Below are 69280 nucleotides of genomic sequence, written 5' to 3'. Positions count from 1 at the left end.
TTGACATTTACTTTATGAGCAATCTACCGGCTGAGACGCTGCCACACACGTGATCCCCGGCAGACCTGGCCTCCTTTGGGTGCTCCTGTAGTGGGCGTCTTCTCCTGCAGTCTCTGGGTACAGGCCTGGCCTCTCTCCCTTCCGCCAAGGCTGCTGACCCCTACCACGAAGCGGGATGGACAGTGGTCGCGCTGCCTAGAGACTGGTCATTTTCCCGGGATCGCTAACCTGCAGAAAACCTGACAGGCGCTGGGGAACCCCCTTCGCCTTCGCTAGCCTTCTGCGGGGGCTCTGCAGCTTGCGCCAATGCCAAGGCAGCGGGCAGGTCCCGCCCCTCCAGGCGACCCCTCTGCGTCACCGTGACGACCCGTTCCCACGCAGGTGTCCCCCTTCCTCGGCGCGGCCGCCCACCGTCCCCGCTTGGTCCCCTTCCTCACCCGCGGCCGCCGCGCCACCGCCTGCTGCACGCGCTCGTTCACTGCTCGCAGAGCGAGGCCGATCCCCAGCTCCGCCGACATGCTGCCAGCTTTCCACATCCCCCAGGGACCAACGTGGAGCCCCGGGCCCGAGCACCCCAGGGCAGAGACCCCTTCCGGTCCCGCCCAGCGCGGCTCTCCGTGAGGCCCAATCACCACTAAGCACCGAGTTGTCTTAGCCAATCGCCAGCGCGGGGTGGGACGGAGGTGGTGTGGCGGACAGCCCCGCCCCCTCGGCGGCGCCATCTTGGGGAGGTCGCCGCGGAAGCCCTGCGAGGCTCTTGGGTGCAGCTGCGGTCCTTCCGGTTCCCGCCGCCCTCGCCAACCCCGCTGTTGCCGCGGAACCCAAGGGGTGCAGAAAACCTGGCGTGCTACCGAGGTCTTATTCCTCTAGAAAGGAGACGTGACTTTTATCTCAGCTGATTCTGGGGAGGAACCATTGAGAGAGAGAGAACTGTTACTAAAGAACTTGGCAGGGTTTAACAGGCATGGTTGTTTCCTCGGGTCATCCTTTAACTCAGGGCTGCCCATTGTAAGCCACATAATGTAAATTTATTTTATTTTTGTTCCACATATGTAATTTAAATTTTTCGAATAGGCACACGAAAAATACATTTGTCCTCTAAAGATGTACAACTTGAGAGTTTCAAGTTTATTTGGGCGAGATGAAGTGCCCAGGAGGCAGCAGCTGAGATAGTTGAGGGACTGCTCCAAAGAGGCAGTGGGGGAAGGTCAATATATAAGATTTTGGTGCAGGAGAAATTCAGTGCAAACAGTTGCTTATTTTATAAGAGTTTTACCCCCTAGTTAGGAGGATCTGATGCCACCATGAAGGGATTTTGTGCTTTTCTAGATAAGAGGAGATGCAAGAATCAGGATCATAAAATCTGTTCCTGAAAATATCCACCTATCTAAAGACCTGTGCCATCAGATTTGGAGCTCAGAGTACCTCCCTCCACCCTGAACTCCCTCAGGGGGTGCTGGTGGTCAACAGCTGCTTGCATCTTATCATATCTAGAAAGACACTAAATCCCTTCCTGATGACAACAGATACTGGCTGAATAACTTCTGTAAAATGAGTGCTTAATTGTATTGAACTCCACCTTCGACAAAATCTTATATATTGAGCTTCCCCCACTGCCTCTTGGGAGCAGTCTCTCAGAGCTGTCGGAGGTACTGCCTCCCAGGCTGCAGTCCTCATTTTGCCCCAGATAAAGCTCAACTTGTAGCTCTAAAGTTGTGCATCTTTTTTAGTTGACAGTCACAACCCTTAGAAAGTCCAGCTACCCTAATCTGGAGCGACTGTATTAGACAGACATTCCTAAAGCATAATTATTCTTAATAAAGTTTGTCTAACAGCTCATTGTTGTTGCTGTTCAGTGTAAGTCGTTAAGTATTCAGCTCTTTGCCACCCTATGGACTGCAGCACACTAGGCTTCCCTGTCCATCACCAACTCCTGGAGCTTGTTCAGATTCCTGTCCGTCGAGTCGGTGATGCCATCCAACCATCTCATCCTCTGTTATCCCCTTCTCCTCCTGCCTTCAATCTTTCTTAGCATCAGGGTCTTTTCCAATGAGTCAGTTCTTCTCATCAGGTGGCCAATGTATTGGAGTTTCAGCTTCATCATCAGTCCTTCCAATGAATATTCAGTACTGGTTGGATCTCCTTGAAGTCCAAGGGATTCTCAAAAGTCTTCTCCAACACCACAGTTCAAAAGCATCAATTCTTTGGTACTCAGCTTTCTTTATGGCCCAACTCTCACATCCACACATGACTACTGGAAAAACCATAACTTTGACTAGACAGACCATTGTCGGCAAAGAGATACAAATAGATTCGAAAGATATTTCACAGCTTTGTTTTCCAAACTTAGATATGAATCAGATATCACAATATAATACTAGTTGTGACAGTTGGAATAAAAAAATTTTAAAAAGACTCCTTCCCTTTTTTTGTCTTTTGGTTTCAGGAATTAGATGGTCTAGATAAGTGATCCAGAGAGCTCTGGTCTTAAGGTGTAGGAGGAGTTGTTTCCTCAGAGCAAGAGATAATTTCTTCACGCTTTCTCTGGAGTCTAAAAAATATTGTGACCACACTGTCAAAAATCATCTTTTTTTGGCCACCTGATTCGAAGAGTCACCTGATGACTCATTGGAAAAGACCCTGATGCTGGAAAAGATTGAAGGCAGGAGGAGAAGTGGATGACAGAGGATGAGATGGTTGGATGGCATCACTGACTCAATGGACATGAGTTTGAGCAAGCTCCCCAATCTGTGGTCATAGTTTTATAGCCAAAATTTAGACCAGAGAGTGCTCAGATTGGCTCTGATAACAAGGGCAGATTGGTCCCAGCAGGGATTGTCCTTCTCGGGAAGTGGGGTTCTTAGTTTGATTAGCCCCAGGCTGTTGATTATAGGAGAAAACCCTGGAGATAAGGGAACCTGGGTTCATTTTCCTATCCTGTGTCAATAAAGAGCTAATATTTTTAGGCCATTTTTCTTGTCATTGAGTCATAGCTAGGGTGACCACTCATTAAAATTTTTTTTTTTTCCCAGGAGGTCCCAGGCGGCGTGTGGAACCTTAGAGGAAGTGCTTCCCACATTAGCTTGAGAAGTTTGTACCAGATGTTTGCACGCTCAGACCAAACCAAATCAGATCCTCACCTGCCAGGAGTCACACTCTAAATAAAACAGAAGGCAAAGAGATGCCCAGAAATCAAAAGCCAAGTGGCAAGAGTGTTCCCAAAAGATGGTAAAGTGATGCCCAGAAATCAAAAGTCAAATGGCATAAATGCCAAACGGGACTTTCTAGTCTCACTAGACCTGTGACCTGGCAGAGTCAGTGCTAGCAGCCCCTTTTTAGTTCTGATATAGTTTCCAGCAATTTCTTGTGATTCGTGCGTGCTCAGTCGCTTTCAGTCACATCTGACTCTTTGTGACCCCATGGACTGTAGCCCACCAGGCTCCTCTTGTCCATGGAATTCTCCAGGCAAGAATACTGGAGTGGGTTGCCATGCCCTTGTCAACTACAAACTGGCACTTGCCAAGAGCATTGCCAGCGAGTGAACAACAAAGCCATATGCCATCTGCCTCTATGGAGATTGAACCCAATGCTGCTATAGCTGTTGACGTTCAACAACCCTGGAGGGAGTTCAGGGTGGAGTGAGGCCCTCTGTGCTCCAGGGAATCTGGTGGAACAGGGCTTTAGATAGTTGGCTGTTTTTTGTAACAGATTTTATGATCTCAATCCTTTCCTCTTCTCATATCTAGAGAAGCACTGAATTCCTTCATGGTGACATCAGATCCTCCTGACTTAAAAAAAAAAACAAAACAAAACTAAAACTAAAAAAAAGTTTTGTAAAATGAGTGCTTCATGGTATTAAACTCTCCCTTCACCAAAACCTTATATATTGACTTTCCCCCACTCTCAGAGTTATCTGAGATGCTGCCTCCTGGGCTGCAGTCCTCATTTTGCCCCAAATAAACTTGCAACTCTCAAGTTGTACATCTTTTTTTTGTCGATAACCTCCTCCAGGGGATCTTCTTGATGCGGGGATCGAAACCATGACTCCTGGATCTCCTGCATGGCAGGCTGATCCTTTACTGCTGAGCTATAGGGGAAGTTGGTTTCCTTCAAAAATGTTACTCTATCATTTCCTCTTTTAGCAACTTCTAGATATCAATCAACGGAGAAGGCAATGGCAACCCACTCCAGTACTCTTGCCTGGAAAATCCCATGGGTGGAGGAGCCTGGTAGGCTGCAGTCCATGGGGTCGCTAAGAGTCAGATACGACTGAGCGACTTCACTTTCACTTTTCACTTTCATGCATTGGAGAAGGAAATGGCAACCCACTCTAGTGTTCTTGCCTGGAGAATCCCAGGGACGGGGGAGCCTGGTGGGTTGCCATCTATGGGGTCACACAGAGTCGGACACAACTGAAGCGACTTAGCAGCAGCAGCAGCTGCAGATATCAATCGAAGTAAGCAGGGACAGTCTTTTCTAATTGTGTGTGCAAAAGTATCAATTTTGAAATATCAAAAGAGCCCCAATTTAGCCATTTTAGGTTGAGCTCTCTTTTAGGTATAATTTCCCCAGTTAACTAGGTACTTGCAAGTATGCACACCATAGGTATTGTACATGAATCTGGTTGGAGTGTTACTCAGAGGTTGGTTTTCTGATGCCCCTCGTTTCTGTTTTTGAGAGATCCTGTTTCCCACTTGAAGTTGATCAGGGATAAAAGTCACTAGTGAAATTGTGTAGTGGGCCCGTGTGCTTCTTGTGAACTTAACTCCCCCAGGAGTCACCCCAGAGTCGTTTCTGCCTGTCTTACGTGTCTCGGATTCTGCCTCCAGCAATCTAAGACCACTGTGGCTGCTCAGGTGGCTGAAGGGTCAGTTCTTATGTGTCACCCTGGATGAGCAAGTAGTTTAATTAGTGAGTGGGTTTCCTTATGGGACCACTGCACGATATGAGGACTAGGCCTCCACCACCCCCATAAATTTCTCGGCCCCCTGAGAAAAGTGCAACCAGCCGCGAGGAGCCTTGTTCCTTTTCTTCGCAGCAAAGCTCTTGTACATTCTCATTTTTATGCCAACAGATTCTATAAAGGCAGTTGAATTGAGGTAAAGTGTCAGATCAGCCTCTTAGCTCACCACTCAGCCAAGACCACTCAGTCCCCTACAACGGAGTGACCTTGGCATCTTTCAGCTGAGCTCTCGATTTTTTTTTTTCAGTCAAGCAACACCCTCCCCCATACACACACCCAGTATTTTTCCACTGGGTGGGTAATTCTCCTGGCATCTTCCAGCCAACCTCCCACCCAGTACCTTTCCACTGGGTGGGGATTTCTTGGTATCTTTCAGCTGAGCCCCACTCAGTGTCTAGACCATGAGTGGGGAAGCCCCAGATGTTTCACAGGCTCCCTGCTCCCCCAGTATCTTTCCAACTGGGAGGGGGCAGGTAACCTGCTGGTCTGCCAAATGAAACTCAGCATCTCAACCAATACGTGAGATTTGAGAACCAGGAGAGACTTTCCCAAATTTGTTTGGATTCCCCGAGGAGGCCGATGGGCGCAAGGGGCCACTGCTGGAACCAAAACTCCAGTTCCTCGTGGAGTCCAGGCCAAGGAAGGAAGTCCACTCTGGGTCGCTTAAGGAAGGAAGTCCACTCTGGGTCGCTTTGTCGGACACCCTGTTGACTTAAAAAAAGATGCACAACGTGAGAGTTTCGAGTTAAGTTTTATTTGCGACAAACTGTGGACTGCAGCCCGGGAGGCACCACTTCAGATACCTCTCTGGAGCAGTCTCAGACCTGTCTGAGATGATGCCTCCGGGACTGCAGTCTGCATTTTGCCCCCAAATAAAACGTAACTGGCAACTCTCACACTGTGTGTCTTTTTCAGTCGATACACTTTACATAGTCCAGTAAATCCAAAATAAGGTTTCAATATGTAACCAATAGAAAATGAGATATTTGGATTCTTTCTTATTGCATTTGATTTGCAAATCTCAGGGTGTAGTTAGGACTTAAGGCTCAGATCTGATGATCCACACTGCAATCTCCTCAGTGGCAGGAGCCGACTTCTGGGAGGAGGGCCCAGACAGCTTGGGACAGTCCAGCCTGGGCTCTGCACACTTTTAGCCTATTCCTTAGGTCTGTGTGTCCACATCTGGGCTATATGAAGGTCACAGACAGGATGAGGCGCCATGTGACACAGAAGTTGACACCATAAAATACTAAAGTTTAGTAGTCGGATGGTGAAATGCTAGGTGCTTTGGGCAAGTAGAAAGATGGATTTTGCTAAGGAAAATACTCTTGGCTGTATGGCTGGACTGTTGAAAGATTCTCAAACATTAATTCAGCTTAATGAATGAGATGCTATTTTGTTGGAGAAGGGTCTAAAATTTGCTCTCCAGGTAGTCTTGTGAGTGGGCTTACTTTGAGTCTTCTTGAAAGAAAGGGCAACATTTATTCTTCTCTCACTGCCTTCCTGGACCCTGGGAGACTAAGATAGTTTCATGTCTGCTCTGGGAAAATTACTTTGAACAAAACCTAGGGTTCTTGTCATCAAGGACTTTTGGGGGAGTTTCCATTTACCAGGTACACAAAACTGGGTTTTCTGTAAACTGGGGTTGCAGTAATTGTGTTCAAGTAAAATGTCTCTGGATTTAATAATTTCTCCTCCTGCCAGAGTGATAAAAATTAAAACATGACTAGACCAGCCCTTCATGGTGTGAATATACTCATAGACGCTTGTTGTAGAGACGCAAAGTTGATAGGTCATTATGACAATAAGTAGGAGTATCTTTATTTAATAGGTCAGGTCTTTGAACTGCAAGGTCAGCCTCTCCACCTCAGTGGTGTATGTGAGTGTGGCTCCCCCAAAAGTGTCAGAAGAGTGATTTAAACTTTTGAGTTAATGAGGAGAGTGGTGGCAAGATTGGGTGGCGGCGGCACAAGACTGACCCAAGTTGAATCTTGGTTTCATCACTAAACTGTGATCTTGGGCAAGCAACTGAACTCCTCAGTTTTTCATGTATAAAACAGTCTCTTCTTCAGAGTTGCCGTCAGGATCAATCAAGGTAAACCTGTAACACAAGCTTAGCCGAGTGCTCCCCCAAGCGAGTGCTCAATGAACACGTGTCTCGTCCCTACACCTTATCCATTAGACAACCTTTATTGAGGCGTCTTCTCCGTAGAGGAACCAGAGGAGACCAAGGTGAGTAGGACAGGATTTCTTGTGGATTCATTTCTAAGGGACTTCTCATCTCTACCATTTTGTGACCTTATAAAAACAGAAGTAAAGATAATAAAAAAGGATTGTAAAGACAAATGAGGATTCCAGTCTCATTATCATTTTAATTTCTTTCTTTCTTTTTTTTTTTTTAACACAGCTGTACTTTTGAGTGAATTTTATCCCACCTTTTCCTCCTCCTTTTTTTCATTTCTTCTCTTCCTCTTTCTGGGACATCGACCATCTAATTTAACCTTTCATTTCCCCCATGTGGTCCTTGAAAGTCACCTCATCACCAGTAACTGTCCTTAAATCACTCCAGTGGTTTGCAAGGACAAAGAGGAAAAGAGATTAGAAAGTCGAATACCCAGAGAAACAGGTTTTATAAACAACTTTCTAAAAATCTAGTATATGTTCTTACCATAAATGCCATCAAACTTTTAAAACATTCACCTCTGTAGTCTAAGGCCCTGAATTGTGGGGGAAAAAATTATGGATTTTAAGATTGTTTTCCTTTGAGTTCATTGTGATTCTTTGGGGAGGATTAAAAAAAAAAATAACATAATAAAAAAATTTGTTGCCTGGTTACTTGACACTGAAGAGAAACGGACAAATAATGCCCGTGTTCCAGTTTAAATGAATTCAGGGAGAGAAGCCGTGACAGCAACCCCTCAGCAAACACGCTGTCACATTTGGCTTTTGAAAACGGCAATACAGACTCTAGAACCTGAGGCTGGGGAGGACCTTTAGAGACCATCTGGTCTTTCCCATGGAGAAGTGGACATTTAAACCATCCCAAACAGCATAGAATGGCCCCAATTTCTCAGACCATCAGAGAAGACAATGTTGTCTGTGTTAATCTCTGGATTCATTTTCTATGTGCAGATAACCACTTCTCCCTGTTTCAAATTCTGTTGTTATTCAGTCGTTATGTGTCCAACTTTCCAATGGTAGCCAGTCTTAAGTAAAATCTTTTAAAATGCTCTATTCTGTGAGCCAATTTCCTCTTCTTTGGTCTCTGAGGAGCTAGATAACAGCTAGCTGACCATGATGCCACTTTGTTTTCTTGGACTTTCAGCACGTCAGGTGGGATCTTAGTTCCCTAACCAGGCCCCCTGCAGTGGAAACTCGGAGTTTACCCACTGGACCACCAGGGAAGTTACCACTGCAACTCGTAGTTGTTGGACAATATTATTTGTTACAGGTGTATGGTATAAGTGATTCACAATTTTAAAAGGCTATGCTCCATTCATATTCATTTTAAAATATTGGTTATATCCCCTGTGTTGTACAATGATGCCATTTTTATAAATTAGCTGTGTTTATTCTACATTGATACTGGGAATAGATATTCATCAGAATATATTTTGGGGTCGTGACTTAACTCACTGGGCAGAGATGCTTTACCTCTTTGTATCTCCTAACCTAATACCTGCTACTGCTAAATTTCACTGTAATAAAAGAAAAATAAATACAAAGACTCATTTTATTTAGCAAGACTGAAAATAAAACAAACACATAAAATCACACCTTCAGGGTTGTCCAAAACAGTTCCTCCATCTATCGACCCAGGGCAAATGAATCCAGCATATTGTTTGAAGAATGATTAATATAACAAGAGTCATTTCTCAGTTACAAAGGGGGTCATTCAGTCCTGGGGCTCTCTGCCAGTAGAGTTAGTTTTGACCATTCAATTATCAGCTTGCACAAAAGCAGAAATAGAGAGGAATGAAAATACAAAGTGATCGGCTATCACTTCTTTTAAAAGCCAACAACAGAAACAGTGACTAGAACCTACCGGACAGACTAAAGCGGCAGTGGCCCTGGACAGAGTAGCCACTAGTCAGGATTCACGTATCCTCAATCAAACTGGGTAAGTCAGTCAATATGTCCATCTCACTTCCACCATTTACTCTATAAATGGTGAAGTTATGTGTTGAAAGATACAGAGACCCACAGACACTACAACAGATCATTTAAAAAAATCCACTTTTTTTTTTTTTTTGGATCAATATAGTCAGCCCTCTGTAGCTGTGGATACACGGGTACGGAGGGTGGTTTTAAAGACACCACTTTATATAAGGGATTTGAGCACCCACAGATTTTGGTATCCAAGGGGCTCCCAGTCCCCTATGGATACAGAGGGATGACTATACTGCTAAAGTTCTTCCAGTAATTTCTGCCCCCCTCCTTAATTTATTATGATCACAGATCCCTCCAGATTTAGTCAGATAAAGATGAACAAAGTGTGGCTTCCTTTCAGACATTCTGTCCTGATATTTAAAAAGTGATTAAAAACAGGTACCGAATATAGATCACTTCTGCAAAGTTTAATGAGTGAGAAACATTCAACCAAGGTGACTTTTCCTTGGAAAATCCTACAAAAGCTGAATTTTAGAAACAGTTCCTTATTTTGATAGAGGTTCCATTTATCAATAGCAGCCATGAGTTTACTGCCTGCCATATGGCAGGCTGTCATATTTAACATGTTTAGAATTCAAATGTTTCCATATCAGGTTCTCTAGTAAGCATTACCGAAACGAAGTCACAAAGACAGACTGGTTAGTTGTCCCAAGCCAAGGAAACAGCCCATTCCTATGATTTTCCTATTCAGGCAGGTACAGACAACCATTGGAATTAAACGAATGGGAACTACAATACTTGTATTTTTTGCTTACAGAAGAAGGGACGTTGACATTGTGGGGGGCAGGTGTAGCAGGACTTCACTGAGGCTCTCCTGTGATCTAGTGCAAGAGACAGGCCATCATGGGACGCTAGTGTTAGAGGAGTGTTCCGGTTAACCACCTGAGCAAGCGTGTTATTCGGACAGGCTGAGATGTCCATGCTGCGCATCCCATTGGAGAGAAGTATTCTCTGAGCTTAGGTAGCCAGTCTCAGAACAGAAGAGCAGACAAACATGTAAGTCAGGGATGCTGGATGTGACAGGGTGCTCCTGACAAGTGATTCATGGCATTGAAGTGAGAGGAGGGTGAGTATATCTTAATGATGGATGCTTTGTGTTGGTCTTAGGAGACTAACTGCCTTCTGCAAAGACGCCTGAACACATTAACATCCATCAATCCTTGGACATTTTGGATCCCTGCACAAAGTGTGACCAGGACTGGTGGTTTGAGAATTCAAAGTTCCAGAAATCAGAACAGAGAAGGGCAACATTTAAATGAAGACAAGCCAACCTTTTGTGTCTTCTTAGGCCAGCTGAATGCTCCTCCAATTCCCGGCTTTTGGGACCATCCGATAAATCAGCAGTCTAGGTGTGGGTTCATCAATGACATGGAAATCTGTCCCAGATATTATCACCATGTTCCACCAAGAAGAGGGGGGTACAGTGGGAGTTTTTCTTGGTGTGGGGGCAGGGGCAGCTAGTAACAAATCTTAAGCCAGGGCTTGTCGTGGACGAAATCAACAGGCTTGCAAGTTCACCCCAGACAGCTGCCCTCCACTTGGTGATCTGGTACAGAACCCCGCCCCGACTCCAACTCCAGGACATAAGGAAACCTCGGTTTCTGGTTTGTGCTCCCTTAACCAAATCCCCAAATGAGTAATGAAAAAACATTTGCGTGGATTCTGGTGTGGCCCCTCTGACACAGGGATGCGGGCAGGAACTTGACTCGAACCCAACAGCTGTCTCTCTGGGACCCCGAACCCTGGATCTAAAGACGCGAGTTGCTCAGAGAACAGGCTCCCTCTTATCACTGTATCAGATGAGCTCTCAGCCCAAGTCCCAGGCGCTGAGACTGGGGCAGCTTTAGGACAGCCCATCCTTCTCACCCAGAGGAGCTCTCCAATGCAGAATCTCCACAACAATAAAAAAAGACACTTGACCTCAAGGAACAGACACCATTTGCCAAGCAGGGACCACAGAGGTGAACGGGTACTGTGGTCCCACTTCAGCAGCTTTTAAGACACTGGAGAGGTCTTTGTTCCTGTCTTCTCGATGCTGAGTGGAACCAATGAACAGGTGGAGGGAAGACAAAACAAAACAAAACCAAATCACAGAATAGGTGAAAAGTTTGAAAAAGAACTGGGGGTGGTGGCCAAATCGTGACTCAGAAATGAGGTCAGAAGCCACCATGCTCTGAGCCCTGGGGCAGGGAGGGTGGTGTGTAGAAAAGCTTGCAAAGCTAGCACCAGATCACCCTCACCTGGGCCTGAGGAGGCGTGTGTGGGTGGTGACTCACGGACACTTGGCCATAAACGCCAGGAGAGCCAACATCTTCCAAGGCCGCTTCTCTATGCTCTGCTGGCAAACTCACAAGCGTGCGTTTGCTGAGGAGCTGGGCCTCACCCACGGGCATCTCTCACTGTAGAGGCAGCTCGAGATGGCTAGACTGCCTTTCCCCACTCCAGGGCAGTCAGATCACCTGGAGGCGACCTTCTGCACTTCTCCCACTTCTTGTTGATAGCATCCCTAATTAGGCCAGCCTCAGAAGGGCAAAAATCAGTGCCTGGAGGTCAGAGCTCTAACCCATCTTTTCCAAAGCTTAACCTACATCACGTAACCTACTTACCTGAATAAAACCCCAGTTCATCAGTCCCTGTCCTACCCTTCCCAGGAAGGAAAATAGATTTAGGTCCATTTCTTCTTTTTTTCACCACAGTATGTGGAAGAGAGTCAAAGAAGGTAGTGTGGAAAGGAGGGGACATCCTGGTTCCTCATTAAAAAATAAAAGATCTGTCTCGGAGAGTCATCGGAGGTTGTGGACGGAAACATTCAGTTCTCGGAGTCTGCCTCCATGGGCTCATCTTCCAAGCCAAAGCTCAGCTTGTCAGTGAGTCCCTCAAACTGCTTGCCCATGCTGCCCGCGGAGTCCATGAACATGTTAGGGATGTCTTTGCCAAAGTAAATCTTGCTGTTGGAAGCAATGGCCTTGTACTTCATCAGCTGCAGATACTCAGGGGTCAGCTTTAGCTGGAAGCAAAAACAGAAAAGAGGATGGTGGTGAGGCCAGATCAGGGAAAAGCCTGGGGGGCCACCCCTTGACTTTTCACAGGGAGAGGGTCTCTGTGAGAACCACACCCCACCTCCTCTCCCTAGTCTCGCTGTTATATTAGTGACCACGTGAAGACCCTGATGCTGGGAAAGATGGAGGGCAGGAGGAGAAGGGGGCAACAGAGGATGAGATGGCTGGATGGCATCACTGACTCAATGGACATGAGTCTGAACAAACTCCGGGAGATAGTGGAGGACGGGAAAGCCTGGCCTGCTGGAGTCCTTGGGGTTGCAGAGCCGGCTGTGACCAAGTGACTGAGCACCAACCGCTGCACGGCCACGTCTCTGCGAGAGCGCTCAGCTCAGGTCCTCAAGGTGAGAGCTGTGAGGGTTAGGAGTGTCTGTGTTTATCAGCAACGTGAAGGGGTTCCCTGATGGTCCAGTGGTTGAGAACCTGCCTTCCAATGCGGATGAGGGGGTATGGGGTTCGATCCCTGGTCAGGGAACTCAGATCCCACACCCCGCAGGGCAACAAAGCCCACGCATGGCGACTGCCGAGCCTGCGTGCTCCGGGGCTGGCGCGCTGCAGCTAAGACCTGATGCAGTCAAACAAATAAATAAATAAATATTTTAACAAATCAGCACAATTAAACTTCTATCAGGGTCCGAGGGAAAGGGAAGGCCCTGGCCCACAGTGGGCAGGAGTCCTCGGTTACGGCTGGGCCGGCGGGAGGCAGTGGTTGCAAAGAGTGTAACACACGTTCTCTTCGCCAAGCAGCACTGGCCCTTTACCTTATTTGCTTCAGCTATTTTCATGGCAGTGTAGCACTCGGCATCCGCCTTGGCCTTCTCCCGGGCCAGAAATGCAGCATCTTAAGGAAAGAATGCAGAGAATCAAAGCACAGAGGCCATCAGAAAGCAGGTCCCTGCAACTTTTCCCGACTGGCCCCATGATCCTGGGCACACTGCTCTGGTTACTCTGGGCTCTGATCCTCTTATTTACGAAACTGGGAAAAAGGCATTTTCTCCTGTTTCACAAGTTGTGAAAATTGACCAGGATGCAAAAGTGCTGTGCCAGCATCTCCCGGTGGCGGGGACAAGCTGACCACGTGCAAGCCTGTCGCTGTGCCTGACAGCGGCTTCTCCGATGGTGTCATGGAAACACATATCCTCTTTCCACCCACCGACCCCTCCTGGGGCGGGTAGGAGAGGGCTGGGACCCCGCCTCAGCCTCCCGTCTCTGAGCTCTCTGCCCTGGCCCTGGCCCTCTCCCCCTGTGCCACACAGCAAGAGCCAGGGAAGCCCGAAGAAGGTTCTGGATGCGGCCCGAGGTGGAGCTGCCCTGAAACCAACTGCCGTAAACAAAATAGTACAGCCCCTTTGCCAACTTCATTTATTTCCATCGGTCGTTTCAGAAAGGCTCTCGTTAGCAGTGGTTAAGCTGGCCAGATTCAAAGAGAATTACAGGCCATGGTCCAGACTAACACCTATTTGAACTATGACCGATTTAAACTTCTACTAGGTAAACAATCCCCTTCCTTAATCTGCTGAGACCAGCTTTCCGTCAAGAACTGATACAAAGTTGTTGATATTTCCTCCCTGTCCTTGGGAATGAGGCCAACCTCATGTGAGCAACACCTGCACCAAAGCCTGGGAAGCAAGGTGGGTTCTCACTGTGCAGCCTCAGCAGGGCCCCGGCTGGCGGGAGCCTGCAGGTCGGCCGGGGAGCCAGCAGCCAACTCGGCTGGCCTTAGCACCTGGTGACTCGTGTTTACAAGAAACAGAAATGTGCCGCCCGGCTCAGAGCTCCCCGTGAGGAACCACTGATCCATGAAATCCTCACTGGCTCCTCCACGGCCGCTAAGCCCGACAGGCCAGGTCAGGAGTGTAAGTGGACAGGGCGCCGTGGAGCCTGGGGCTGGGCCCTGAGGGCGTTCTCAGCCTGCAGTCTGCTCGAGGAGGAGGTGGGCGGGGGGATGAGGGCAGGGGCCGGAAGGTGAGTGACACCAGAAAAGCCAGCAAGGAAACACCTTTTTCCAGCTCGTGATACCAGTGCTGACAGGTGTCTTCTTCACACCCGGTTTAACATCCACAGGGACCCCGAGAGGCCAAAGCGACAGGACTCACAGGCCCCTGTGACAGGGGGCGGGGCAGGCAGAGGGGAGCAGGCTGCTGCTCCGACCTGGCTTCCTGGTTTACTTCCGGGGTCAAACTGCGGGTCCAAGACAGCCGGGACCATGTGCTTCCCCTTTTCCCAAAGCCCAGCTCAGCAGGAGAGTCCTGAAGGCACCCAACTCAAATCTGATGAATGACTTAAGTGGAAAATTAATCCCAGGCTGGCTCGCATCTCCCCACAACCTGAGTCAGAGGACAGAGAACGAGGCATGTTCCAAAGAACCCGTGATGTCTGAGAAGGGAGAAGGCAGAGCGAAGGAAAGGATGCTGGGGCCCCTGGCCGCAGGGCAGGGTCTGAGGAAAGGGGAGGCAGGGATTTCAGGCCCGCTCACCTTCGATCTCTGAGATCCTCTTCTCCGTCTCCTTCTCCATCACCTTCTGCCCAAAGGTGATTTCGGCCACCTGCGCCACCTTCTCTGCCTCTGTGTTAGTGGAGAAAAGCCTCAGGGCTCTGATATTTCAAAACTGTTCCCCTTTCACCCCATCTGAGGCCCTGAGGCAGAGCAGTGGGTGGGCCCAGGTGAAGGGCCACTGGCCCAGAGAGCAGTCACGCAGGTCCCCCGGGCAGGGGTGGGACACCCCAGGGAGCACAGTATCAGTGCAAGACAGTGAGTGGGGGCGCCCAGCCCCAGGGGGAGTCACTCCTCTGATGAAGGTGAGGAGCCGGCCCCGACCTCTCTCCTAAGTCACAGGGTGTTCCTTCCAAAGGAATATTTTATGGGTTAAGGTACGAGTTCCCTCCCGCACTTTCGGAAGTGGCCAGGGCCGTGGCTGGCAGTCTGGAGCAGTGGTGGAGAACCTGGGGCCGGGAGGCGAGTCCCTGGATTTGAACCCTGTTCTCCTCGCTCCCCTGCCATGTGACCCTGGGCAGTGATTCAACCTCTCTGAGCTTTGGCTCAGTGAGAGTAGGTTATGGATGGTGGCTTCCTCACCAGGGAGCGGGGAGGGGGTGTGAGGAGTCAGATGAATTGCACACAAGTGTTTAGAAAAGCCTGAGGCTCACTGTAAGGGCTCCTCAGTGTTACCATCTTTGTGCATGAGGGGTTAGCAGGAAGGGCTCCTTTCATTTAGGAGGCGTGGGGAAACAGAGCTCATGACCCTCGGCCACGATCTGACAAGTTCAGCTCTGCTCCCGGGGAACGAAGGCCGCTCCTGCGTGGGGAAGGCTTCGGAGGGCCGTGTCCCAGGCTTCCTGAATTGCCCCCCACCCGTCAGCCCCTCGGTCGCCCGGACCCCAGAAGCACAGTCAGACCGATGAGGGCCTTCTTCCGCTCTGTCTCGGCTTCCTTCTCCACCACCTTCTGCTTCTGGGCTGCGATCAGCAGTTTCGTCTTCTCGCTCTCCCTGGAGGGGAGGAAAGCGTGCAGCTCTGAGGCCACTGGGGACGAGCTTCCTCGGAACTTCACTGGGCCCCAGGGAGCCAGCCCCCTGCCCTGTTGTGAGGCAAGCTGTCATTCCTTTCACCCTCGGGAGGTCTGGTCTTGTTTGTAAATCTACCTGTGCCGAACAGCATATGGAATCTTAGTTCCCTGACCAGGGATTGAACCCACGGACCCTGCACTGGAAGTGCTCTCTGGGCCAGTGGCCCTTCACCTGGGCCCAACCACTGACCACCAGAGAAGGCCCTGGAAGGCTCCGTAAGGTCCCAGGTGAAGGTGAATATACTGCAGACAGTAACACGGCTGGCCTTCTCCTTCAAAGCCCACATGTGAGAGATAAAGCGTAACTGACTTGTATGAAAGGCACCCGACTGCCCACTCAGTTGCCTCCCCATCTTCTCCGGCTTGAGCCGTGAAGGGAGCGCAGGGTTCCCTGCCTCTCTGAAGAGCGTCTGTGCCCTCTGATCATGGAGCCCAGGTGAGCGGCCTGACACGCCTGCCCCGTCTCCCAGGGCAACGGCTGTACAGACACTCCAGGGGGGACCACACGCGTGGCACGGCTCGGTCAGCCCTGGGATGGGATGAGTGGGAGGAGGGCAGGGCGGTGGTTCCGTTCAGGCACGGGGCCCACTCACATCAGCTCGTAGTTCCTGCGGATGGCTTCCGGGATGTTGGGCTTCGTCACCCGCACAGCCTGCAGAGAGAGAAACACAGCACCTGATGGGGAGGTGGGGGTGCAGAGGGACCAGCTCCCACCGGTCCTTGGTCTTCCTGCACAGACAGGACATGCTCTGGAAGATGGGCTGTGCCTTCCTGGGGGTGGGGGCGGGGTGGGGGGGTGTCCCGCCGGGGTGGTGCTCACTTGGATGACGAGCCCGGGGGCCATGGAGGTCAGGTCTTGCTGCAGAGCCAGTTTGAGATTTTCATCAATCTGATCTGGAATCAAGACAGACAGAACACAGAGCTGAGATGCTTTCTAGGCGGGGTGGAGGGAAGCATGGGGTAGAGAGCCAGGCAAGACACCAGCTCGGGAATGTACCCAACGGGCCAAAGCTTGTCCCGAGGCAGAGCGCTCATCATAGCTCAAACGTCTGAAGACTCCCTGGAAGACTCTCACCGCGGACACCCACTGGGCCCGCTATGTGGCCAGATGGGAGTGTCCTTTCCCTGGGGCCTCAAAAAACAGCAACCTCCCCCGGAAGGGAGCCGAGCTTTAAAAGAACAAACAATTCCAGCACATTTCTTGAGTCAGGAAGCAGCCCTTCCCTACAGACAGCAGTCAGAGAGGTGGCCGCCCATCTTTCACAAAGAAGGAAGGTGGGACAGCCACGTCAGGTATTTTGAAAGGGGTCAAGCACACTAAATCTATTAACAAATTTCCAAAACAAAAACAGACTCTGATGTCAAGAGAGGCCCCAAGGAAGACTAATCCATCAGGAACTCAAAAATGATTTTTTTTGGCTGAGCCACTCAGCTTGTGGGATCTTAGTTCCCTGACCAGGGATTGAACCCATGCCCTCTGCCCTGAAAGTGCAGCCTTAACCACTGGACTGCCAGGGAGGTCCCGAGCCTGAGTCTTTTGATGTGTTGTTTGCCTTGGTCCTGACTCTTCTGTCTGTGAGTCATTTTATGGTTAAGTGTTGGAAGAGCTGTAACTGATCGCAGCTCTAGCTGTGACCCCAGAGCAAGCTGTCAGCTTGCTTCCCTGCCCCCACCCATGAGATCCCAAAAGATCCTGGAAGGGCCCTGAGGAACGGACACCATGAAACCAGCCTCGGACACCTACATGGAACCACCTCCTTTACTGTCAGCGGCCAGCTGCTTTATGTGGCCATTCTTGGTCCAGGAGCCTTTGAGGAACAGCAAGTCTAACTCCCTGCCTGTTATAAATGCTCCAACTGAGGCCCACAGAGGTTCAGAGATGTGTTCAAGCTAATCAGTAGTCAAGATAAAGAACATGTTTAATCATTACACTTTGATCGTTAGTGTTAGAACAGTACTTTCTTCAACAGTCATATCACTAAGCAAGGGGTTTTACTGTTTCTACATATGCATATGCTCCAGAAATGCCCATAACGGCAGCACCTCACACCTGACATGGGTGTTAACAATTTGATGGCTCAAGATGAACATCACATTCCATTTTTTTTATTTTAAATAAGAGACAGGCCAAACTTTAAGGGAGATAGCTCGTACCCCCTATAAGCTAATAACATGGTTGTTTTCCATATTAAATTCTATCTGAGTCAAGGAAGATACCCATGGCTCTGGGCTAGTAACTTTCTAGGAAAATCTTGAAGAAATATTTTACAAGATACTTTACTAACAAATTTACACCAGGACCAAGTTGTTTATGGGTGATGGTTATGCTGACACATGCTGATTAAGTTAAGAGCTGATTAAATCAAGCAAACAACTGACTCATTGGAAAAGACCCTGATGCTGGGAAAGATTGAAGGTAGGAGGAGAAGGGGATGACAGGGGATGAAATGGTTGGATGGCATCACTGACTTGATGGACCTGAGTTTGAATAACCTCCGGGAGTTGGTGATGGACAGGGAAGCCTGGAGTGCTACAGTCCATGCGGTCGCAAAGAGTTGAACACAACTGAGTGACTGAACTGAACTAAGTAAACACAAAGTACTGGATAACATTTTCCTCAAACGGGAAACATGGATGCCTCGGAGTAAGCGGTGATAAAAACTGCATCAAGCTGAAAGTTAGGGCTACGAGTACTGGGAGGAGGGGACCAGAGAAAACCTTTCCATTATCAGGACACAGGATTAGAGACGCAAGTTTCTCCTTTGCAGATGCAAATGGATGCTAAGCAAAACAGTGCTTGCTGGCAAGAATGAACTTTAAAAAGGAAAATATTCCAACACAAACATAAATCCCCAGCTCCTCCATAGAGGAAGCTTTACTTTACTGAGCTGCCGAGTTCATCTGAAGACAAGACAGTGAGAAGTTTTCTAATGGAGAACAATTTCACATTTAATTCTCTCTTCATAGAAATCAGAGAACTTTCGTTGTTGCAAATGCTTTGTAATGTTCATTTACTGGCACTAGTTCTTTTTTCTTTTTCTGGCACTAGTTCTAAAATAATGGCTAGAGAGAAAACTAATGATATTTTATGAAATTCTATCAGTTTGAGGTAAAAAAAAGCAAATGTGCTGAATTTTTCTAAACATTAGCACACCAAATCCAAACGCAGGAAGAAACTTCAAAGTCTATAAAGTGAATTTAGACCTGTTTTCATCTGCAGAAAAGTTAAAATGGCTTCTGATGATTTCCCAAATTTGAAACACAGGGCAAAAGGCTGTTTGCCTAGTTAAGATCATTGGTGTCGCCAACGACTCCACATCTGTCTACGGGATGTTCTCACTCCAGGTCCTTTGAAGTCCTTTAAATTAAGATTCCTGGGAAAAACCACTGGCTGGTCCTGGCATTAAGAATAGTTATACCACTGGCTGCAAAGTTAATCTGCTTTTAGCCCTGGCTTCTAGAACACTCCTAGCAGTGAATTTAATAGAACGCTTTACCCCAAATGAGCTATAACAATCACTGAAATGCTTCTTTGCATTGTTGCTGAAGTCAGGCTATGTTTTTGTTGATCAGGAAAAAAGTTCAGAAAGTGTCAACTTAAGACAAAAGTGGGTCCTTTCTGTTTTAAGCATTTTCCTATTCTTCTCTATGGGTATAGGGTAAAAAACCATCACTAACAACAAGCAAAAGCCACAAAGGTTCTGGGAACTCTAAGTAGTTACAGTCCTTGTCCCACTTCTAGAATTAAATGTGACCCCTTGGGACTTCCCTGGAGGCCAGCAGTTGAGACTTCACGCTTCCAGTGCAGGAGGTGTGCCTTGGATCCCTGGTTGGGGAACTAAGATCCCACATGCCTCGTGGTGCGGTCGGAAAAAAAAAAACAAACCAAAAACCACACTAAAGCAAACAACAACAAAGACGTAAGCTGGCAGTTCTCATCACTGCCCTTGTGCTCTTCATCCAGGGTGGGGTGGATGGAGCCAGAAGCCGAGGGAGGGAGGTCTGGACTTCACCTCTGCTCCCAGCCAGCTCTGGGACTTTCCCCCTCGGGACCTTGGTATCCTTATCTTGAAAGGAGGATGCTGGGCTGGGTAATCTCTAAGGTTCTTCTAGAACTGACCCCTCTTCATTACAGAAGGAAGTTCAGGGACACGGGAACATACTTCCATCCCAGGTCTGATGCAGGGCAGGAGCGAGTCCTCTTGTTCACTGTGACTCCCGTGTCCAACACTCAACCACTCTCACCATCTTCTTCCATCGGCACCCGTGTTTCCTGGGAGTGCCCCGTGTGACTGCCTGCTTCCCGGGCACTGGCTCTTCACCACTTCCAGTCCCTCGGTACCCACCCTGCCCTGTGGGCAGCTGAATCAGGCAGCAGGTGATCATCCGAAGAGATTTTCTTACCAAAGAGCTCGATGTAGACCTCCTGAAGCGTGTGGACACTGCAGAACTGGTTCAGCTCGTGGTGGATCTTGTTGAAGATGAGTGCCTTGTCGTAGTCGGCTGTATAGTTCTTCACTATGTCATACACTGCGGGGAAGGAGATGTTCAGAGTGAGGAGGGCGGGACCTGTCACGTTCTCAGACACATGGGCTGTCCCTTCCGAGATGCTACGACAGACATGGGGGTTTGGTGGGGGGAGACTCGGGGATGATGCCAGGGAGAGTGGGCTGCAGGAGAGGGGTGAGGTGGGGCAGGGGAGGTGCACTGCAAGCAGGTACCTGCATGTGGGACCAGGAAGTTCACCACCTCGATTCTGTCGAAGTAGATCATCACACCACCGCTGTTGGAGGAAGCGCAGTGTGGTCACTGCTGAGCTTGGGGATATTGGCCCTCTCCCAGGGTGGTGGTGGTAGGTATGTGTGTGCGCGTGCGTGGGACTCGGCAGGAAAGGAGGAAGGTTCATGGGGGTCACAGGAGTGTGGATCTCATGGCAGGAGACCTTCTGAGCTTCTATCATAAAATCTCCCGAGAAATCATATCTCCTAAAAACATCTCCACTAGGACAAAAGTTAAACTTTTGGGATAAAAGAAGAGTAGTTCACATCTTTTGGCTCTGCAAAGCCTTTTGAATAAAGCTACCAATCACAGGGAAAAGACTAAAGAAGGTCACAGGGTTCTCAGAACTTAAAAATGTGGAATGTTTTGGTCAGTGTTTCTCACTGTTTTCACCATCACTTTAATTCAGCCCCCTCCCCCCTTGCCCTCAATATTCATTAGAAAACACTTTCAAACATACAGAAAAGAACAGCACACCTCCAACTAATAAAAATAAATGGAAAAAAAAAGAAAAGAACAGTACAACGAACACTCTTATACCAACACCTAAATTTAACAATCATGAACATTTTATTACCTATTGATTGATCTACTTTTTCTTTTTTTTTTTGGCTGAACATTTCAAAGCAAGGTGCAGTCAGGATCCTTTACCCCCTAACACTTGGCAGGCACCAACCACCTAAGTGATGACAGTCCCCTACAGAGTCACAATATCACTCCTAAAGCTAGGGAAATGAGTGATAATTCCTCTTTATCTAACGAGTCCTTTTCTAATTTTCCCCACAAGTCCCCATCATGGACTGAATTGTGTGCTCCCCAAAATCCACATGCTGAAACTGGAGCCCCCAAAGTGAGTGCATTTGGAGACAGGGCCTTCACAAAGGTGATTAAGGTTGAATGAGGTTGTAATGGTGGGGCCCTAAACTGACCGGACTGGTAAAGCAAAGAAGACAGAGGCCCCAGAGATCTTTCTCTCTCCACACATGCACAGCGGAAAGGCCATGTGAGGACACAGGAAAACAGCCACTTGCAGGCCAGGAACCAACCTTGCTGGCACCCTGATCTTGAACTTTGAGCTTCTGCAACCATGAGAAAAATAAATGTCTATTGTTTCAGCCACCCAGGCCATGGTATTCTGCTGTGGTAGTCCAAGATGACTAACAGTTTCCATAACATCTTTTAGAGCTGTTCTGTTGGAACCAGGCTCTAATCAAGGTTCACTACTGCATTGCTTATGTCTTTATGTCTCTTTTTCAACCGAAGGGCCCTCCAAATTCAAAGCCTTTGTGATGAGATGAGGCCAGTTATCCTGTGGGAAGTTCCGATTCCGTATTTGTCCAAGCGTGTGTTTCCTTGGTTGCTCTGTCCCTGGTGCTCAGAATGACCACCTAGACTTCTCAATCGTACCACTGCAGTGCGGTTCTCTTTCAATTCCCTGCCCCTGTGGTCTTCTCCTACCACCTTTCCAACGTTCTCCATATTTAGTTCTGTTAAAGTTACCCTCCTCTAATCAAGTCATTTATCTGCTAAAAGCCTTCACCAAGGCCTTCAAGGCCCTTCCAAACCTGACTCCACCACCTACTCAACTCAGAACATAGGGAGCTTAGGGGCAGATGGAACTCGGTGAAACCAGCCGGGGGGCGTCCCTTTCCACTGTCTCTTACTGCAGCTGGTCAGATGGCCCTGCCTCTTATTTGGGCTTCACAGCTTTATTCTGGGCACCTTACCTTGTCCCACAAGGTACATTCTTCACCTCATCTGTCTGGAGTGTGGTCTGGAGATAGGAGAGACAGAAGATGCTGTAAGGTGAGACGTGACCAAGAAGGTGACTTCTTTTGGGAATCCCTCGGCCTTGGTCTTGAATACTTATTTGGGTTAAGCTTTGCCTCTGTTAAATGTGAATACCCCCACTGAATCCTCCTCGTTTGCAGTGAGACTAAACCGGCAAAAGGACCACCCCAGCTTCGCGGTAAACGAACCACCGTGTGAACAAGGTGAGTGACAATGGTTTAGTGGAGAAGCCTCTGCACTAGGAGTCTCACGACCTGTGTTTACTTTCAGCTCTTCCATTTACCAGTCTGGACCTCTCAGCCTGTAAAACCTGTTCAGCCCATTCTCAGGATTACTGGGAGACTCAAATGAGATAATATGCACGAATGCACTTTGAAAACCATAAAGCATAGCAAATAGCAGAAGAAACCTACAGGGCAAATGCTGATGAGGTAACCCAGGATACTTTCCTGGGTTAGTTTAAAAGTCATTCTCTAAATCTTCTTATTCCTCTTGTTGGACATACTTCAAAGATGACTAGTCTAATTCAGCCTGGCTTAAGATCTGTCATAGCTAATCCTATCCCTATTTTAGATGTCATTTCCCTTCATTAAGTTCAACAACCTGCAACCCCCACAAGTTATGTTCACATCTCTCATGTTAAAATAAGAACCAACAAAATTACCATGTTTTATTTCCATGTATCTTGGGAGCCTGTGGTTTATCACACACACACATACACGCACACATATCCTACTTTTCCTTCTGTGCATTCAGAACAGATTCTTCTCTGGCTCTGTCTTGAAGTAGAGACATAATTCCCACCTGGGACCTATGGGCCAAGGCAATGACCCCATTCAGCTATTTCAACAATTAAGTAAAACTCCACAGTAAATGGTTCATGGAGCCTCATACCTTTTACCTGTATTATATGTATGATCTATTCTTAAATGATTCCTTGAAAAGGCATCACACTCATCCACTCATCCAAGGGCTAAATCATTCTAAATCATGCATTAATCACCACCCCAAATCTGCAGTCATCCACCCCTGCCCCCCAAGCCCAGTATACCTGCACAGACTTGTATGATGTGATGAAAGGAAGCATGAGATGGAAGCCAGGGCCACTGGTGGAAGTCAGCAGGGCACCACCTCTGCAGTGGAGGGAGAGACAGGCAGGCTCAGTTAGCAAAGACGTGTCTGTTACATCGATACGGTTTGGGCCCACTTTCTCTGCAGCCCCATAAGCATTTAAGACAGATGGACAAGTGCCAGAGCCATGTCCACGGATCCGTTTTTTCCACTCAGCTCGACCCTGTTAGTCTAAGAAGCCTGATGGTAAAACCTAAAACCATTATTCATGCTTTTGCAGAGAGAAAAATGGCACACAGACAAAGTGGAATAAAGACAGTAGAATCCCTGGCTATCCTTGAGATAAGAGAGGTGTGTGTGCTCAGTTGCTTTAGTCGAGCCTGATTCTTTGCGACCCCACGGGCTGTAGCCCACCAGGGTCCTCTGTCCATGGAATTTTCCAGGCAAGAATACTGGAGTGGGGTGCTATTTCCTTCTCCAGGGTATCTTCCTGACCCGGGGATCAAACCCCTGTCTCTTACAACTCCTGCTTTGGCAGGCAGATTCTTAGCTAAGAGAAGAGGTGTGTTTTATTTTTGTCACATCTGTTGAGCTTGTGAGAATCCACAAGGTCAGTTAAGTTCACTAATACAGTGACCGATTAATGATACTAATGTTGGAGTTCAGTGACACAAACAACCAAAAGAATAATTTTAAGGAAACTTTATAAACCATCTAAATATTTTTGAGGGGCCGTAGAGTTACCTTTGTAGTCATGCTATATGTGAATGGTAACAGAATTAAAAGTCATTTTTGGAGACATATGCTTCCCTGGTGGCTTAGCTGGTAAAGAATCCGCCTGCAATGTGGGAGACCTGGGTTCGATCCCTGGGTTGGGAAGATCCCCTGGAGAAGGGAAAGGCTACCCACACCGGTATTCTGGCCTGGAGAATTCCATGAACTGTATAGTCCATGGGGGTCTCAAAAAGTCGGATATAACTGAGTGACTTTCACTTTGGAAGACGCAGAAGCAGACAGTGGGATAACACAATTAAAGGGGAGAGTGGAAGCCAATCAGACTTCTAGAACTTGCTATTGGCAGCCAGAGAAAAAGCATCAAAGGGCTTTAAGAAGGAGTTCATAAAGGCATATAAGAAGTTCACAAAGATTTAAAGCAAAAACTTGGTTATGGAGATTACTCAAAGGAAAGCAACCCAAGATTTACAAGTGCTTCTTTGCTTCATGTTATGTAAGTCACAGATACATTTTTTTTTCTTTTAAAGAGCAATCAAAATAAAGTGATGGAATAGGTTATTTAAGTATCACTATCCTAGAGGTTGCCTCAATGGGTACAAATCAACCTGCAGGCTCTTTCATTTTCCCTGAAATGTTAATTTTAAAGGATAGGTCCAAATTATATCTCAAGTTGCCATGAAGAACTGGCACTCCCCAGAGGTGAGCTTGTGGTACCAAGATGCCCAGAGGGAAGTAGGAGAAAACAGTGTTTCAGAGATGATCTTCAAGGAGCACGGTTGCCTTTCCATTTCTCTCTAAACCTAACACATGTATCAGTTACGATCCATGGCATCAGACTAGTAAGTTTCATATTTACATTTCTCTATATATTTACGTGCGTGTGTGTATTCCCCTTCCATAGTCACTGTCACAAAGCTCAGTCTGAAGACTTTCCTATTCAACACAATGTAAATGCAACCTGCCGGCAGAATCTGTTACCCATTGACTAGGAGAGTCATGGGACAAGAAGTGGCCAGCTTCTCCCCGTCGCTGCCTTACCTGTAATACACCCCAATATGTCCCTCTTCTATCTTGTGCACCGCTGAGAAGAGAGACGCACAAAAGAAACTGGCAGCCACAGCCAGAACCGCTCCCAACTGAGCCATCAGCGAACGTCTACCCTGGGGGAAAAAGATACAGGAGAACGTGTGCCCTGACTTGTGGGAGGAGAGCTCTGGAAGCCAGAGTAGCTCCCCAAGCTGAGCTCCTGCAAGTGGCTCATGGCCAACCTGTAGTAGTGTGAACACCAGGCTAGATCTACACCTCTTCCTCCTTGCTCTCAGTCGACAACCCCCCGAGCCTCAGCTGCGGAATTACACTCTCCACCTTCTGCAAGAGGCAGTGGCTCCAGACAGCCCGCGGGCCCAGGGGAGAACCCGCGCCAGGTGGGCAGCGTTCAGAACACAGCCCTCTCTTCCTGTGAACACCAACGGGCTGTCACCGGAGCCACGCATGTCAGCAGCAGGGAAGAGGCAGCTGCAGTTATGTTGGCCCCAAATTACAGAGGATGTCAAGTGACAGGCGGTTGCGGCTGTGTAATTCTGGTCAGAGCCTCCCAGTCCTAATTGCCTGCCATTTCAAAGGAAACCATTATTGACTCCTTTCGGGTGCTGGAGCCACAGAGACAGCCTGCAAGCAGAGTTCAGAAGGGCGGGATTCTCTGGCCTTTCCTCCACCTTCTCCGTTCTTCCTTTGGCCCTAGCCAGATACAGGGCTCTGGGCAAGGATGAAGCCACACTCCCGCCCATATGCTTGACTGGCACTTTGCACTTGACAGGTTCTCCCAGCCCACAGTTAGAGCGGGGGGAAACGGGGTCCCCCAGGCTGGGAAGACAGAGGCTCCTGGGTCGACAGCATTCAGGCACCGGGACGCGAAAGAACGAGCACCCAGAGGCTCATTTCCTGAACCCCGAATGATCTGGAAGAAACGACAGTAACTGAGAACGCGCTGCGTGCTCAGTCGCTTCAGTCGTGTCTGACTCTCTGCGACCCCACGGACCGTGGCCAGCCGGGCTCCTCTGTCCATGGGATTTCTCCAGGCCAGAAGGCAGGAGTGGGGGTGCCGTCTCCTTCTCCACACTGACAGCGAGGCTCCCGACTTTGCGCGCCCCGGGCTCGCAGGCGCGACGTGTGGACTCTGCCCCCCGGGTCTGACTGAACTCGGGCGCGGACGTCGGTCTGCGAGGCTCTTCGACGTTCCCCGCGCAGCCTCCGGCTACCGATCGGCAGCGGCGGAAAACATCCTTTCCCTCCCCCCTCCGCCCCACCGCGCGCCCCTTCCCCGCCCTCTTCCGAGAGAGGGTCGCGCGGCCCCTCAGGAGCCGCGGGGTCGGAGCCCTCCCTGAGCCCCCGCTCGGCCCCGCCGAGAGGCTACAGTGGGGCAGGAACGAGACGGGAAGGGCTTGCTCGCCCTCTCCCGAGGGACACAGGATGCTGTGCAGGCGACCCGGGAGGGCCGCTAGTCAGTCAGCTCCGGCCCGGGGGCCTCACCGAGGCCCAGCGCGCGCGCGAAGGGGCGCGGGCCGCGTACCAGGCTGTCTGTCCCTCCAGGCGCTCCGTACTCTGCCGAACCCCCCAGTGCGACCGCAGAAACCGCCACACCCCTCCGCACGCTACTTCCTTCCGGGCCCGTCGCTTCGATGACGCCATTTGTTCACGCGAGAAGACCACACCCCCGTCCCTCCTCCCACCCACCCCGCGAGGTCCGGCCCCGCGTCCGCGCCCCAGAGGGCGGTGTCCGAGGATGGACGCCAGGGGGCGCTCGCGGCTAGATCCGGGAGCTCGGGACCCCGATCTGGGATTTTCGGGTTGTCGGGGTGTTGCGGGCTCCCGGAGAGTGACCCCCGGGAACCAGCGGAGTGGCCAGACAGAGACGTCGGTTTCCCAGGATTTGAGTTTGGAGTCTGCTCCGGATTCCGCTCCACATTAGATGAAGCCTGTGTTTTTTTTTTTTTTTTTTTAACGCTGGAGCAGGTTACCAGCGTATTGCAACCGTTCTAGCTCTCCGCTCCACTTAACCTGTAGCACCGCTGAATGAAACATCCTTTAAGTGTGCAGATTAGCACCATTACGTCGCTAATCAACAGTCCCTACTGTGAACTGCCCTTTATGCTTTTCGAGGAGCTTTCACCTCTGAGGTCCCCAGAGCACCGTAAAGTAGATTAAGCAGGAATTATCTCAATTTTTAGTGAACAAAATCTAGGTTGAATGAAGTGCGAGGGTAACTGGATCATAGTCGGTTTTCAGTTCAGTTCAGTTCTGTTCAGTCGCTCAGTCGTGTCCAACTCTTTGCGACCCCATGGACTGCAGCACCCCAGGCCTCCCTGTCCATCGCCAACTCCCAGAGTTTACTCAAACCCGTGTCCATTGAGTCGGTGATGCCATCCAGGCATCTCATCCTCTGTCGTCCCCTTCTCCTCCTGCCTTCAATCTTTCCCAACATCAGGGTCTTTTCAAATGAGTCAGTTCTTCGCATCAGGTGGCCAAAGTATTGGAGTTTCAGCTTCAGCATCAGTCCTTCCAAAGAATATTCAGGACTAATTTCATTTAGGATCCAATGAATATTCAGAACTGATCTCCTTTAGGATGGACTGGTTGGATCTCCTTGCAGTCCAAGGGACTTGCAAGAGTCTTCTCCAACACCACAGTTCAAAAGCATCACTTCTTTGGTGCTCAGCTTTCTTTATGGCCCAACTCTCACATCCATGCGTGACTACTGGAAAAACCACAGCCTTGACTAGACGGACCTTTGCTGGCACAGGGTTGTCTTGTAACTCTTCTTTACCTCCTTGTAACTCGTGTGGCTCCTCACAGGGTCTTGCGCTTGTCTGTATCTTGCAGTTAGATTGTAAGTTCTCTGAGGGTGGAGACAGGGTCTTCCTTCAGCATCCCAGGAGCTTAGGTGCTCGGTAAAAACAGACTGCAGCACACTGGACCCAGAGCCAACATCCAGACCTCGTGCCTCCCAGCCTGCAGCCTTCCCGGGCTGACAACATCACACCCGGACCTTTCTCATTCAGCCTCTGAAGTTATTGTGTTTGTGGAAGAGACAGTCCACTTAATTACAGTCTTCTGTACTTGGAAAGCAGTTTACACAGGGAAGATGGCAAGCTGGGGGTGTTGGACAGATTTAGGACGCAGGAAAAGGAAAGTGTAGGTTTTCCAGACAGGGCTGCTGGGGACTGGCCCATTTCCAATCTCCTCTCTCACCACCTCCTGGGGGATTGCGCTAGCTGAGTTTGTGTTGAGAGGTTTCATTGTATGTTAAGGCCACAAGTGGGCTGCAAGGCGCTGCCTGAATCTGTGCGCCCACCTCCACAAGTGAGGGTCTCCTGTCCACCCTGTCACTGCAGCCGCACCTCTAACACACACAGGCTTGGCCAGTTTCCCGGTTGATCCTATCAGAACTTAAGAGCATTTCCGCTCCAAGGTCAGTGACAGAACTGGGCCCCACATACTTAATAAAAGTTTTGTTATATAGTTCACACTTAACAAATGTTTCCTTAACAGTTGAGTGAATCAATAAGAGAAATGGAAATGTTGGGGTTTATCAACCGGAGGAATGGGACTTAGCTTGCAGATAAGAGAGTTAAATTAGTTGTCATTTAAGAATTTCCTGACTATTAAACTTTGGAATGATCTATGAACGGAAGTAGTGGGGTTTCTTTCTCAGGAGACTTTCTTTTACCAGGTCTGGGTTATTTACTTATGGCCCTGCCTACAACCGTAACTAAATGATGATCTAATATTTCTGAGAAGGGCATGGCAACTCACTCTGGTACTCTTGTCTGGAGAATTCCACAGACAAAGGAGCCTGGTGGGCTACAGTCCATGGGGTCGCAAAGAGCCAGTCACGACTGAGAGCAACACAATATTTCTGAAAACTCCTTAAGAAGCCCGTGATTTTTATGACTCAATACCCAACATTACCAAAGAGGTAGGTCTGTGTTTAAAAATCCATTTAAAAAAACACTTGCAGTAGAGAGAGTGGCAAAGTGCAAATACTCCAAGGTGAAATTGTGTGTATTTAAATCCTGCGGACCTGCCCCTGGCCTCCTATTAGCTGTGGGACCTTGGGATAATGATTTTATCTGTGCCTCAGTTTCTTCATCTGTAAAATGGGGGTCAACTTTACAGGACTATTGTGAAGATTAAATGACAAACCGAGAAAAGCACGTACAACAACCCTTGGCCCGTTTTAAGTGTCCAATAAGCATTAGCTATTGCTGTTCTAAATAGGAAATTTCCTTAATGTGTTCTTGTGTGTGAATTCAGATTATTATTATAATTAAGATTTTGTTTTAATTCGCCTGCATGGGGTCTTAGTTGCAGCCACACGTGGGATCTTCATTTCGGCTTGCAGCTCAGTAGTTTCGGAGTGAGGGCTCAGGTATCCTGAAGCACGTGGGATCTTAGTTCCCTCAACAGGGATTGAACTAGCATCCCCTGCACTGGAAGCATGGATTCTTAACCACTGGACCACCAGAGAAGTCCTGGATTCAGATTATTAATGTGATGGAAAGTGAGAGAAGGATGAGCTCTAAGGTCTATGGTTTTGAATTGTAACTAGGTGAATGCTTATCAGAGGAAGTGATAAGGGATTCCAAAATGATACCTCCATAAATGTTTACAATGCAGGTTTAATAAAGTATGACTGAATGTTTTCCACATACCAGGCCCTGTGCCTTTCCCATTTTATAGAATCTTCGGCTTAGCCCTTTGAGTTCAACTCCATTTTAGAGGAGGACGTTGAAGCTTGGAGAAGTTAAAGGAGTGTCCAAATCACAAAGCTTTTAAGTTGCCAAGGCCAGATTCAAATGAAGTGAAAGTGTTAGTCACTCAGTTGTGTCCCCATGGACTGTAGCCCTGCAGGCTCCTCTGTCCATGGAATTCTCCAGGCAAGAATACTGGAGTGAGTTGCCATTCCCTTCTCCATGAGATCTTAGTAACCCAGGGATCCAACCTGGGTCTACTGCATTACAGGTGGATTCTTTACCCTCAGAGCCACCAGTGAAGCCCATAAATTCAAACGACCACAAGTCTATTTCTTCATTATAGTAAATGAGTTAGAAAATAATGATGCAACTTAAAACACATACACACACACTTACCACATTTATCTCAGATGTAACTTTGCAGGAATGTAGATCAGCGGTCAGAAATCGTGGAACTTTAAGTTGGGCTGGTTCATTTTGGAAGTTGAAGCAGGATTTTGAAAAAAACATGCTCACCTCAACCATCCATGTCCCCCAATCTCTGGATGGCTGTTTAGTCCTCCAACAAGTTAATTGTTGGTAGGGGTGCCGCTCCAACAATGGAAGAGATGCCTTCTTTCCTTATTAGAACCCTTTTCATCAATAACTGGGTCAGCCCTGGAGCAACCAGGCAGCTTTTAAAATCTTTGGCTTCAGTTTATTTATATCATAAGAGTGGAAGTTGCTGGAAAAAGTTTTTCTTTATTTTGATTTTTCTTCTTTAGCTAATGCCCTAAACAGAGAATAAAGGTCATCTTTTAGGACATTTGATCCAGTAAGATTTTGGTTGGGGAAGAGGAGTGAAGAACTTCAACCTTAATTATTGTGAGGGCTACTCAGAACTTTTCCAGCTGGCAAACCTAGGGCTGGTGCCTTGTGACAACAAAAGGATATTTGCTTGGGGCTAATGACATTTCTTCAAGGGAGTTCTGTAAAAGGATCAAAGAGAAATCATGAAAACAAAATTGAGTTGGAAGTCCTCTAGAGATCATTTTGTGACTATATGTTTTTACAACGTTATTGAGGTATAATTGACATACAATAAAATGCACATAAAACATATAGTTTGATGTTCTGACATCCATACATACCCTTGAAACCATGACGACAGTTAAGATAATGAATGCATGCATCACACCCTAAATTTCCTCATGCCCCGTGTAATCTTTCTCTCCCAGCCCTCTCCATGACCCCTAATTCCCAAGCAAACTCATCTCCTTGTTATTCTAGCTTAGTTTGTAGAATTATGTATGTATGGAATTATGCCATATGTACTCCTTTTGGAGGGAGGGGGATGTCTAGCTTTTTTTTTTTAAAACCCAGAATAATTACTTGGAGAGTCATCTATGTTGTTAACTAGATCAAGAGATCATTCCCTTTTCATTGCTGTGTAATACTCCATGGCACAGCTGTACAACGGTTTGTTTTAGCGACTCAGCTGTTGATGGACATATACACTTTGCCTGTGATTTTAATCCAACCTTTTAATTTCACTCCCGGAAAAACAAAGGGCAAAGGGAAGGATGTCTTCAGAGAGGTGGCTTGATCAATGTCCACAGTGCTTTGGGGAGTGATGGAGTGAGGAGAAAAGAGTCAGCTACCCTGGGAAGCTATGCTGGAGGCCTGATGGCATGAAGTGTGGCTTGGCTTAGTTTGCCTGGGGTGCACCCTCATTTGAATCTTTGAATCCATAATAATGTTAAGAATTTTTAAAAAGATGGTTTGGCATTTGTTCTGCATGTATTTATCCATGTGCTCAGTCATGAAGTCATGTCTGACTCTTGTGACCAATGGACTGTAGCCCACCAGGCTCCTCTGTCCATGGGATTTCCCAGACAAGAATACTGGAGTGGGTTGCCATTTCCTTCTCTAGGGGATCTTCCCCACTCAGGAATCGAACCCACGTCTCCTGCATTGGCAGGCGGATTCTTTACTACTGAGCCACCAGGGAAGCCGATGGGGTGGGAAAAGCAGAACTATTGGAGTACATGCTTGGGATGTAGATATCAACTCATCTTACTGAAATGAATTCCAAAGAGGGAAATCACTTGTTCTTCAGAAGATGAGACGTGGGGAGAGGCCGGGCTGTAAATCTTGGAGGGGAGGACTTTAATGCCACTTAGAAATCAGGCCTGAAACACCCATAATGTTTGTCAGTTCACATTTTAGTGTTCTTGAGTAAGTGTGCAGGGTGTGGGGGATGAAATATGGCAGGTATTTGATTTAAAAAGCCTGCCCAGATTTAATGTCCTGATAAAATGTATTAAATCTTTTAAGGTTTTAATGAATCTAGTATGTGTTTCATAAATCAAGAACTCTGCTAAGCCGTCTCCTGGTTTAATAAGAGTAAACTCGGAAATTGCTCTGAGCAGAAGCAAAATACATTTATATCACATTGAAAAGTAATAGATTTTTAAGCTGAGGGGGTCTTTCTGGGCCTTTTAAGCTGTTTGCTTATTACATTGCTCCAACTCCTTCAAATATTAAACCCCAGGCAAACACGTGCTTAACCGTATCAAGATGTGAACCAGCACAAAGGTAAAGATTATTTGAAGGAGAGCAGAAAACAAAGCCAGTATTTCCTGACCTGCAGACCTCAGACCAAGTTGCTTTCTGCACCGAAACCAGGCTTTGTGTATCTAGGCTTATGGTGGTTGGCTAAAAATCATTAGTAACTGTTATTAAACTTCCTTTCCTAAATTCTCTAACTCCTCCATCCTCACTCCAACACATTTGCTGGACTCACCCAACACATTTGCTGGACTCAAGTGGTAAGTATGTAACACTCTTTCTGGGTTTTGCAGCTGTCCAGGAAATGGCTTGTGAAGGTCGCTGGTCAGACTGTCTATACAGCCGGCGTATAGGAGACTCTTCTTGTCTTCCACCCAAGGGCCCTACTGTTCTGTTCGCGACCCTGTGGACTGCAGCCCGCCAGGCTCCTCTGTCCATGGATTCTTCAGGCAAGAATAGTGGAGTGGGTTGCCATGCCCTCCTCCAGGGGATCTCCCCGACCCAGGTAAACGTTTGCTTTTGTTCCTTTTCCTTCCTTTCTGAGTTCCCCCAGCACCCAGGACTGCGGCTCCAGCAGGGGTGGGGAGAGGGATACTGGGGGAGTGGGTGTAACAGCTGGGTCTCCCTGAGCAGGCTGGGATGGGCCTCCCCCCTGGTCCCCATTTTGCGGCTGGGGCAGATTCTGGGTGAGATGGTGGTTCAGGACACTTGCAGGGGGGAGGTGGTGTTGGAAGAATGAAGTGGGGGTGGTGGGCCTGGAACATTCCAGCGCACAAAAGCTGGCAGGGCTTGTGAGCTCCGCAGGGGAGGGAGCCGGGGCCCCATAAAGCTCAGTGTGGAGAAGCCTGTCCAACCTCATTAGCTGTCACGGGCAACAATACTGATCTGGCAATAAAGGCGATTCCAAACCTGTTGGTCATTAATCACCCGCCTGACAGTTGCGAATGGAAGTGGAAAAACCTCATCCCGCCCCCCCTCCATCCTCCTCCCCCCATGGCCCAGCTCTGGGGTTTCAGGTTACCTCTCGGTATATATGGGGTTCGCTGCTGGGGGCCGGTCCATCCCCCTCCGCTTTTGCTGGGGCCGGGTTCCGAGTGGACAGGCCACAGGTAGGCCAGAGCAGATTCCTGCTCCGGGACCGGGAAGCGAGGAGGTGCAGGGAGGCGCCACCCCCCAACCCCTCCCAGGTCGGCCCCCTGGGATCCAGGCTGAAACTTGGCCAGCAGGAGCGTGGGGTTGGGGAAAGCTTGTCAGCAGCGCTCCAGCCTCGTCTTTCCACACCCCCTCGCTCTCCCTGGCACCCCCTCTTTCTCTCCCTCCCGCAGCCGCCAGGTGCCAACATTATTTTCCCTTCTCTTCCTTTTCTAGTCTTCCCACCCCTTACCCTCCGATCCCCCCGCCCGGCAGATCTCCGCTCGGGAAAAGCTTTCATCTCAACCCTTTACGCCCTGCTCTAAATGTTAGACCCGTGTCCTTTCCCAGAGGCACTTGTATGGTCAAGCCTCGTCCTGAACCGTGGCATTTGGCGACAGGCAACTTGGTTGGCAGTGATGGTTTGTGCGTGGGAGGACCGGGCGGGTCTGTCCCGGCGCCCCCTGAAGGCAGCTTGCGGGAAGTGCAGCTGAGGCTACTGGTCCGCGGAGTGGACCGGCAGTGATCAGCTCGGGATGGGTGATGGGCCAGGCCAGGCTGCAGCGCCAGCTCTGCAAAGTTCTGGCCTGCTCCTCAATGCGCTTGAGTCACGTGACGTTTTAGAGCCAGGCGGTGCAACTTTTGCTCCATTTCTGCCTCCTTCCAGAGGAAGAGGAGGGCTTCCCTGCTAGCTCAGTGGTAATGACTCCCCCTGCCAAGCAGGAAACGCAGGTTCGATCCCTGGGTGGGGAAGATCCTCTGGAGCAGGAAATGGCCACCCACGCTGATATTCTTGCTTGGGAAGTCCTATGGGCAGAGGAGCCTGGTGGGCTGTAGTCCATGGGGTGGCAAAGAGTTCCCCGTGACTTAGCTGACTTAGCAAGGGAACAACAACAGAGGGAGAAGGGTGCAAAGAATTAGGCAAGACTTTCTGAAATGGTAGCCTGACTCTAATGTGCATACTTCTTTTGGCTGTTAGGAGGGGCGGTAAGAGAGAGGAAACTGAATGCTAAAACCTAGGATGGGGAGAAATTATAAAACTCCAAGTGATCTGAACTGATCCTCTAGTTTCCTCACGCTTTTCGGAATCCCATGGGCAAAGATTGACTTGGCCTGGCCCACGTTAGCTGGTACCGTCTGTTCTCCCCACAGCAGAGAACACAGCGTCTGTCCCCAGCTGATCCGCCCAGACCACTGTGACAGAGATGAATTCCCATGGCCTACTACCAAATGGAACAAAGTGGAAAAGAGCAGTGTTTAAGGTCTGTTTCATAATTTTCTTTACATTCCTCTTTCTTTTATTTCCTTCTGTTTTTTTCCTAATACTGTGATTGTTCTTCATTCTACCTACACATTAGAGTCACTGGGGGACCCTTTAAAAAGTAGTGATGCCTAAGCCGCATTCCCTGATACTCTTTTTTTTCCCTGAACAAGTGACATTAAAATCTTTTTTCTTTGTTTATTTTTGGCTGCCCTGGATCCTCTTTGTTGCTGCTTGCAGGCTTTCTCTCGTGGTGGCGAGTGGGGCTACTCTTTGCTGTGGTGTGAGGGCTTCTCATTGCGGAGGCTTCTCTTGCTGCAGATCAGAGGCTGTAGGTGCTAGACTTAGTAGCTGTGGCGTGTGGGCTCAGTCATTGCAGCGCATACAAGCTTAGTTGCCTCGAGGCACGTGGGATCTTCCCAGACCAGGGATCAAACCCGTGTCCCCTGCATTGGCAGCTGGGTTCTTAACCACTGGACCCCCAGGGAAGTCCTCTCTGATAGTCTTATTGATAACATTGGTCTGGGATGGGGTCCCCCCATGGAAATACCTTCAGGTGATTAAAGTCTCCGGTGGGGCTGAGAACTGTGGGTGTAACATCTTTACACTCATTACATCGGTTCCCACCATGATGTCTTTGCTTTTGAGTTTCCTCCGCCTGGAATGCCCTCCTCTTTTTTTGTCTGCTTGTTGACTGATCGGCTGAGCCACTCAAGTCAGCCGCTTCTCCTGTGAAGTACAGTCTTATTCGAGAGAGGAAAGAAGCAAAAGATGCGGTCTTGAGCTGGGGAAATACTACACGTTAGTCTCACATAATGTTTCTATGTGACGACTAAATGGTCTAATACCCAAAGTAGGTGTAATCAGAGCTCAGAGGAGGGAGAAGTCAGGGAGGACTGGCACAGTCACGGGAATTCGTGTTGAGGAAAGGGCTGGGCTGAGCGCCCATGGGTGTTGGGGTTTGGAGATGGAGGCAAGGAGGATAGAGGACTTCAGGCAGAGGGATGACATGAGCGAATGAGTAAAGGCTGAAATGATCCGGGCATGTGCTGGGGACAAGGAGAAGGTTTGCTTGACTAGACCGAAAGTTCAGCCCGTCCGCCTCCTTCAGCCTTGCCCTCATCCACACCAGGCTTCCTGGAGCTTTACCCTGGAGTCCACCTCATCAGGAGTTTTTTTGTACTGTTTGGTCATTTTCTCTTTCTTCCTTTCTTGTCTTTCAGGTTTTTCTTTAAGGACACTGATCCACGATGAATTTTAGATCTTGTTGGACGCAGCCACGTCCATAGACGGCCTGTAGTTGTCAAAAGCAGTGATCTGCTCCCCTAGCATATCTCTTTCAAATTTGTCGTCTTCCGCTGCCCACTGTATTTGAAGTTTTTAAAATTCCATACCCCACCAGAACTAGTTTAGAAGAGCCCCATACCAGGCCATCTGCCGCGTGCTTCTGACACACTCCTCTAGTTTCGCTGATCTGTGTCATCACTCCAAGGTCTCACGTCTAGTAAGAGGGAAGACTTGGCAACAAGGGCTGGGTTCTTGGCTTTCTTTGACTCTTGCTGTGCAAGGCATTCTTCTCTTAGCCTTTGGCTTCTTCACTTTCCCCTCCCTCATCAGACCTAAAGAGATCACTGTCATTACTATCTTTACTATCTGGAGCTCCACTTTGTCTTCCACACCAGCAGGGCCACACTTGCCCAAAGATTTCTTCACTCCTGGCAGGCTGACCTTTTCCTTTTCATAAGATTTGATGTGATTGTACCACCATAGATCATGGCACAAGCTGGCAGGTGGTGGGCCCAAGACAGCTTCAAATACTGCCGTGTTGGCTTGTGATGGTATATATTTCTTGATGTAGATTTTGTCTGCTGAGTAAGTCATTGAGCACCTAGAGGCCGATGGGGCGTCTTAGGTTTCCAAAATCCAAGGCATGGGCTGACAGGGACCTGGGCAGCAGTGGAGGAAAAGAGGAGCTCAGGTGGTCGGCGCCAAGTGCTAAGAAGAAAAAGGATGTTTGGTCAGTGTCACGTGTGTGTCTCCAGAGCCCGCCAACAGATCTGTAAGCAACAGGAAACTGGGACTGTATGTAAGTTGGGGCTTCAATTCAGTTCAACATGTTACTTATTGATTGCCACTTCTGTGCCAGTTCTAGGCTTTTGGGATTCAACTAATCCCAAACAGAGGATCTAACTCATTTGAGCCGAGATTCTAAGCAGGGGTGATACAGACAACAATAAACACTATGGAGATGGATGAAACTGGAGCCCATTATACAGAGTGAAGTAAGCCAGAAAGATAAAGAACATTACAGCATACTAACACATATATATGGAATTTAGAAAGATGGTAACGATAACCCTATATGCAAAAAAGAAAAAGAGACCCAGAAGTACAGAACAGACTTTTGAACTCTGTGGGAGAAGGTGAGGGTGGGATGTTTTGAAAGAGCAGCATGTATATTATCTATGGTGAAACAGATCACCAGCCCAGGGGGGATGCATGAGACGAGTGCTCGGGCCTGGTGCACTGGGAGGGCCCAGAGGAATCGGGTGGAGAGGGAGGTGGGAGGGGGGATCGGGATGGGGAATACGTGTAACTCTATGGCTGATTCGTGTCAATGTATGACAAAACCCACTGAAATGTTGTGAAGTAATTAGCCTCCAACTAATAAAAAAAATTAAAAAAAAAACAGTAAACACTACGAATAATATATATAGGTAAATTACATAGTCTAGTGAAAAGTATAAGTACCAGGGAAAAAAGAAAAAGGACAGGGCAAGAGGAATCAGGATTGAGTAGGTGAGTGTGCATGTGTGTGTTTGTGTGTAAAGTTATTAAATGGAAGGTGTTAAATGCAAGGTCTGACAAAGTCTCATTTAGAAGGTAAACAGTGACCAAAGACTTGAAGGAAATGGGGGGGTGGGGTGTACCCAAGTGGATCTCTGGAAGGAAAAAGAGCTCTAGACAGCAAAAAGGTTTCTGGGTTGCAGCAGGCCTGGCCTCTTGAGGAGAAGCACAGAGGCCATGTGGATGAGGCCCAGTGATGGAGGAGACAGTGATGGGAGAGGAGGCCAGAGAGACAGCAGGGATCTGAACCATGCTGGCCCTCAGAAGCCACCCTGTGGGCTTGGGCCCTTGCAAGGTTTCAGGCAGATGAGTGACATGGTCTGAGTGATGTTTTTAAAAGATGTCTTGGGTTGCTGGATTGAAATAGACATTAGGGTTTGGGGAGAGAGCGTCGGCAAAAGTATGGCCAGGAAGTCCATCATGAGATCAGTGTTTCCAGACACAGCCAGGTCCACGCAAGTCAGTGAAGGAGGACCTTCAAAGCATTCACATGGGAAGGCAGGGCATTATCGTATGTGTGATCAAGAGCATCATTAGAAGATGCCCATTATTTCGATTGGGCTTCCCGGGTAGCTCAGATGGTAAAGAATCTGCCTGCAGCGCAGGAGACCTGGGCTCGATCCCTGGGTCGGGAAGATCCCCTGGAGAAGGGCATGGCAACCCACTCCAGTATTCTTGCCTGGAGAATCCCGTGGACAGAAGAGCCTGGCGGGCTCCAGTCCACGGGGTCGCAAAGAGTTGGACAGGACTGAGCAACTAACACAACAACATTATTTAGATTCTTGACCGGACTGAATAAGCCTGACCATCCAGCTTAGCTTCAAGAGACAATTCTCTCCTTTGGAATTGCCTGGCGGTCCAGTGGTTAAGACTCCGAGCTTCCCCTGCAGGGGGCACAGGGGTTCGATCCCTGGTTGGGCAACTAAGATCCCACATGTGGCACGGTGCAGCGCCTCTAACCCCGAAAGGGACAATTATCTCCCCGAATCAACACCCACAACTTTGTCATTGCCAGTAAGGTAGGTGATGGGCTTTGAAGGTGATTTTAAAAGAGGTTCATGGCATTTGGAGCAAGGTAAGAGAATAGAATAAAGTGTATGTCATTCCAAAGTATCCATTTTGAGTGGGACAGTATTTTGATGTCTAAGCCCTGTTAAGTCTGTTAAAAAAAACTCTGCTACTTTATAGTATTTCTTCCTCTGTACTCCCCCCTTCTGCTGAGCAGGGGCTTGGCACTCAGCACGCAGTACACTCAGTAAGCACTTGGGGATGGAATTAAGCCTTGGGCATGCTGGTATGTACTCATTTGCAAGGCAGTATTAAAAATTCCATTTGAATTTCCAAATCCAGCTAGTTTCAACTGGGCAATGTATTTTTTTTTCCCCCTTAAAGAGAAGTGAGACCTGCATATTTAAAAGAAGTTCTTTACCTCCACCCCGCCTTCCCTGCCCTCCCCTCCTACCACCAACGAGAGGCCAAGGTGACCACTTTCTGTTCAGTTTCTTACAAGTCCATTTAAACGAACATGCAGTCAGGGGGCTAATCAGTCTGTCACCCGGTCAGCAACATTGCTGAGCGGTTTCTCTGAGTATTAGTCACCAAGAAAGGATACCAAAGAAATAGAAACCGTCAACTTTGTCCTCGTGTTGCTCCCAATCTGCCTAGGAAACCAGGAACCATGAAGGCAATAAGGACATTTACAAAGAGACGCTTGTGGGCGATTCCAGGAAGGAGACTCCTTATTGCCAAATGTGCGTGTATCATTGTAAATCCCTCAATAACACGATGTTCGTTATCCCCGTAACGATCCTCTGAAACAAGATCACAGTGTCCCAGCTGGAAAGAACCCATCTTATCCGGACCATTCCCTCTGCGAGTGGGAAACCCGAGGCCCAGGTATGTGAAGTGCGTCACCCTGGGTCACCCCGGGAGCAGGAGGGGCTGAAACCAGGTCTCTGGGCTCCCAGTTCTTTCCTAAGGTTCAGAGTGAGAGGAAGCTTGATGAAGCTGGGAGAAAAGCTTGATTTGGCAGGAGGAGAAAGAACAGGCAGCTAGGGGGAAAAGTGCATAACGGGGGAGATGTACTGGTTCATCTGAGGGGTGTGGAAGGGGAGAGGGGTCACAGCAGGGGGACCCCTAGGTCCAGAGTCACAAGAATGTTAGCTTTTGATTATTATTTTCTGAGGCTGACCCTTCTGCAGCTGAAGGGGGTTGGCGCATTCAGGAGTCCAGACTGAACAAAGGCCAGCTGGGCAGTGATGACATAGCGCAGGCCTCAGTGATAAATGGGGTTTTTCACATGGGGTGTTTCGGTCCCAACCACTGGGCTGGAACAAAGACCCCCGACCAGGGACACCCAAGGGAGAGATTCACCTGGTCCCGTGACCCACATGCTTCAGCTCATAGCAGGGATCAACTGGAGGTGAGCCTTGCAAAGCCACCAGCAGGGGCCTTCCCATTGGAGCAAAGCCTGAAGACTGAGTCTGTCCAGCTGTCTGGTCAGGTCCCTGCTCCAAATGGAAAAAAAGCAGCAGGACCTATGCTGGTGATTCTGTGCAGTGTTTTGGCCGAGGTTCACTGGGCCGTGGGGAGTGAGACAGGGGTGAGGTGGGAACCCGGGTCTTTTACAATGAGCAGCCCTGTCAACAGCCCTGCCAGGGGACTTGTTGCTGCCTTGAAAATAGTTTAATCAATACCGTCTTTCTAGATTCCATATATAAACATTAATGTATAATTAATACTTATTAGCTAATAAATAATGTATTATTAATATACAAAAAATATTTATTATCCTCTTTTGGACTTACTCCACCCTCTATAATAGGCTCTAGGTTTGTCCACCTCGTTAGAACTGACTCAAATGCATTCCTTTTTATGAATGAGTAATATTCCACTGTACACACGTACCATAGCTTCTTTATCCACTCATCTGTCACGATGGACATCTAGGTTGCTTCCTTGTCCTTGCTATTGTAAATAGTCCTGCAATGAACGTTGGGTTGCACGTGTCTTCAATTCCACTACTGGGCACATACTCTGGATTTTCTGGCCCCGAGGTGTGTGGGGCCTTAGGTCCCCGACCAGGAATCACACCTGCACCCCCTGCATGGAAGGTGAAATCTTAACCACTGGACCACTAGGGCAGTCCCAGGGCCCACATTCTGAGGAGCAAGGCTTTCAAAAGGAATTCATGTGAGTCCAACTTTCTAAAACCCTCGCCTGGAGAACAGCCTTTCCAGCTCTCTCTACCTGAGGGCTGCCAGCTTTCGGGGTACTCGGCACATTCTCCTTTTCTAGACATTTCCACCCCTTCCTCTGAACCGACCTCTCCTCTGAAGGCTGGTGGCCCTGAGCATCTGTGCTGCTCCTTTGGCTTCAGCATCCACGGTCCACAGTTCTCCTATACTTGTTGTTTCCCCAACTCGACTGCAGCTACCTGGGTTTCCCCTCCCCGCTGCCTCCCTCTGCCTCGGTAGAGCCAGGATTCCATGAGTCCAGAAGCCCTGACTTGATCCGCACTCTTGGAGCCTGGACCTTCTCTCCCGTGCCCTTTGTCACCTTGCTCAATTGGCCCCAAGAATCCTTGGTGGGCGCCATCTCTCTGCCCCTGTTGCCCAGGACTCTGTTTCTGGAACAATAGGATGGAGTGTGTTCCTCTCCTAAGAGAGGGCTGAGTTCCGGAATGGGGGTAAGAGTTCCCTCTTGGCAGAGCTGGGCCAGCCCAGTCAGGCGGCCAAGGGTCCATTGATCTGAGTCCAGTGAAAAAGTGGCTTCTCGGGAGCCCTGGATCCAGGCCCGCTTCCAGACAACTTCTTCTTTCAGCGCGCTTTCGTGTGTTTTAACTGCACAAACACGCCCGTTCCCAGCTGTCCCTGAGAGACGGTGGTGGCGGCGGTGACCACAGCAGGGGTCAGAAGGAGGGGCCGGTGCGGAGGGCGGGATGGGCTGCGTTCGAGACCTTTCCGTGGTCAGGGCTGAGGTGATACTGTGGGTCTGCAGATACAGTCGTTCGGACACTCTCTGACTCCTGCAGAAACTGGGGGAGGCCTGTGAAAACACAGACGTGAGTGTAGGGCGAAATCACACAGACATCTCACCTCTTTCTTCTGCCTTTTATACCTCCCTCTCATTTTCACACACACACACTCACTCACAAACACTTAACCAATTAAGTCCGTCGAGCGCTATTTGCGGATGATGGTGTGGAATTGTGCCGGAGTCGTGTCCGGCATCATTAAATGTCAGCATTAACAATACGGCACTTGGCAATCAAGGCCGCTCTGTGGCTCTTAGTCATTAATCACCATCTGACAGTCCTGAATTGGAAACGAGGAGCCTTCACATGTGCTCCATGGACCCAGTTACCGTCTCGGGAATCAGTCTCGGAAAACTTTTCTTTGCCTCTCGCCTGCGTGTGTGCCTCCTGGCGAGGGGGCGGGGGTCCTTAGGCTGAGCCCCTCTCCTCCCCTTCTTCCCCTTCCCCTTCTCCTCCTCCTCCAGCTGCAGAAAGGAGCCCAGGTCCTAAAAAAACAGGGGAGAGAGGAGCATATTGTTTTTGGCCTACCCTTTCCCTCTTAGGCCTGTTTTATGTAGCCTTCTTTTTCTAATTTGGCCCCACGGCCAGGAAAATTCTTTTTCTCCCTGAAGAAATTCTGAAAGACAGCAGGGAGCTCGGTTCTGTTCTGAAAGCTGGTGGGGTCAGTTCGTCAAGTGCGTCCTCAGGTGTGGACCCGTGTCTGGTAGATGGGAGGGGGGGCCACTTGACGAATTTGGGGGATCGCTTCCAGCCACGTGGGCCTGAATTTGCATGGGTCTTCTGGGTCCCTTGGCAGAATTGAGACGGAGGACTGTTTCTCCTTGGGGTCCAATCTCAGCACCTCTCTGCAGCCTTATTCATTCATTTGTTTGTTCCGGAGATATCCACTGAGGGCCTGTGATGAGTCAGGCAGGGACTGGACCCTGGGGCGGCCGCGATGAACACGGACCCGGGTCCCCCCCTCGGGGTGGCGGCTCTGAGTGGGTGAGATGGGGCTCAGAGACAGAGTCTGTGTGGCCCCAGGCTTGTTCTCTGTCGGGGAGTCTCTACCTCTGCATTCTTGGAGCGCATGCTGCAAGCCTGCCGGCTCCTCCTCGGACACGAGCATCTGGGGAAATGGTCATATTCCAGAACTTTCCCATCTGACGTCTCGTTCTCAGCAGCCCCTGCTCTCTGCCAGGTGGGGGCTGCTCCCCAACAGGTGAGCACTGATGCCTTCAGACATGTCGCCTTCCCTCTGGCCCCTGTCACAAACACATCTAATGATGGCTTTTCAGGATTTTGTTCCTTAATTCCAAGGAATGAGTTGAGTGGGGGGAATTTCCGCCACCGTGGTGAGCTGGTAGAAGAAGCAGGTCAATGACGGCCTCGTCCCCATGTGGGTCTCCTCTGCCTGCCCTGAGGGTTCGCCACTCCAACCAGGATCCCCAGGGCGACCGCCTTGTCGCCAGGACCACCCCTCCTGCTCTGTGCTGACGAGAAGGAAAGACTTCATGTATCAGGGTGGGCTGTGCCTTCTTTCTCTCTTCCCTGCTGGCTCTGTCTGTGGTCCCTCCTCCGGGTTTCACCCCTGGGTCTCCTCTCTCACCCAACTGAGGATTTCAGTTCATAGACGCTGACCAACACTTAAACCCTTTTGCTGTTTTCCAATTAAATAGAATTTAGCAATTCTAGAATTAAATAGAATTTCACTGACTGTCTGCCACATACCTGGAGCTGTCCCAGGCACTCAGGGAACACAAAAATGAAGGAAAGATCCTTCTTGCCTTTAAGGAGTTTATGGGCTGGTGGAGGGCTTCCCAGGTGGCGCTAATGGTAAAGAAAGTGAAAGTGAAGTCGCTCAGTCGTGTCTGACTCTTTGCGACCCAGTGGACTGTAGCCTACCAGGCTCCTCTGTCCATGGGATTTTCCAGGCGAGAGTACTAGAGTAGGTTGCCATTTCCTTCTCCAGGGGAATCTTCCCAACCCAGGAGTCGACCCCGGGTCTCCCGCATTGCAAGCAGATGCTTTACCGTCTGAACCACCAGGAAAGTAACCACCTGCCAATTCAGGAGACCTAAGAGACGCAGGTTGGATCTCTGGGTCAGGAAGAGCCCCTGGAGGAGGGCGAGGCAACCCACTGCAGTATTCTTGCCTGGAGAATCCCGCAGACAGAGGAGCCTGGTGGGAGTTGCAAAGAGTTGGACGTGACTGCAGCAAGTTAGCATGACTTAGCACGTGTGGAGGGTGATGAGGGGTCCTTCTATAGAGAAGAGCTAGAAAGAGGATAACATTAAGGGGCTCAAGGGATTCAGAGCGAGGGAAACCTACAAGTGGCTGGGGTCAAAGGACTGTCAAACTCGTGGGGAAGGGAAGAAGGAACATCTGGTTGGACTGGTCTGTGTGGGCCGTTTTGTGGCAGACTTGAAAGCCAGATTAAAGGTTTGGCCTTAGGTAGATAAGACCCATGGGTTTCCAAGAGTAAGAAACACACCGCTACCTATTTCATCAAAAATATATCTTTCAGAAAGAGAGAAGGCTGAGTTAGTTCCCCCTCGAGCTTTACATTCCAGGCAAGAACCATGTAATTATAGGTTGACTTGAGTGATCACCAGTTGAATTTTTGTCTCTATCAGCAGCTGTCCATGCCACAGCTCTGGGAGCTCGAAAAACCTTGAAGACCTGTCCCGGGGTGTCCCCGTGACTCTGGGAGGTCTTGGCAGCGCCAGCTCTACCTCCGTCTCCCTCTGACTTGCGCGGGTTTGCAGCCCTGCCTCGCTCCTGCCTCGGGCCCTGGGCGTGGGGTGACTGAGTGGTCTGGTCTCTTACCCCCAGCATCCCTCCTTCTCCCAATTCATCCCCTCCTGGTTCTTCCAGGGCCCGGGCTGCATTTTTATCCTTCCGTGGGGGCCCGGCTACAGGGGATGGTGTCTGCATGGCAGGGGAAGACCAGCTGCTGATCGGGTGTGGACACTCTCCCTGCCTCCCTGCCTGACTGCTCAGCCTTCACGGCTCAGCTGCAAGGTCACGTTCCCAGAGACTCTCCCCAACCACCTTAGTTCTAAACGAGGATTCCTTGTTACCCGCTCTTTGTACGCACCATGAAACGGTGTCATTGCTGCTGCCGCAGTTTATAATTATTTTTTCAGAGGTTTATCTGTTCGACTGTAGTGGGCCTTTGTTGCTGCACTTGGACTTTCTTTAGTTGTGGAGAGCGGGGGCTACTCGCTAGGTGCGGTGCTCAGGCTTCTGCCTGCAGGGGCTTCTCGTTGCAGACTTTCGAGTGTGCAGGCTTCGGGAGTCATGGTGCGTGGGCTCTAGAGCCACTGGCATGTGGGATCTTCCTGGACCAGGGATTGGACCGGTATCCCTTGCATTGCAAGGTGGCTTCTTAACCACTGGACCACTAAGGAAGCCCCTCAGTTTATAATTACATGCTGATTTTGTTTAGTTTTTTCCTGCATTAGTTTGTAAGCATCATGAAGGCAGTCGCTGAGTGTCGTTTTGCTCACAGTTGTACACCCGGAGTCCAGCCCCATGCCAGGTATGTCTCAGGTGCTCAGGAGGTGGTGTGGAAAGAATGCCTTGGGTCCGTCCCATGCCTGGATGATCTCAGAGCTGGTTGGGCATTTACCCAGTGGCCTGGTACTGCTGCTGTTAAGTCACATCATTTGTGTCCGACTCTTTGTGACCCTGTGGACTGTAGCCTACCAGGCTTCTCTGTCCATGGGATTCTCCAGGCAAGAATACTGGAGTGGGTTGCCATTTCCTTCACCACCCAGTGGCTGAGGGGTAGGGAAACTATGGTATTTCTCTCTCTTTTTCAGAAGGAAAGGGAGAGCAGAACATGGGAAGTGAGCAGCCGTGAAAATGAGTGAAATAGTACCATTTGCAGCGACATGGGTGGACCTGGACATGATCAGCTGAGTGAAGTTAGTCAGAGAGAGACAGATATCATACGACATCACCTATGTGCAATCTAAAAAAAAAATACAAGGCAACTTATTTACAAAATAGAAATGACTCTTGCAGACATAGACAAGGAACTTAAGGGGAAGTGGAAGAAGGATAAGTTAGAAATCTGGGATTAACATATACACACCACTGTATATAAAATAGCTAAACAACGAGGTCCTACTGTATAGCATGGGGAACTATATTTAGTATCTTGGAAGGACTGATGTTGAAGCTGAAACTCCAATACTCTGGCCACCTGATGTGAAGACATGACTCATTGGAAAAGACCCTGATGCTGGGAAAGATTGAGGGCAGGAGGAGAAGGGGACGACAGAGGATGAGATGGTTGGATGGCATCACTGACTCAATGGACATGAGTTTGGGTAAACTCCAGGAGTTGGCGATGGATAGGGAGGCCTGGTGTGCTGCAGTTCATGGGGTTGCAAAGAGTTGGACATGACTGAGTGACTGGACTGAACTGAACTGAATAACCTATGATGAAAAAGAATCTGAAAAGGAGTATGTGTATGTAACTGAGGCACTTTGCTCAATACCTGAAACCAACACCACATTGTAAATCAACTATATTTTAATAAAGAAATGAGGCGTGAGGAGGATAGGCATGACTTGGCATTCTTGGGGAGCCCCCCCCCCCCACCCCCGCTCATGATCTGGCCCCATGGAAGTTGCTTAGCTTGTCCAATAAGAGACGCTGGGAGATGGCCCTGGTTTCAGAGACTAGCTTCTCCTTAGATGGAGTCCCCGGACCTGGGAGCGTGGCTTGAAAAAGATAGCTTTGGAAGTTCCAGAAAGAACCAAGCAGCCTGTTCCTGATCCCAACTGCCCCCCACCAGCCTGTTCTTAAAGGCTTCTGAGCTTGGAAACCCCAAAGAAGTTTTGGGGACCATTCTTTTGCCGTACCTGTGGACGAGTCACGGTGTGCTGGGGAGATGGGAGAGAAGAGGAGGGAAGAAAACAGTTCAGAGCAGGGCTGGCCTGAGGGGAGCAGCAGGTGGGGTGTTAGTGTCGGGGTGGGTGGGGGCACACCCACTTCCTCTCTCCCCACTTTCAAGGGGTCTCCCTGCTGTGCCGGCTTGAGGGTATCAGAGCTGAGGAAGGCAGGGCAGTGGGCGAAGCCCCCAATGCATGCGGGATGGAGAGGAGACCCTTGACCCCAAAGGTGGTCTTCAGCCAGGGCTGGTACCAGCCCAGGGGCGCTGGGATTGTCTTATGTCTCCACGATTGGTGGACGTGGGGTGGGGGATGCCAGCAAGTAGTGTCGATTTTTTAAATTTGTTTTTAATTGGAGTGTAGTTGCTTTACGACGTTGTGTTGGTTTCTACTGCACTGCAGCATGAATCAGCTATAAGGACACATAAATCCCTTCTCTCTTGAGCCTCCTTCCCACAGCCCCCACCCCGCTAGGTCATCACAGAGCACTGGGCTGAGCGCCCCACGCTCTGCAACAGCTTTCTGCTGTTGTTACTGAGTGACTAAGTCGTGTCCGACGCTTTTGCGACCCGGTGGACTGTAGCCCGCCAGGCTCCTCTGTCCATGGGATTTCCCAGGCAAGAATGCTGGAGTGGGTTGCCGTTTCCTCTTCCATACTGCAGCTTCTCACCGGCTTCCCACCAGCTATCTATTTTGCATGTGGCAGTATTAACATGTGTGTATATAGAAATGCTATTTTCTCAATCCAGCAGGTAGTGTCTTGAGACCGAGGATGCTAACCTTTCTGCCCTACATGGGAGACGCCTTCCCAGTCGGCAATTGTCTTGTTCCCAGGCTCCCATCTGAGAAACAGTGAGATGAGAGGAAGATAAGGACTTTGATGCTTCATTCTCGGGGGTGTAGGATGCCCCGTGGTTTCCATCCGCAGAGCTCCTGAGATCCACGGGGAGGGGGAGAGTGGACAGGCCCACCTGACCATGGGGGCGTGTGACGTGGTGCTCAAGGACAGCCTGGGTCGCCGCCTCCTCATCCCCCCTCTTCAGCCCATCTGCGCCCCCCGCAGCCCGCAGGGCTCCGCAGCAGGCCCTGCGCACCCCGCCTGGGGCCTCACCAGCTGTGACGTCTAACTTTGTCCATATGCGGGGCTGCTCCGGTATCAGAGAAAGGGGAGACTGCGGAGAGCTAGAGGTGGGTGTGGGCGGAGGTGAAGGGTAGCCGTGGTGGTTGGAGGTGTGTGTCTGATGGTTTGGGGAGAGGCTTTTTTTTGGGGGGGGGGCGTGTTGCTGGGAAGGGGGCGGTGCTGGGGGAAGTGGATGGCCACAGGCTCTGGCCTGTTGGGAGGACGCCGTTGGCACCCGGAGAAATCCATCCAGCGGAGCCAACCCTCATTAATCATCCGGGCGGCTGAACTGCCAGCTCCTTTCAAGATCTTTCAAGAAGGGTTTTCACCCAAAATAGAGTTGAAAATGTGCTGGGCCCTACTCAGGATCCCATCAGTCTGGGCATTATGGAAAGTGTCGGGCGGCCTGTGACGGACAAGGCCTACTCTGTTGCAGGGGTCCTGACTCCCACAGCCTGTCATATCAAGCGTCTGATCAAATTTGACAGCTTCATTTGTACCTACAGAATAGATAAAAGGGGCTGTTCATTGAAACAAATGGAGGGGAAGGGGTGGGGGAGGGACGGGAGGTGGGGGGGAGGGGGGCGAGTGCGTGCGGTGCTGGGGGGATGGATGGCACCGAGGAGGGGGCGGGGGAGGGCCACGGTTATAGGGGCCAGGGGGTGCCAAGGAGGATGCTGCCAAGAGCGATCTCTCCTGCAGCACCGCCAGAGAAGGGGGAGACAGGTGGGTCTCAAGAAAGGGGGCTGGCAATGGAGACCCCCACCTGTGAGGGTCACACTGAGGGGCTCCCCAGCCCCTTTTGGGGGGCTCCAGGCCCCGAGGCTGTAATTGGAGCCAGGAAGCTGGGCCTGGAGCAGGAGAGTCCGGGGTGACTGGCTGTGATGCCGGGATGTGGGCCAGCACGTGGGAGGCGTGTCTCAGCTCCGAGCCCCGAGCTGAGGTTTGCGGGTGGCCCCCAGCACTGACTTCCTGAGGGTTACATCCGTAGGTGCCTCTGTGTTCCTTGCAGATGGCAGCTGGTTGGCGTGGGCTGGAGGACGTCCCCGTACCCCTGGCACAGTCCGGCTTTGGCTCTGTTGAGGCTGCCCCACTGGCCTGGAAAGACCCCTTCTTCCTCCTTCCGGGGGGTTTAGTGAACAAGGGAGTCCTCCCGGACCCCCCAGAGTGCTCCAAATGCTTCTCAGTCTTCACGGCTCCCCTTCATTTGTTAATGTCAGACTTGATGTCCTGTCGTTAGCGTGTGTTTATTTTCAGTTAATTTTAATTTAATTTTTAAATTTTGGCTGTACAGGCTCTTCAACTGGGGGCTTCCCCAGTGACCCTAGTGGCAAAGAAACCACCTGTCCACGCAGGAGATGCAGGAGACGCGGGTTCGATCCCTGGGTCAGGAAGATCCCCTGGAGGAGGGCATAGCAACCCACTGCAGTATTCTTGCCTGGAGGATCCCATGGACAGAGGAGCCTGGAGGGCTGCAATCCATAGAGCATGCAGAGAGTCAGACAAGACTGAACGACCCAGCACCCAGGCACAGGCTCTTGGTTGTGGTGTGTGGGGGCTTCTCTCTAGTTGTGGCCCACTGGGCTTAGCTGCCCCGAGGCTCGTGGGATCTCCGTTCCCTGACCAGGGATTGCATGCACTGGAAGGCAGATTCTTAACCACTGGGCCACGCAGGAAGCCCTACTAGTATGGGTTTGTCCTGGTTCTCCTACCAGATCGCAAGCAGTTTGGTGCGAGGGTGGGGCGTGTGTGTCTGACCCGTCTTCTGTCCTCTGACAACATTTAGCATCCATAGCGGGTTTTCAAAGAGTGTTCCCACAGGAGACTCCACAAGGCTCAGTGGTGACATCGGGAAGCCAGCCTGGGGCCAGGGGGTTCACGGTTCCTGTCTGACCGCTGGTCTTCAGAGGAGAGGGTCAGAGGCCAGCAAGGCTCTCCCTATCCTGACCCCGCCCACCTGGCGCCTTTGGAGGACTTAGTTGCTCCCTTCCAGGCTGATGCAGCCCAGGCCGGCGGTCACGGGTGGCCCCTGGAGACCCCTCAGGCTCCTGTGGCCAGACAGCTCTGGTGGCAGGAACATAGGTGTCTGGAATCAGATAGACTTGGTAGGGGGTCTTGCCTTTTCTGCTTACTGACTTGGTGACGTTGGGCAAATGTGTTTAAGAGTAAATTTACTGCAGAGAGGAGGTGCTAGGATTAAGTAAAACCTTCTATGGAAACTACTTAGCACTTTTAGTGCCTGGCATACAGCAAGCACTCAATTAATGTTCAAGAAGGAGGAAGGCCGGGTCTGGCCCTGTTGTCCAGACCTTTTTCCTTTGAACTTAAAGGACATCCGGTTGATGGCATGTGTTCGTTAGTGACCGTCGATTCTTATCACTTTGAATTGATCCTGAGTTTTTTGTAAGTTTCCCAGATGGAAGCTTTGCCCGAGTGCAGTACACAGAAGTGCAGCGCACGTCTACCCCTCTTGTCAGGAGCGGATGTTAAGATGCTGCCTCAGGGTACTTCCCCGGTGGCCCGGTGGTTAAGAATCTGCCTTTCAATGCAGGGGACGTGGGTTCGATCCCTGCTCAGGGAACTGAGATCTCACATGCCTTGGAGCAACTAAGCCAGCGTACCACAACTAGAGACCCTGTGCCACAATGAAGATTCCATATGCTGCAGCTGAGACCTGATGCAGCCAGATAAATAAATACATAAATATTAAAAGTAAAGATGCTGCTTCAAGATTACAAGGTATGTGGAAGGTCACGAACCTCTTTGAACTTCAGGATCTCCTAGCCCTGGGATGTCTGTCCTACCGGAGTGAGGTCAGCCATGTCCGGCTAAAGCATTCCATCCCAGTGTCTTTCCTGTAAACTTTCTCCAGGTGAACAGGGCTGTGTGAGCTTGGAAGGGCTTCTGTCGGGGAAGGTCTGGGAAAGCAGGTGGAGGTGAGGGAGTGAGGGGGAGGTGAGTTCTGTCCTGGATTCCCCCCGACACACTTTGTGGCCCGTGGCAGTCTCTGCATGCCCTCATCTCGCCAGAGAGTTAGTTTTGCCCTGATTATGGGAAGGGCAGGGTGAAAGCCGGTCAGAACGCTCAGAAAGCACCTGGGGGGGGGGGCTTCCCCTCCAGGTCCCCCCTCCTTATGGGCACAAGAGAGTGTCGGTGACTTGCCTTTGCAGTTAGGAGGGGCCAGAGGATCATGAGCAGAGGTTATATGTGTCATTTTTGGCCTGAGCTGTGTGACTGTTCATGCCAGGTCTCCGCCTGCTGAGACTGGCGGGGACGTCAGGGGGCCTGGTTAATTATGTGCAACATTGTGATGCTTTCCGAGGTTCACCTTGATTAGACTGAACTGGAGTCCTACTTATTTAATCAAACTCTGCCTCCAAAGGAATTCTGTGGATGTGATTGAAGTCCCTAATCATATGACTTTAAGTAGCTCAAAAGGGAGATGACCCAGGGTGAGCCTGACCTAATCAGTTGAGCCCTTTAAAAGACGCATTCCTGAGCTCAGAGATTCTGTAGGGCTCATGCTGGTAGAGTTTCAGCCTACTTGTGATCTTGACTTCCTGCCTGCCTTAAGAATTTCCAATTTGCTACCATGATTGTGTTAAGTCAACACCTTACAATAAATGCCTTGCTATTAATATATTATTGGTTGTGCTTCTCTGGTCAAATTCTAATTTATATGAGATCCTTGTCAACCCATGATGGAGATGTAGTATAATTGAAAAATAAGCTTTTGTTGTGTTAAGCCTCCAAAATTTCTGTGTTAATTTGTTACTGCAGCATAATCTAGCCTATACCAACTTTTGCAATAGCATTAATAAATCCTGAGTCCATCATATCTTAATTAGCTTATCTGTCTATCTCCTGCTAGACTGAAGCTCCTTGAGGCTAGGGTCTTGCTCATCTTTTTAGTGCCCAGAGGAGACCACAGTACCTAATGCGCAGTGGGCACGCTGTAATGTTGAGCAAGTGAGCCAAACTACTGCACTCAGCAGTGTCTCAGCTCTTGGAAGAAGGACCCATGTACCTTCAATAGCATGGTGTCCAGCAGGGTCCCAACCCACGTAGACACACTGGCCAAGACATTCTGATGGGACAGCTCCGCTTAGTCTGTCCATCCGCAGCATCTAAACCCACCTGGGTACAAAGTCTGAAGCTGCTGGCTCAGTGCAAAGAGTTTCAGAGTCAGGACTGCAGTTGTATCCTGATTCCACAGCCCTCTCACTGTGAAATCCTCAGCAATGTCCTTAACCTCTCCAAATTCATTTTTTCATGAGAGTGAACTGCAGGTTTGTTGTAAATATTAAATATTTAACTGAGCCATGGCATACACAAAATGATGCTTATCGAGATGCCACAAGGCAGCGGTCCCCAACCTTTCTGGCAGTAGGGACTGTTTTTGTGGAAGACAATTTTTCCGTGGACCAGGTCGGAGGGATGGTTTCGGGATGATTCAAGTGCATTACATTTATTGTGCACTTTATTTTTATTACTATTTCTATTACTATTCCATCAGCTTTGCCTCAGATCATCAGGTATTGGATCCCGGAGGTTGGGTACCCCTGCTCTAGGGTATGCCTGGCTTATTGTGTATTTGTTTGGTTCTGCCTGTATTTGAAGGTGTCAAAAGTGAGAAGGATAAGTGTGACTGTTAGTCATACTATTCCTTTTATGGACTGGGTACAAGCCTGTATATAACTCACACCACACACACATACACACATTCACACGTCCACCTACCCAGGAGAGCAAACAGGACATGGGGAACGTGCAGCGACATCTTCCAAATGACTGTTTCCATTCTAAAATCTGGCCTCTGATTTAAACTCCAGGAGGATCATTTTATTTTATGTTCCAAAGAGTGGTGGAGATCCCCACCGCCCACTCAGAGCAAAGGTCCCCCACTGTGGTTTGATTTTCCTCTGCCTTTCATTTCTTCCCTCGCCAGTTCCATTTTCCAAAAGCAATTGGCTGTAGGCTGTGAAAAACAAGATTCTTTATGTAGACCTTGGTTTAACCTCACAGGATTCTCAACACTATTTAAAATAATAATGTTTGACCCACTTAAGCATCCAAGCAGCCTCTGAAATACCGGCATCCCTGTATCCTCAGCATTTTGTCAAATGAACAAAGTATTTTAATGCTTCCTTCTTTCCCTGGATGGCAAGTTCACATTACAGTATTCTTCTTGTGGACCCTCCACCCGCCCTCCATCACGGAGGTGAAGTCACACGGTTTCTTTTTCTGGATCTTCCACATTTACCGTCCTGATGGGAACTTCAGTATTGCATTAGACTGAGGACCACTGTCAGAGCCAACTCCGACCAGCATAGTGCATCACCCCTGAAACATTTAAAAAACTCACAGACGATTTCGGTTAGAAAGAGCTTAAATGTGGAGGAAAGGGAACTCTTGTGCACCCTTGGTGGGAATTAAATTGGTGCAGCCACCATGGAAAAGAGTATGGCGGCTCCTTAAAAACCTAAAAATAGAACTACCATATCATCCAGCAATTCCACTCCTGGGTATATATCCAAAGAAAATGAAAACACTAATTCAAAAAGATAAATGCATCCCAATGTTTGTGGCAGCTCTATTTACTATAGTCAAGATATGGAAACAACTCAAGTGTCCATCCACAGATGAAGAGTGGATAAAGGTGTGGTGTACACACACACAGACACACACAGACACACAGACACACACACACAGACACACACACAGACACACAGAGACACACATAGACACAGATAGAGACACACACAGACACAGACACACAAACACACACACAGACACACACACAGACACACAGAGACACACACACAGACACACACATAGACACACACACTGGAATACTACTTAACCATAAAAAAGAATAAAATCCTGTCGCTTGCAACAATGTGAATGAACCCGGAGAGTATTAATGCTTAGTGAAATAAGTCCAAGAAAGACAAATCCTCTCTATTACTGCTTATATGTGGAGTCTAAAAAAATTAATGAATGTATAACAAAAGAGACACACAGAGAACAAATTAATGGTTACCAGTGGGGAGAGAGAAGGGAGGGCAAGATGGGGGTCATGGAGTCAGAGGTACAAACTGCTATGCATAAAACAGATAAGGTATGATGATATATTTTACAGCACAGGGAAATACAGCTATATTCAGTTCAGTTCAGTCGCTCAGTTGTGTCCGACTCTTTGCAACCCCATGAACCTGCAGCACACCAGGCCTCTATTATTTTACAATAACTTTAAATGGAGTACAACCTATAAAAACATTGAATCGCTATGTTGTATACGCAAAACTAATATAATATTGTACATCAACTATACTTCAACTAAAAATAAATAAAATAAAATGCTTCATGATTAAAAAATTGCTTAAAGATGATAAGGACCAACAGTTGCACTTCAGAAATGGGAAAAAAGAGACTCAGAGAGATTAAGTAACTTCCCCAAGGTCATACAGCAATAAGTTTCAGAACCAGAGCAAAATCCAGGTTTTCCGGCTCCTGCTTCAGTGCTCTTTCTAACTATATGTATGATGACTACACTTTCTGGACTTACCAGGGGCCAGGGTGCGCCTCCGCTGACCTTGGATCTGGGGACGACCGAGGGGAGGCAGTTTCCTTCTCTCTCTGGACTGCAGGTTTTGAGTGTCTTCTTTGCTGGTTTGGGGCCCTGGAGACTGCGCTGAGGGGAGAGTCTTTTGTCTGCCCCCTCAAGCTACCAGAGGACACTCACACCCTGGGTCTCCGTTTTGAATCACATAGTCACTTCATTTCCACTCAGCTGGCAGGTTCCGTTTCTTTTCTCTTAAGAGCTTTCCCAGCGCCTCTGTGATCCAAACCCACCGACAGCTTTTCCTGTCTTGGGAAGTGTTAATAAAGCTGGCGACAGGCCACTGCCCCTGGGAAAACTTATAAAGGCACTTCATCTAGGAAGAAGCATAAACCATTTCCAGGTCTGGAGGGTGCAAGCTGGTTAAGGGAAGCCTGTTCCTTGTATTCCAAGGGGGTGGTTCCTGGACCAGGGATCGAATCCAGGCCTCTGCAGAGAAAGCACCTAATCCTAACCACTAGGCCCCCAGGGAACTCCAGGGAGCCTGTCCTTTGATCTGCTGGCTTGGAGCTCTGGCTCAGCCTGCTCATCACCATGGAATGAAGGCCTCATCCATCTTCCAGCTTTCAGAAGAGAACAGGACTGAGGGGAACTGGGGAGCCTCCCAACAGGTCAGGGCTCCCGTGGGAAGGGAGCCCCAGCAAGCTCTCCCTCCAGCTGCTGCAGCCCAACCGCTGATCTGCACAACTAGCCCCTTATTATAAATGGTCAAGTTCCCCACTGTCTGCACTGCACAACTGAACGCTTACCAGATCAGCATAAATGCAGTGGTATAGAATACTATCTCATTCCCCATCTCGTGGCTGTGTCTTGTCTCCCCCAACTAAACTGGGCAGAAATCTGGTCTGAGTCTTCTTCTGTGTCTCCTGACATCCGGCGTTGCACTGGTCACATAACAGGAATCCCGTAACCTCTGTTTGCCTTGGTGATCCACCTCCTGGAAGTCTGACTCTCCAACACCAGGTCTGTATTTTCATTTCTGTGCTGGTCATTAGGTACATTTGTCAAAGCAAACTGTGCAAGTGGAATGAAGTCAATAGCACTCCTGTGTCCGCCGCCTACTTTTTAAAAGTTGAAATCAACCATGTTGTGGTGGTTTGGTTACTAAGTCGTGTCCGACTCTTTTGTGACCCCATGGACTGTAGCCTGCCAGGCTCCTCTGTCCATGGGATTTCCCAGGCAGGAATCCTGGAGTGGGTTGCCATTCCCTTCTCCAGGGGATCCTCCCGTCCCAGGGATTGAACCTGGGTCTCCTGCATTGGCAGGCGAATTCTTTACCACTGAGCCACCAGGGAAGCCCCCAAATGAACCATGGGGCTCCATCAATTTCCCGCAACCCCCCTGACATTGTTCCCACCCCTGGACGGCAGGGCGGCTTCGATTCTGTTTTTAGCTTGGCCGAGCCCATCGGCCCCCTCCCCGGCCTCCCCCCTCTGCTGGGTGCCTTTCCTGTCCTTGGACTCCGTGGCTGACAGCTGGTTTGGGGGGACCGGAGGAGAGGATGCGGGCATGCTGAGTCTGACAATAGGGCGGGCTTTGTCCAGGGGCCAGGGTGCGCCTCCGCTGACCTTGGAACTGGGGACGACCGAGGGGAGGCAGTTTCCTTCTCTCTCTGGGCTGCAGGTTTTTAATGTCTTCTTTGTTGGTTTGGGGGCCTGGAGACTGTGCTTTAGGGAGAGACTTTCGGCTGCTCGCTCCCTCCCGGACAAAAACGGTGCATGCTTTTCCTGTTTAAACAGGGCACAGTTGTGAAGTGCCCTGACTGCACACACCGAGGCCCGGCAACGGCTGCAATAAATCAATAGGAAAATAGAAGCTGCCAGTTAGACTAAACAAGTGCATTTGCAAAGACGGCTAGCTCTCATTAATCACTCTGACAGTCCTAAAAACACATTTCCCCTTTAATGACTGTATTTGGATAATCAGTGCTTTTTCCTCCTCAGTCAGAGTTTGAGTAACAGACAGCTGGTGTTATTACGGGCCATCGGGGAGGGGGTGTGGGGTTTAGGGTCGAGGGGGAGCCGACCACTGGAGGTCTCCTCGAAGGGGCCGGGCTGCCATGCGATAATGAGGGGGAGCTTTTGTGCTGCTATTGATGGCTCCTGGGCAGCCATGTGCAAGTTCCTCCCCAGACTTTGACACCCACCTGCATTCTGTGGACACAAAAGCCTCAGGGGGCGGGGGTGGGGTTTTGGCAGGGAGGGGTTGGCAGGTTTCACCTGGCTTGGGGAGGAGGCAGCCAGGCGAGGAGCTGGGTCCATGTGATCTGGCTTTGTTTCCGTGAGGTGACTTTGGCTTTCAGGAGGAAAGTTTGAAACCTGGGACATTCCTCTTTATAAATGATGTAACACATTAATGCACAGCGCATTATGAAAATGGTAATTCAAACCCATAGTGCTCCAAATTAAACCATACATTATCGGATGCACTCAACCATCTATTTCGCAAAAAGACAGGATGAATGAAATCAAGTCAAACAGAAAAACTGGAGTGTAGCTTCCCCTGCAGAATGATTAATACAGGACAGAGTCGCGGCATTATTGGAAGACGGATTCCACGGCAACGCAGACATCCATCAGGAACGGGTTAGTTCATGTACTGAGAGACACATCCCAAGATGCTGGAGAGGCCAGGGCAGCTAGGGCTGCAGAGGATGGAGGCCCCTGCACCCCATACCTTCCCTGCGGGCTGCAGATTCTCTGAGGATGGGTTTGAGGGCTGACTGGGAAGTTAAAAAACACCCCCCCGCAATTCTGTTTAGCAATATCTGAGGGTGAGTGAGGCCTCCCCCCTTCTCTTCCTCTCCCTGCTGTCCATGAGGTCACAAAAATAACCAGGCAGGAGGTGTGAAATTATGACCCCGAGCCAGGAACGTCCAGTGTCTAAAGGTCCAGCTGTGTGGCTGTCACCCTTCCCGGTGCCTTGGGAACACAGGCCCCCAGTTCTGGCGCCTGGAAGAGATTAGGAGGAGGGGCGGGAGGAGGGCTAGGGAGAGGAGGAGGTGGAGCGATGGAAGGTGGAGGTGATGCTGGAGCACAGAGTTGCCCGATGAATTAATTATGCAAATGAGCAGCTGGTGGGCAGCATTATCGCTATGAAAACAGCAACTTTGTTTCCTGAGAATGCAGCTCCTGCAAGTAACACCCCCCTCCCCATGCCACCCCCAGCCCCAGTGAATGAAAACAGCCACATGTCTTGGGACCCTCACCCTTTTATGGTGGGGAGAGCTGACGTCGGAGGGCGAAACCTGGGCCACTCCAGGCTACAATGCCTGCCTGCCCTTCGAGTCACGAGGGCAGCTCGCACCAGCTTCTTCCAATCAGGCCAAAGACATCCTCCCTGGTCTGCAAAGGCCGATGATACATTTTCTGGGGGAAACCCCCTCCTCTGAGGAGTTCTAACGTGCATACTCACACCTTTTGTGTAAGCCAAGCACCTGGAGAGAACTTTCTTTCACTATATGGAGAGATACCAAGTCGCTTCCTTTCTCCTGTCCCAACAAGGGGAGCCTGTGGTCCTTAGTAAGGTCTGAAGACCATAGTGTCAGTTGCTCGGTTGTGTCCGACTCTTTGCGACCCTATGGACTGTAGCCCACCAGGTTCCTCTGCCCATGGAATTCTCCAGGCAAGAACACTGGAGTGGATTTCCTACTCCAGGGGAATCTTCTCGACCCAAGGATCGAACCCAGGTCTCTTGCATTGTAGGCAGATTCTTGACTGATCCACCAGGGAAGCCCCTGAGGATAGTTTAAGAGAAAAGTTTAACTCCCCCTGCAGAGGGAGTAATGTCCAGCAGTTTTAGCAGGCATTAGAAACAAACAAACAAATAAATGTATCTGAAAGAAAGAGGGAGATTTGGGAGGAAGGGAAGATGGGAAAGAAATTAACCAAGAGCAAACAAAACAACAGAGATAAAGAAAAAATAAAGCAAGTCGCTACAGTTCAGTTCTTTTGAAGCTTGGGGCCAATTTGAACTCTGAGAAGTCGGGTAAGGATGGTCCCCCAGGAAGACTCTGAGCTGCCCTCAGGGGCAACTTCTTCAGCACCTCCAGCCTCTCCCGGACCCTGTTTATCACTGTGGGCAAGGATGCCAGCAGACCAGGTTCCTTCCCTGGGGACATGTATAGGATCTTACTCCAGGAGTACTGTTTTCTGCAGAAGATGACTGAGGTTCTCTTGACTAGGGAAGTAATTTTGCCCAGAAACAAAGCTATAGGAGCAACCCCTTAAGTCCCAAACCCCATGAAACATCTTATGCTGAAGTTCTGTCAAATCTGGAGGGGATGATGCCGAATGAGGCCAAGACCCACCCTGTGATTCTCTAAAGGAGTTTGGGGCCATTTGTGGGCTGAATCAGCGCAGAGAGAGCACCCCCTTCCACACTTGACCTCTGGGTCTCTGGACGTTTCCAAAGCACACAGTTTGCGGAGCAAGAATTGCCCTAAAGTTGCATTCCTCACCGAGAACGTCAAGCAGAACAATAGGAATGGCAACAACAGCAACTCCCAAAGCTGCCAGGCGCCTGACGCAGAGGAGCGCGGCTCGGAGGGGGCGAGGGGGTCATTTTTCAGCGCGCCCAACAGGTGGCTTCGCGCGCCCTAGGCGCAGGAGGCCGAGCATCCGAGCGCCTTGGCGCGCTGCACCCCTAGAGTTTGGCACCGGGAGTCCTGCATCGGGAACTTGAGAGGGGCCAGCCTCAAGGGGCGCCCCCTGCCCCGAGGAGGGTGGGGTGGGAAAGAGAAAGCCCCAAGGAAGACGCGCAGGCCCCGGGGGCCCCCAGGGTCCCCTCCTCCGGACCCCGGAGACTCCCAGCGCAGTAGAGGGGTGCTCCGGCCCTTTCCCCATCATCCTGAAAAACAGCACCCCCGCTGTCCTCTGCTCAAGGATACAGAAGCCAGTGTGGATCGTGTCAGCTCAAGAAAACGGGGAAACCGAGGGCGGCTTCCACGTGCCGAGTCATCGCCGCGCCTTCTCCGCAAAACCCAAACTGGGGGCGCAGACGGCTGGGGTCCACAATCCAGCGCTAGGCTTAGGGAGTCCCCAGGCCGTGAGACGTGCCCTTCGCGGCAGGTGCTTGCACCCTTGGACTTCAACGTGCTTGAAAGGCACTGCCAGGGAAAGGCAATCCTCTTTTTGAGTGCGAAGCGCAGAAGGCGAGTTTGCGGCGGGTGCCGGTCTCTCGCCTCTCTGCCACCAGGTGGCGCCAGAGGCACGTCGTCTTCGCCGGCCTGCAGGGCCCGGGGACGGTGCTGCCGAGTCTCCGAGCCCCATGTCCTGGGTCCCTTCTCCGCCCCTTGCGCCTCGAATCCACGCCCTCGTCTAGAGGAAAAGTCCTCATGCACACACTCCCTCCGCCCCGTCCCCAGATGATACCAAGGCCTTTGAAGTGAGAGCTAAATAACCGAGTTGGAGGAAAAAGGGTGGGGGGGGGCTTTTTATTATTTGTAACGCGCTGGCAGTTTTGTTTTCTCTCCCCCCACCCCCGCCCCGCATTCCCCTTCCTCTCCCCCTTTCTTGAGAAAACGCATTAAACTCGTCCTTGAACGGAAATCCAAGAAGGAAACCATAAGGTGTTTTCAACGAGAATAAAAGAAGGGCATCTGCTTAGGTGTCTGGAAGTGGGCCGGTGGGTGAGGCAAGACAGAAACACACCACGGTGTGAATATAGCCAAGTACTCCATTTATTAACAAAATAAGTCTTACCAAGGGAGAGCTCTATTCATCTCAAACGGCCCCGCAGCCCCCTGCATCAGGCCCAGAGGGTGAGAGGGAGGGGGTCGGGAGAAGACCCTGCGCCGAGTCTTCGATCCCAGTAACTGAGGGAGCCCACGGCCAGCTCTGGGGACTCTTGGGTCAGGCCTGGGAAGGGGTGACGGGGTTCTGCTGTGATCCGTGCGCTCCCCGACTCCCGTCCCACACCCCCCAACGGTGCTAACAGGGCTGTACTGCCAGCTGATACTGCCACTGGTCTGCTTTGGAAGGATCTATCAAGAATCACCGACCCAGCCCCCATCGCCAGGAGAGGGACGCCTGCCCCAATTATCAGAGAAAAACAATGACTATAAAAACACTTCGCAAACTATAAAGAGCAAAGTTTCACGCCAGCAGGGCCTTCTAGGACTTTCACTTGAATGAGATGAGCCCTGCCGGCCCCCTCTCTCCAGCAGGCAGTGCGACCACCCCCGGGTGTTTGGGGCCCTTCAGAGTTTGGAAAGGGGAAAGGCTACTGGAAGACTCTCCAGCCTCTGACTCGTGCTCAGAGCAAGATAGGGGAGCAAGGCTCTAATTTGGGGGACCAGGTGCAGACCAAGGAGCCCAGGGGGGAGAGAGTGACAGGGGAGGGGTCACAGGGCAGAGTCCCGGGTCCACAGAGCTCAAGACCTCCGGCCCCCAAGATCGCTCCCAACAACCCCGAAAGCGTTACAAAAAAATACCTCCTCTCTGTTACTTGTACAAAGGAAAAAAAAAAAAAAAAAAAATCCAACGACAAACCAGAACCTCGAATGGACGGAAACAAGAAGGAATGAAGGGCAGAGGGGCGGGGCGGGGAGGAGGAAACGTAGTTTGAACCTTAGGAAGCATGCAAGCAAGTCCCCCCGGAGGGAAAACAAAAAGAAGCTCCCATGCTCCCCCCTCCTCCGGGTAAAACCAAACCAATCCAAAAAAAAAAAAAAAAAAAAAAAGGCAAACTTACATCTAAGAAAAAATAAAACAGAAAAGAAAGGCAGAGGGGGGCGGGGGGGCATGTAGTTACTGGTGTGATTAATATTATTATTCGGGGGAGGGGAGGGGCGAACAGACTCTTTGCATACCATTGACTCGTGTGGGTCGTTAATGCACTTATATTCCCAGCTTGTAAGCTAACATTATAGTAAATAAATACACAGTCCGGTGGGGAGGGGAGGGATCTGGGCGGTGGGAGGCGGGTTCCGGCGGCGGGGGCAGGCGGCGGGGGCTGCAGCGGCGGCGGGTGGGGCGGGAGGGCGCGGGGAGGAGGCAGGGCTGTGGTTACTGGTACCCGAGCGCCGAGGCGGAGGCCAGTCTCTGTCCGTACAGCGCGTACGGTGAGTAGTAGGGTCCGGCTGTGGGCAGCGACGGCACGGCCAGGCCCCCGGCTGTGGACAAGTGGCTCTTGCCGTACGGGTGGTACCGGCTTAGCCCCAAAGTGTGTGGACTCCTCAAGGACAGCGACCCCGGGCTGCCGGGGGCGGCGGGCGGGGGCAGGTGCAGGTGGCAGGAGGCGGCGGCCGCGGCGGCGCTGCCCAGGCCCGAGGCCCCCGGGTAGGCGGCCAGAAGTTTCTCGGCGCCGGGCAGGGCCGTGTGAGTCCGCAGGTGGCTGAGCAGCTCCTCCGAGGTGGCGAAGCGCTTGTCGCAGGGCCCGCTGGCCGCCACCCAGTTGCAGCTGTGGGGCAGCGGTTCGTTCTGCAGCATGAAGCCGTAGGTGTAGAGCGGGTGGCCGGGGAGGGCCGCCTGGGCGGCGCTGGACGAGAGCGCGGCCGGCTGCAGCGGGTGCCCCGGGTACACCAGCGGGTAGCCCCCCGCCTTCAGGCCGGGCCCGGCCGGGTCGTGCGCGCTGCACGTGGAGCAGCCCGAGCCGCCGAGGTGCGAGGCGCCGTGGTAACCTCCCAGGCAGTAGGGGTCTCGGCATAATCCCTGCAGGAAGGACGGCGGGGAGGCCCCGGTGAGCGGGCTGGAGCTGGGGGGCTTGCCCGGCGGCAGGCCCAGGCCCCCCGACAGCTGGCCTCCCACGAGGCCAGACTTGCTGGGATCCAGGCCAGGCACGAACTGAGACGGGTAGCCGGCGTAGGCACCCACGATGGAGCCATGGTAGCCGATGCCCGAGGCAGGCAGAGGGAACACCGAGTGGCCCGGCTTGTAGGGCGACACCGGCGCCACGTGGCCGGCCCCCACCAGCGCGGAGGGCGGCTCGGACTTGCGCCCGGAGGCCCCGGGCTCACCGCCGCCGCCACCACCGCCGTGCGCGCCGGGGTCTCCGCTGCTGCCGCGGCTCACGGCCGCCGGCTCCGGGCTGGGCTTGGACTCCTGGTCTTTCTTGTCCAGCTCCCCGCTGGCCCCGGTCTTGCAGTCAGGGTGGTGCGGGGAGCCGCCCCGGGAACCGCCAGGAGAGGACGAGGACGACGAAGCCGAGACCGGCGCTCCATGCGGGGGGTAGGGCGTGCAGGCAGCGCTGGGCACTCTGAAGCCCGCCTTGTCTCCCGGGGACAAGGAGGAGGAGCTGGAGGAGCTGGAGGACACGGAGGAGGAGCCGCTGTCCTTGCGGGAGTCGCCGCCCCCGGAGCCCTTGGAGTAGGGCTTGAAGCTGGACTTGTCCTCGGCCGGGGAGTCCCCCAGCTGCTTGAGCGCCGCAGAGGCCGAGGCGGCGCCCGAGGCCGAGCGGCCCGGGTCCTTCTCCGCTCCCAGCCCGTTGGCCGCCGCTACCGAGTTGAGCTTGGACGAGGGCGGCGGGTCCGGCTTGCCGATCTGCGAGCAAGTCTGGGCCAGCAACGCCAAAGGACTCTTCTTGGCGTCCAGCTGTGGGAGACAGCGGCAAGGGGAGGGAGAAGGGGGTGAGACCAGGGACCCACGGAACGGCCGCGGAAGGGGGAGTCTGGTGGGTGGGGTGGGTGCGATGGGAAAGGAGGGCCTCAGGGAGAGGGGCTGCGAGCGCGGGGGCTGGGCGCAACTGCGCTCACACTGCGCGTCGCTGGTGGTGGGATCCCTCGCTCCCCCGGTCTCGGAGGGCGCCGCAGGCCCTGGGGAACGGGCCGTGGAAGGCGTCCACCGAAGGCCACCCCGGGGGAAGGTGACTTCTCTGGACTCGGGGCTGGGGGAGGGGCCGTGACTCGCCCCCTGCTCTCTCATCTCCTCCTCTCTAGGCCCGGGTTAAAAACTTATGCCTTCAGTTTGGGGAACTTCGCTTGGGACGGGTTTCTGGCGGCGGCGCGGCGGGGTAGGAGCGGGGAGAAGCTGGTTCTTGAGCCTGGGCCGCCGCGGGCGCTCTCTTCGGAGCCCCCCTCCCTCCCGGGGAGGCCTCCAAGGGAGCGGGAGGAAGAAGGAGCCGGGGTCGGGAGTGCCCGGGCGTCGTGCGCTCCAACCGGATAGGGCAAAAGCGGAGTGGGACGGGGGAGGGGGAGGCGATCGGGCTTCAAAGAGAACAAACCCGGGTGGAGAGGTGGGGGGGGGGGGGGGCGATAAAAGCCCAGGAGACAGACTCTCTGGCCTGGGGACTGGGTGCCGAGGGAAAGTAAAGGGCCCAGTGGACACTCCGAGAGCAAATCCAATCCGAGAGAGGAAACGCGAAGCTCCGAAGGGCGAGCGTGGAAGGGGAACCTTCTCCCCCGGGGAGAAGCCCGGGGGGGAGAACCCAGTGGGCTCCGATCCCTCTGAATCTCCGTCCCTCCTCTCACTCCGTCCGCCAGTGGGGCCGGACCCGAGCGTCGCACCGAGCCGCGGGGCGCAGGGAGCCGGGCAGTGGTGGGCGGAATGGGGCGGGCGCTCGGCGGGCAGCGACCAGGGGACTGACCTCGATGGGGCTCACGGGCGTGGAGGACAGCGGCTGCAGGTACTCCGGGTGCAGGAGGTGGCCGGTGTGAGCGCTCAGCATCTTCAGGACCCGGATGGGAAGCCGGTTCGCCTGGCGCAGGGGGTCCGCCGGGGGCAAGAGGGACACCGCCGCCGGCCTCTTCCCGCCGCCGCCGCTGCCGCTGCCGCTGCTCTCGGGTGTCCTTGGGTTAGATCCAGCGGGCGAATCGCTCATTTGGAGGAGGCAGCGCCGCTGGGGGGGCGGGGAGGGCGGGGGCGCACCGGAGAGGCGAGCTCCCGGGGCGGGTGGGCTCGCTCCGCAGCGCCGAGCGCGGTGCAGCGGTCGCCGCGTCTCCACCCCTCCTCCTCCTCCTCCGCCGCCGCCGCCGCCGCCGCCGCCACCGCTGGCCCCGGCGAGCAACACAAAAACCTTCGCCTTCCGCGAGCCGCACGTCAAATAGCCGCGATCGGCAGCCACACTTCAAAGGGATCGCCGCGCCCGCCCAATCGCCGATCTCGCCGGGACCCCGGGGCGGGGAGAGCGCCCGGCGCCGCCGGTGGGCGGGGAGAGCCTTAAAGGGGCCGCGCCCGCCAGCCGCCGCGCCGCGGCCTGGCCCCACCGCCGGCCTCCTCCCCTGCTCCCAACCGGGCCGGCCCGGGCCCCGGGGTCCCGGCGAGATCGCGGCTTCCCCGGGGACCCTGGGCTCTGCGCCCTGCCCTCCACGGGCTTTCCTGTCGTTCCTCGCTCTCTGCCTTCGCACGGCTGGGCTGGGGTGGGGTGGTGCTGGCCGGGGAGTGGGGGCAGGTCACCCGCAGTCCGTGTGTCTCTGGGGTGGGGTGAATTGGGTGGGTTGGGAGATGGGGGTAGGAGCCCCCGGCGGCCGGCTCCGGGACTGCCAAGTCCCAGCCGCTCCCGGAGGCCGCCTGAGGGCGGGCCGCGCCTCCCGAACCCCAGCTCGGCTCGGGTCCTGCTCGGGTTTTCAGCTCTTTTCCCCCTGAATTGGCTTCCTCCCAGGTCTGCTCACTAGGAAGCGCCCGAACCTCGGAGGCAGCCACGGTTCTCGCGACGCGGCGAAAACCGCTCCAGCAACTTTGAGCCAGCCCTGTCCGCAGCCTGCAAGTTTGAGGACTTCCCTTCCGGGGTGAGATGGTCTCGATAAGGCGCGGTCCCCGCTTGTGGTGCGCGCCGCCGGGACGCGCCTGGCGCGCGGTGCCTGCGCACCGATTTATAGGTTCGATGCTTGGGTGTGTTCGGGTTTCTTAACGGCGTGCGGCTTGGGGGCACACAATTCTCTCACGGCACCGCGCCTGCTGCTGTTTCAGGGGTAGCGGGTGGGTAGGGACGTGGACGGGTTTGGATCCTAGGAGAGGCGGGGTCTCTGTAGCGCCGCACGTCGATGTAAGCTCCAAAGATGCGGCCCCTCCACGCCCCGCCCACGCCTTTTCTTCTCCAGGGGGAAGATGCCCGAGGTTTTCCCAGGGGAATTTCGTAACTAAAAACTTTTAAATGAAAGTAACAATATCCCCCTCCACCCTGTCTCTTTCCTCCCGTGCCTTTCGGATAAAGTATGCATTGCTAGCTTCGCACCCGGCAGAGATTTCACATCGTCACTGTCCTGGCGTTAAAGTTCCCCGTTCGCCGATCAGAGGGTGAAGTTGGCCCTTTGTGCGCAGGCCTTTGGGGAGACCCCGTTCCCCGTTCTCTCGGCGGCCAGTGGAGGCGCGCTGGTGTCACTGCCCCGCTCTGAGCACCCCCTCCCAGCCTGCATCTGTCACTCGGAGTGTCGGCCTGTCACTCGGGGCATATTGTTCTGGGACTGCCGGTCCCTGACTCTGCTGCTCATTGATCAACGCCTGGAGATCCCAGGAAGGGCAGAGACGATTTCAAAGGCGTTCTTCCAACAGAAACGAGTATCACAAAAATAACAAATGGCAGTCCTTACGATGCTCAGTAGAGAAGGCACCAGGCACCACTCCCAGGCCGCGTCAATCAAACACTAAACTGAATGTACTCCTTGGATCGGTCTGGTTTTTGGATAGTATGCCTAGACCTCTAAGAAATTACACAGGCGTTCCCTACCCCGATTTTAATCCTTATAAAATTAGGTAACAATGAATGCCAAGGGATATCCTGACTGGGTGATGTATTCCATACCGCAGCAAGGGAGGTACAAGAAGGAGGGGGGAGACCCCATTTATTGTGGTGGTCCCTATCCCCTGCCCACCCTTCCTTCTGCCAGCCTCTGAGCACTCTGACATCTTTGCCACTGCCAGCGTCAAGTTTAAATGACCACTGCAAGGCTGCTTCAGTCCACCAGGTGATTTGGCCTTTGGGAGACTTCTCTGCAGAGAGAGAGAGCAGAACCTTCCAGAATGAAGACAGTGGGCCTTGGTAGGCCACCTTGGAGGAGGAGGAGGATCTGGAAAGAGGGGAGCCCTAGGAGACAGGAAAAGATGAAAGACCCCTTCTTGATGATCACAATCAGCCCAGCTGTGAACACCAGCCAAGGACTCTTGCTCGGACCCACGCAGATGTGTGTTCTGGATGATTAATGGGGAATCAGTTAGGAGCAAAGGGGAGGGGAGAGAGAGACAAAGGCATGTAGGAATTTGGAAGGAATGGAGGGGCAGGAGGCAACAGAAAGAGGGGAGGAGAATGCAGGGTGATAAAATATTTACTGTCTTTTTGGGGAGGAAAGGCAAAGAAGAAGGTAAATAATGAATGAAAGTGGGGGTGGGGATGGGAGGTGGGGGGCGGGGGCGGGAGAGGAGGAGGTGAGAACAAGGTGACCAGACTTGGGGTGAAGGGTGGGGAGTTTGCCCAGGGAATCACATATTGTCATCAAAAAACCCTGCTCCCTTAGCTCACAGCTCATCACTGGGAACTGGGGATGCCTGACAGCACTTTGGTGGAGACCAGCCCTGTTTCCCTTCTCCTGGAAATTGCTAGCAAGGGAATAGGGCCATACTTCCCTTTGGGGTGCTGATGAGCAAAGTGGGGCCCCTTTGGCTGGATCCATCCAATCACCTTAGTTGGGAAAATGGAAAATCATACTCAGCCAGGCCAAAGGCCTGATTAAAAGATAGTTGTTTAGTTACTAAGTCGTGTCTGACTCTTTGTGACCCCATGGACTGTAGCCCACCAGGCTCCTCCGTCCATGGAATTCTCCAGGCAAGAATTCTTGAGTGGGTTGCCATGCCCTTCTCCAGGGGAGCATTCCCAACCCAGGAATCGAACTCTTATTTCCTGCATTGCTGGTGGATTCTTTACCACTGAGCCACCGGGGAAGTCCTAATTAAAAGATGCTAGAGGATTATTACAATCAGTAATTGATATTCACTTAGCTGAAATGGTAACCTCTACAGAGTCCTAAGTGGGGTCCTAATAGCCTGTTGCAAGGGCCATTTTCAAAGGAATGACTTGTCACCTGGGAGAGAATAAGGTTAAAAGAAGTTTTCAGTTGGGCTGCGTTTATTGCGGTTGATGGGGTGTGGCTGAAAAGGCCATGTGAGACACTGTCTTGTTCAGGGCCCAAGTGCTTTCCTTGCAGAAAAGTGACTCTTGTGTGCCCAAGAGGCCCTTCCCAGATTGCCCTTCGAGGGAGGGTACCAAGACAGTCGGACAAGGTGGGGCTGCTTGAGCATCCCCCCTGCCAATGTGGTGAAGAGTTACATTCTGTGTTTCAGGTTCTCCATAAGCTTCACGTAGCTTTGTCATTCCCATGTATGTCATGGAGAGGTTAGTCACTTACCTAAAGGTCACTGACCAGTGGGTGACAAGTCCTCTCATGGAGTTAGGTCTCTAGGACCTAGGCCTCCGCCTCACATTTCTGCCGTGGTCCCGGTTAAGGTAATCACGCTGAGCTTTGATTTCCTCAGTTATAAAACCCAAGAGTATGGGACTTTCCTGGTGATCCAGTGGCTGAGACTCCATGCTTCTAATGTAGGGGACCCAGGTTCAATCCCGGGTCAGGGAACTAGAACCCGCATGCCACAACTTAATAAAAAAAAGATCACCCATTACGCTGCTAAAGATCCTACGTGCCACAACTAAGACTGGATGCAACCAAATAAAGAAATAGAAATAAATATTTAAAACTAAGCAAAAAACAAAAAACCTAGCAGTGACCACCTCGGGGTCGGGAGGCCAAACCAGACGATGCATATCGCACGTCTAGTGCTTGGCACCAAGGAAGTCCCGAGTCAGTGATAGCTGTGACCAATAGCGTCGTCAGCATCTGTGGGGCGATTGCTCAGGAGAACAGTCGCCCCAGGCCTGGAGCATCTGAGGCTCCTGCCCAGCCCCCGACTCAATTGAAGGCACTCCTCCCCCGGTCTCCACTCAAACAAGTCTTTGGAAAAAAACAAAACAAAATAAAAACCAACCTCTCAGAAGCCATCACGAAAATCCTTTAGGAAATTTGAATATTTATAGATTTTTTTTTACGATTTCAATTTACATAAAACTCGCCACCCAGGAAAAAAAAACTGCCTGAGTCAGGCTGGGAGGAAAGGTGGGAGGTGCGTTGTGTGGCGTTAATGCGGAGTTTTCCATCGTCGCGGAGGCCGAATTGCCTGAATGATGGGTTCTCTCTACATGACACTCAAGCCCTAATGGCGACAACAGGAAATAATATCTCACTGGGTAACTATTTACTTTTTTTTTTTTTTTTTTTTTTTTACAAGCTGTAAGAACTCTGAAAAGTCTGCCTCATAGAGGACTTGGTTTTCCTCCCTGGCGCTTAATATCTTTCAGCGGCTGGCAATTACTGCCTTGGCCAGGAGCCCTGATTCAGCACTCCCTGCGTCTGCCTAGCTTCAGACACAGCCCCGGGCACCGGGAGACCAGAGGAGCCCGGGGCACCGTGAGAGCAAGCGGGCCAAGCTAGAAGGACCGGCCTTGCTGGGGAGCTCGCTCTCGTGGCCCTTTCTTCTCTGTTCTCACAGCTCCAGTTCTGTTCTGTTCTTACACTCATCACGGGGCACCTGCCAGTATTTATTGACTTGTCCATCCTCCTGCTGGACCGCAGATGCTCCTGGATAGCTCTCATCATCCTCTTTGTATTCTGTTGCCTAGAGGGATGTCTAACCATCGTGGTCACTGCATCTTACAGGACAGCCAGGCACGTGTAAGAGCTTTGCATGATTTCTCTCCTTCAGTCCCCGCGGGAGCCCTAGGAGGTAGGTCCTATGGTTACCCCATTTCACCCAGGAGGACGTGGAGGCACAGAGAAGTTAAGTACCCGCCGCTGCCAATTCCAGCTGGTAGGAGGTGGGGGCTTGGATCCACGCAGTCTGAATGCCATCCATGCTAGTTTGTTGATGAATGAAGAAGAATTTTACGTCGGAGGGTTATTTAGCTCTGTTTCTCCTCTCCGTGTAAACAAAAAGGTGGATGACTTAGTATTTTTCAAAATGT

The 69280-nt window shown here is 51.1% G+C and overlaps 3 protein-coding genes, 2 long non-coding RNA genes and 1 pseudogene across 11 annotated transcripts in view; 2 read left to right on the top strand and 4 right to left on the bottom strand.

Annotated features, from left to right (window-relative positions):
- Window positions 1-594, bottom strand: part of PLPBP (pyridoxal phosphate binding protein) — an 8979-nt gene extending 8385 nt beyond the window's left edge. The window contains exon 1 of the mRNA XM_065947620.1: window positions 438-594. Coding sequence (XP_065803692.1) covers window positions 438-536 — 99 coding nt within the window. The 5' untranslated portion in view covers window positions 537-594. The remainder of the gene's footprint in view (window positions 1-437) is intronic.
- An 8090-nt stretch (window positions 595-8684) lies between these two features.
- Window positions 8685-30679, bottom strand: ERLIN2 (ER lipid raft associated 2). Of its 7 annotated transcripts, XR_010664575.1 has the most exons (13): window positions 30283-30679; window positions 25172-25293; window positions 23379-23460; window positions 22264-22310; window positions 20479-20540; window positions 20162-20287; window positions 16578-16651; window positions 16351-16409; window positions 15589-15680; window positions 14669-14758; window positions 12954-13033; window positions 11740-12140; window positions 8685-11168 (listed from the first exon to the last, which is right to left on the bottom strand). XR_010664575.1 is itself a non-coding variant. In XM_065946564.1 (12 exons), exons 1-12 carry the CDS (start codon window positions 30409-30411, stop codon window positions 11943-11945), a joined length of 1161 nt encoding a protein of 386 aa, XP_065802636.1. In that variant the 5' UTR covers window positions 30412-30679; the 3' UTR covers window positions 8685-11942. The 7 variants fall into 7 exon arrangements, 6 of the variants coding, with proteins under 6 accessions (XP_065802636.1, XP_065802638.1, XP_065802639.1 ...); XM_065946564.1 differs by having other exon boundaries at window positions 8685-12140; XM_065946566.1 differs by lacking the exon at window positions 30283-30679 and adding an exon at window positions 26703-26805 and having other exon boundaries at window positions 8685-12140.
- Window positions 30680-34121: 3442 nt separating this feature from the next.
- LOC136176402 (uncharacterized) lies at window positions 34122-49268 on the top strand. Its single transcript, XR_010664576.1, has 3 exons — window positions 34122-34266; window positions 34720-34829; window positions 49013-49268. It is a non-coding gene; the product is annotated as an uncharacterized lncRNA (long non-coding RNA).
- LOC136176863 (elongation factor 1-beta pseudogene) lies at window positions 36086-40959 on the bottom strand (annotated as a pseudogene).
- Window positions 49269-59998: 10730 nt separating the features above from the next.
- Window positions 59999-64283, bottom strand: ZNF703 (zinc finger protein 703). The gene is made up of 2 exons (XM_065947173.1): window positions 63863-64283; window positions 59999-62871 (listed from the first exon to the last, which is right to left on the bottom strand). The coding sequence occupies exons 1-2, from the start codon at window positions 64094-64096 to the stop codon at window positions 61348-61350; spliced, it is 1758 nt and encodes a 585-aa protein (XP_065803245.1). The 5' UTR covers window positions 64097-64283; the 3' UTR covers window positions 59999-61347.
- Window positions 64284-64452: 169 nt separating this feature from the next.
- On the top strand, window positions 64453-66957 carry LOC136176685 (uncharacterized). The gene is made up of 3 exons (XR_010664611.1): window positions 64453-65003; window positions 65429-66572; window positions 66648-66957. It is a non-coding gene; the product is annotated as an uncharacterized lncRNA (long non-coding RNA).
- Window positions 66958-69280: the final 2323 nt, after the last annotated feature.

This window comes from Muntiacus reevesi, chromosome 10 (assembly GCF_963930625.1).
Source record: "Muntiacus reevesi chromosome 10, mMunRee1.1, whole genome shotgun sequence".
NCBI lineage: Eukaryota > Metazoa > Chordata > Mammalia > Artiodactyla > Cervidae > Muntiacus > Muntiacus reevesi.
The sequence above is the reverse complement of the archived record's forward strand: the minus strand, read 5'-3'. Positions and strand labels throughout refer to the sequence as shown.

Coding starts and splice junctions, on each gene's coding strand:
- ZNF703 (XM_065947173.1), bottom strand. CDS start 64,096: ATGAGCGATTCGCCCGCTGGATCTAACCCAAGGACACCCGAGAGCAGC. Junction 62,872..63,862: donor CGCCCGTGAGCCCCATCGAG/GTCAGTCCCCTG, acceptor TGTCTCCCACAG/CTGGACGCCAAGAAGAGTCC.
- ERLIN2 (XM_065946564.1), bottom strand. CDS start 30,411: ATGGTTGAGGTGAGCATGTTTTTTTCAAAATCCTGCTTCAACTTCCAA. Junction 14,759..15,588: donor GCGGAAGAAGGCCCTCATCG/GTCTGACTGTGC, acceptor CCACTAACACAG/AGGCAGAGAAGGTGGCGCAG. Junction 13,034..14,668: donor GAGGATCTCAGAGATCGAAG/GTGAGCGGGCCT, acceptor TCTTTCCTTAAG/ATGCTGCATTTCTGGCCCGG.